The 69,437-nt window shown below is 47.7% G+C and overlaps 4 protein-coding genes across 15 annotated transcripts; 3 read left to right on the top strand and 1 right to left on the bottom strand.

Moving 5' to 3' along the window:
* Positions 1-23,711: 23,711 nt before the first annotated feature.
* On the top strand, positions 23,712-28,971 carry POU5F1 (POU class 5 homeobox 1). Its single transcript, XM_028509973.2, has 5 exons — positions 23,712-24,247; positions 26,992-27,106; positions 27,410-27,540; positions 27,889-28,047; positions 28,221-28,971. The coding sequence occupies exons 1-5, from the start codon at positions 23,831-23,833 to the stop codon at positions 28,485-28,487; spliced, it is 1,089 nt and encodes a 362-aa protein (XP_028365774.1). The 5' UTR covers positions 23,712-23,830; the 3' UTR covers positions 28,488-28,971.
* Positions 28,972-30,818: 1,847 nt separating this feature from the next.
* Positions 30,819-33,964, bottom strand: TCF19 (transcription factor 19). Its single transcript, XM_028510932.2, is given in 7 exon segments — positions 30,819-31,003; positions 31,005-31,028; positions 31,030-31,128; positions 31,367-31,396; positions 31,398-31,917; positions 32,793-33,360; positions 33,784-33,964. Coding segments are annotated over 6 exon segments (1,020 nt in total). The 5' UTR covers positions 33,031-33,360; positions 33,784-33,964; the 3' UTR covers positions 30,819-30,894.
* Positions 33,965-34,198: 234 nt separating this feature from the next.
* CCHCR1 (coiled-coil alpha-helical rod protein 1) lies at positions 34,199-48,168 on the top strand. Of its 12 annotated transcripts, none has more exons than XM_028509339.2 (18): positions 34,199-34,293; positions 35,378-35,444; positions 35,525-35,738; positions 36,939-37,242; positions 41,229-41,392; positions 41,491-41,626; positions 41,761-41,871; positions 42,062-42,211; positions 42,663-42,773; positions 42,885-42,991; positions 45,149-45,261; positions 45,431-45,476; positions 45,623-45,759; positions 45,888-46,076; positions 46,160-46,261; positions 47,211-47,362; positions 47,480-47,648; positions 47,894-48,168. In XM_028509339.2, the coding sequence occupies exons 2-18, from the start codon at positions 35,429-35,431 to the stop codon at positions 48,004-48,006; spliced, it is 2,334 nt and encodes a 777-aa protein (XP_028365140.1). In that variant the 5' UTR covers positions 34,199-34,293; positions 35,378-35,428; the 3' UTR covers positions 48,007-48,168. The 12 variants fall into 12 exon arrangements, with proteins under 12 accessions (XP_028365140.1, XP_028365139.1, XP_035879677.1 ...); XM_028509338.2 differs by having other exon boundaries at positions 34,202-34,335; XM_036023784.1 differs by having other exon boundaries at positions 34,202-34,335; positions 35,330-35,444.
* A 1,535-nt stretch (positions 48,169-49,703) lies between these two features.
* On the top strand, positions 49,704-52,181 carry PSORS1C2 (psoriasis susceptibility 1 candidate 2). The gene is made up of 2 exons (XM_028510855.2): positions 49,704-50,281; positions 50,889-52,181. Exons 1-2 carry the CDS (start codon positions 50,230-50,232, stop codon positions 51,242-51,244), a joined length of 408 nt encoding a protein of 135 aa, XP_028366656.1. The 5' UTR covers positions 49,704-50,229; the 3' UTR covers positions 51,245-52,181.
* Positions 52,182-69,437: the final 17,256 nt, after the last annotated feature.

Below are 69,437 nucleotides of genomic sequence, written 5' to 3'. Positions count from 1 at the left end.
GTCTTCTTTGGAATCTGATTTATATTTTTGATTTGGTTCAAAATTCAAAAGCTTTAGGAAGGTAAGAAGTCATTCTCTCCACCTGTCCCATCCCTGACAGGGAACCACTGATATTACTTTCTTGTTTATTCTTCAAAAGACACTTTATGCATATGCCAGCAAACATAATATTCTCTTCCCTCTTCACACAAGTTTTAGCAGACGACATCTGCTTTTCTTCACCTGGCTTCTTTATCCTTAACAATGTACCATGGAGACCATCTCATGAGGGTATAATACTAACCTCCTAGTCTTTTTATTAATTTAATTTTATAATATTAAATGTATTGGGGTGATATTGGTTGATAATAACATTATATAAATTTCAGGTGTATATCTAAATAATAAGACATCAGTATACTCTATTGTGTGCTTACCACTCAAAATCTAGTCTCCTTCCATCACCAGATATTCAACACTCTTTATCCTCTGGGTCTTTCCCCAACACTTTCCCTCTGGTAACCACCATATTGTTGTCTGTTAACTATGAGTTTGGTTTTTTGTTTGTTGGTTGGTTGGTTTTATTTATTCATTTATACTTTCTGTTTTATATCCCACATATGAGTGAAATTGTATGGTTCACCTTTACCATCTAACTTATTTTAGTCAACATAGTATGCTCAAAATCCACCCATGTTGCTGTAAATGGCAATATCTCATTTTTTTTATGGCTGAGTAGTGTTCCAGGCACATATATGTATCACATCTTTTTTACTAGTCATTTGTCAAAGGACACTTAGGTTGGTTTCAAGTCTTGGCTACCATGAATAATGCTGCAATGAATACAGGGACACACATGTATTTACAAATAAGTGTTTTCTGCTTTTTTTGGGGGGGGGGTGTAAATACCCAGAAGAGGGATTGCTGAGTCATCTTGTAGCTCTATTTTTATAATTTTTTTGAGGAACCTCCATACTGTTCTCCACAGTGGCTGTACCAGTTTACCTTCCCTCCAGCAGTGCACAAGGATCCCCTAGTGATATTGAGCATCTCTTCATATATGTGCTGGCCATCTATATGTCTTCCTTGGAAAGTGTCTATTCAAGTGGGTCCTCTGCCCATTTTTTAATTGGATTATTTGTTTTTTGTTGTTGTTTTTGAGTTATATGAGTTCTTTATATATATTGAATATTAATGCCTAATCAGGGGTATCATTTAAACATCTTCTTCAGTTGCCTTTTTTGTTTTGTTGGTTTCTTTTGCTGTGCAGAAGTTTTTTCAGTTTGATTTGGCCCCACTCATTTATTTTTTGCTTTTAGTTCCCTTGGATTTAGGGTCAAGTTCACAAAGAACCCTCTGAGACCAAGGTCCATAGATTTAGTGTCTATGTGTTCTTTCCTATACTTTTTTAAAAAAATATTTTATTTATTTATTTTTTAGAGAGGGGGGGAAGGAGAAAGGAGAGAGAAAGAGGGAGAGAAACATCAGTGTGCAAGAGATACATCAATCCGTTGCCTGTCGTATGCCCCCAACTGGGAACCTGGCCTGCAGCCCAGGCATGTGCCTTGACTTAGAATCAAACCAGCGACCTTTTGGTTTGCAAGCTGCCGCTCGACACACAGCCACACCAGCCAGGGTTCTTCTCTGTATCTTATTGTTTCAGGTTTTCTATTCAGGTCTTTAATCTATTTTAAGTTAACTTTTGAGTATGATGACAAATAGCATTCTAGTTTCATTTTTTTGCATGTGACTTTTTAGTTTTCCCAACACCATTTATTTATTTATTTATTTATTTATTTTAGACCAAAATTAAACAAATTTTATTTAAATACAAGTCCTCTGTCTCAGAACTTTTATGATAAAAAACATCAGAGGATGACAAAAAAGATGCAATTTGTTAAAATTAGACAAAATGTATGGTTTTAAATTTCCATTCCTTCTCTCTCCAAGTGAGAGTAACAAAGCTGATTCCATTTCAGAATGTTTTTTTTGTTTGTTTGTTTTAAAGATTTTATTTATTTATTTTTAGAGAGGGAAGGGAGGGAGATAGAGATAGAGGCAGAGAGATAGAGAGAAACATCAATGTGCGGTTGCTGGGGGTTATGGCCTGCAACCCAGGAATGTACCCTGGCTGGGAATCGAACCTGGGACACTTTGGTTCCCAGCCCGCGCTCAATCCACTGAGCTACGCCAGCCAGGGCAACCAACACCATTTATTAAAATGACTTTCTTTCCCATTGTATGATTATACCTCTTTGGTGGAAAATTAATTGCCTGTGTACGCATGTGATTATTTCTGGGCTGTCAGTTCTATTCCACCGGTCTGTGTGTGTTTTGCTAATACTATACCATTTTGATTACTGTATCTTTGTAGTATAGTTTGAAGTCAAGTGTTATGATGCCTCAGGCTTTGTTCTTTTTATTCAGGATTGCTTTGGCTATTTGGGATCTTTTGAGGTTCCGTACAGATTTCAAGATCTTTTTTTTTTTTTTTTGGTTCTATTTCTGTGAAAAATGCCATTGGGATTTGAATGGAGATTGCATTAAGTCATTATATTGTTTTAGGTAATATGGCCATTTTAATACTATTAAGTCTTGCAATTCATGAACATGGAATATCTTTCCATTGCTTTGTGTTTTCTTCAATTTCTGTTAACAGTGTCTTATAGTTTTCAGTATACAGGTCTTTCAGATCCTGTGTTAATTTTATTCTTAGGTACTTTATTCTTTTAGTTGCACTTGTATCTTGTAAGTTTACTGTGTTTGTTTTTTTCTTCTAGTAGACTTTTCTGGAGTCTTTAGGATGTTCTGTATATAGTGACAGTTTTATTTCTACATTCTGGAAATAGTGACAGTTTTATTTCTTCATTTCCAGCTTGGATGCCTTTTATTTATTTCTCTTGCCTGATTGCTGTGGCTAGCACTTCCAGTACCAGGTTGAATAATAGTGGTGAGAATGCACATCCTTGTCTTCTTCCTGATTTCAAAAGAAAAGCTTCCAGGTTTTCACCATTGGGTATGATGCTAGTTGATTGTTTGTCAATAATAGCCATTATTATTTAAGGTACTTTCCCTCTATACACATATTATTGAGAGTTTTATTTATAAATGAGTGTTGTGTCTTGTCAGATGATCTTGCTGTATTAATTGACATGATCATATGATTTTTTCTTTTTAAAATTATTTATTTTTTTAAATTTACTGTGCTGTTACAGTTGTCCTAATTTTTCCCCCTTTGACTCCACTCAGCACTCCTCACTCCCTCCAGTGATCCCCTCTCCTTTGTTCATGTCCATGGGTCACGCATGTAAGTTCTTTGGTAACTCCATTTCCTATACTTGCTCTTAAAATTCCCTTACCTATTCTGCAACTACCAATTTGTACTTCTTAATCCCTTCACCTTTTCCCCCATTCCTCCAGATGCCCCTCCCCGTTGGCCACTGTCCCAATGTTCTCCATATCTCTGATTCTGTTTCTGTTCTGATTGTTTGCTTCGTTAGTTTTTTAGATTCATTGTTGGTATATTTATTGCCATTTTAATGCTAATAGTTTTTATCTTTTTCTTAAATAAGTCTCTTTAAATTTTCATATAATAATGGCTAGGTGATGATGAACTCCTTTAGCTTTACCTTGTCTGGGAAGCACTTTATCTGCCCTTCCATTCTAAATGATAGCTTTGCTGGACAGAGTAATCTAGGTTGTAGGTCCTTGCTTGTCATCACTTTGAATACTTCTTGCCAGTCCCTTCTAGCCTGCAAAGTTTCTTTTGAGAAATCAGCTGATAGTCTTATGGGAACTACTTTGTATGTAAACTACCTGCTTTTCTCTTGCTGATTTTAAGGTTCTCTCTTTATCTTTAAACTTTGGTGTTTTAATTATGATGTGTCTTGGTGTGTTCTTTTTTGTGTCTAACTTGTTTAGGACTCTCTGTGCTTTCTGGGCTTGTATGTCTATTTTCTTTGCCAAACTGGAGAAGTTTTCTTCTATTATTTTTAAACTAGGTTTACAATTTCTTACTCTTTCTTTTCCCCTTCTGCCACCCCTTTATGCAAATATTGGAATGTTTGGAGTTGTCCTAGAGGCTCTTACACTATGCTCAATTTTTTTAATTGATATCTTTTTTTAAAGATTTTATTTATTTATTGTTAGACAGAAGAGAAGAGAAGGAGAAAGAGAGGGAGAGAAACATCAGCATGTGGTTGCCACTCATGCACCCCTTACTGGGGACCTGGCCTGCAACTCAGGCATATGCCCTGATAGAGAATCGAACTGATGACCCTTTGGTTCACAGGCCAGTGCTCAGTCCACTGAGCCACACCAGCAGGACCTATCCTTGATTGTTTTGGATCCTTTTTCCTTCTTGCTGTACTGATTAGATGTCTTTTTCTTCCTCAGGTTCCAAATCATTGATTTGATTCTTGGCTTCATCCAATCTGCTATTGATTTACCTGTAAATTGTTCTTTATTTCAGTTAGTATATCATTTATTTCTGCCTGGGTCTTTTTTATGCTGTTGAAGTACCCACTGAGTTCCTTGAGCATCCTTATAACCAGTGTTTTGACTCTGCCTCTGATAGATTACTTATCCCCATTTTGTTTAGTTCTTTTTCCAGAGTTTAGATCTGTTCTTTCATTTGGGCCATATTACTTTATCTCCTCATTTTTGCAGGCTCCCTGAGTTCATTTCTATGTATTAGGTAGAGCTGCTTTGGCTCTGTGTCTTGGTAGCATGGCCTAATGTAGTAGGTGTCCTATAGGGACCAGTGGCACAGCCTCCCCTATTTCCTAAGCTCTGTACTTGAGGTGTGCAGTTCATGTGGGCTGAGTACTCCCTCTTCTTGTAGATGAGTCTTGATTGCTGTCAGCAGGTCAATGAGAAGGAGTTACTCAGTCCTGGCAGCTGGTTGGGCTGGCTGTGATCCCTAGCCAGCAGCCACCTCTGTCTGTGGCTTGTAGAAGAGGTTGAATGGTACTGTAATGTGGTCTGTTACTGTCTCCTGTGTGCATAGGCTCTGGTGTTTCCCAGGTGGTGCAGGCCAAGGTCAGTCTAAAAATTCTTCTGGTCCTGGCAGGTGTGACTCTAAAACTAAAAAAGTTCTGTATAAATAGCATTAACATTCCTAGAGAAATTAAGGTATATATGAATGTTCATAGTTGCTTTATTTGTAATAACCAAAAACTGGACATACCCCAAACATCCAAAAATTGTGGAACAATCTGCAACGGAAACTACTCAGCAATTTAAATGGAAAACTGTTGATACATCCAATGGCAGAGACAGAACACATAGATATCACATGAAAATCCAGGCACAAAGAAGGCCCAATGAGTGCATTTATGAAATGTTAAAAGAGGCAAAACTGCTCTATAGTAAGAGTCATTGGATCAGTGGTTGTTTTGTGTGAGGGGCAGGATGTGAATGAAATGGAGCAAAAGAAACTTTCTAGGGTGAAGGAAAGATTCTATATCTTGATGGGGGTATGGGTGACATAGCTGTATGTATTTATTAAAATGTATCTATGGAATCACTAAAGATCTATTCATTTCACTATATGAAAATTATAACCTCAATTTTAAAGTGTTTATAATAGACTTCTGGTCAAGTTGGAGGTGTAGGTAGACACCCTTCTGTCCTTGTACAACCATAGAAAGAATTACAACCAGTTCTCAAAACTAATAACACCCAGAACCATCAGAAAATCAAGCTGTATGGAAATCCAACAATCAAGGATTTAAAGAAGACACACTCATCCAGACAGGTAGGAGGCACAGAGTTGCAGAGGTGGGTGGAGAGGTGGCTGTGTGGTGTGGAAAGGCAACAGCAGCAGTGGCCAGAATGATGGGAGGGATACCTTTGGAGTGAGTGATGCCAAACCCAGGCCAGTCTGCACAGCCCAGAGTAATAGATCCTTGTTATCTCTGGCTGTAAAAAACAGTGGGGGTTGGGGTGGCAGAAGAAATTGCCAGGTTTTCACCACTTAAAGGGCCAGCATGGTCTTAGAATGTACACAAGCCCACTCACTCCGGGATTCACCACCGAAGCAGCATCTGGAAGGGCGCCAGTCACACATGGAAGGGGGGTGAAGTGACTGGAAGCAGAGCAAACACTGGGCGAACTGCCAGAAGCCAGGCAGTGGCACTGTCCCCTCTCTGAATCCTCCTCACACAGCCACAAAGCACTGAAGGGGTGCCTGACCCTGGCAAGTACCTAAGGCTCTGCCCCACACAGTTTACAGGTGCCTCTTTGACATAGGCCATGCTGAGACAGGGAGTAAAAGCAGCTCTACCTAATACACAGAAAAAAACACAGGAAAGCTGCTAAACTGGGGAGACAAAGAAATAGGACCCAAATGAAAGAACAGGACAAAACTCCAGAAAAAGAACTAAGTGAAATGGAGAAAGTCAACCTATCAGATGTAGAGTTCAAAGCACTGGTTATCAGGATGCTCAGAGAATTTCTTGGGTATGGCAAAAATAAAGGAAGAAATGGAGGTTACATTAAGTGAAAGAGAGAATAATCCATAGGAAACCAACAGAGAAGGAAAGAAGGCTGGGATTCAAACCAGTGATTTGGAACATAAGGAAGAGATAAACATTCAACCAGAACAAAAAGAAGAAACAGGAATTTAGAAAAACAAGGAGAGGCTTAGGAACCTCTGGGGACATCTTCAAACATGCAACATCTGAATCATAGGGATGCCAGAAGAAGAGGAAAAGCAATAAATTGAAAACTTATTTGAAAAAATAATGAAAGAAATCTTTCTTAATTTGGTGAAGGAAATAGACATACAAGCCCAGAAAGCACAGAGAGTCCTAAACAAGTTAGACACAAAAAAGAACACACCAAGACACATCATAATTAAAACACCAAAGTTTAAAGATAAAGAGAGAACCTTAAAATCAGCAAGAGAAAAGCAGGTAGTTTACATACAAAGTAGTTCCCATAAGACTATCAGCTGATTTCTCAAAAGAAACTTTGCAGGCTAGAAGGGACTGGCAAGAAGTATTCAAAGTGATGACAAGCAAGGACCTACAACCTAGATTACTCTGTCCAGCAAAGCTATCATTTAGAATGGAAGGGCAGATAAAGTGCTTCCCAGACAAGGTAAAGCTAAAGGAGTTCATCATCACCTAGCCATTATTATATGAAAATTTAAAGAGACTTATTTAAGAAAAAGAATGTCAAAATCGTGAACATTAAAAGTGCAACAAATTCACAACTATCAACAACTGAATCTAAATTTTTTTAAATAATAAAGAAAACCAACTAAGCAAATAATCAGAACAGGAATAGAATTATAGCTATGGAGATCATTTGCAGGGTTATCAGCTGGAAGAGGTAAGGGGGAGAATGGGGAAATGGTGCAGGGATTAAGAAGCATAATTGACCCTGGCTGGTGTGGCTCAGTGGATTGAGTGCCAGTGTGTGAACCAAAGGGTTGCCGGTTCGATTCCCAGTCTAGGACACATGCCTGGGTTGCAGGCAAGTTCCGAAGTAGGGGGCTTGCAAGAGGCAACCACACATTGATGTTTCTCTCCCTGTCTTTCTCCCTCCCTACCCCTCTCTAAAAATAAATAAAATCTTTTCTTAAAAAAGAAGCATAATTAGTAGGGAATTAGGGGAAAGTCAAGAAGAGCATAGGAAATGGAGAAGCCAAAGAACTTACGTGCACAACCCATGGATGTGAACTAAGGGGGTGTCTTGCTGGAGAGAAGCGGGGTACTGGGCAGAGGGGGGCAAAAGGGGAAAATTGGAACAACTCTAATAACATAATCAATAAAATATAATATAATAAAAAAGAAAGAACTCTGAAGAATGTTTGTAGATAAACAGTATTTTATAAAAATAAAAAAATTTAAAATGTTTATAATAAATCATTTTTAATGTTAATAATAAAAATAAGGTCTTTGGGGGCAAGATGTATGAAGACATCCATCACAGCATTGTGAAGACAAAACCAGAACAACCAAAACTCCATAATAAGGAGCTGGTTATATAAATAAGAATACCAAGGAACTTTCATTTTTGTGTGTGGCTTATTTATCTTTTTTAGAATGTAACCTTGAATTATTGTGTATTTTTAAAAACATTTAACTATCTCACCTTGGCCAGGTAGCTCAGTTGGTTAAAGAGTCGTCCCAATATGCTAAGGTTGAATTTCAATTCCTTGTCAGGGCACATACAAGAAGCAACCAATGAATGCATAGATAAGTGGAACAATGAATTGATGTTTCTCTCTCTCTCTCTCTCTCTCTCTCTCCCTCTCTCTCTGTCTCTTCCTTTTTCTCTCTCTTTAAAATCAATCAATAATTTTTTTTTAAAAAATAGCCCTGGCTGATGTGACTCGGTGGATTGAGAACTGGCCTGTGAACCAAAGGGTTTGCTGGTTTGATTCCCAGTCAGGGCACATGCCTGGGTTGCGGGCCAGGTTCCTGGTTGGGGGCATGCAACAGGCAACCACACATTGATGTTTCTCTCTGTCTCTTTCTCCCTCCTTTTCCCTCTCTCTAAACATAAATAAATAAAATCTTTTAAAGTGTTTAAATAAATAAATGAATTTTAAAAACACATTTATTGATTTCCCTTCTACTATAGACTCTTTGAAGTTAGGGACCACTTCAAGTTTTAATAGTCTGAAAGTCAAATATTCTATTTTATTATTCCTATAAGCCAGCAATTTTCAACTGTTGTGCTACAAGAATGTTTAAAACATGCAATACTTGACTATTTAGTCAGGGGCACTGACCTCTATTCCCTTAGATTTTCCAATAAAACAAAATGATAACAGCCAACACAACATCAGCCATCCAGTATGAATGAATCAAAATTATACCTATCTTTTTGTCAGACTGGCAAAAAATATATTTTTTGGTATGCCTAAGAATTTTAGTAATTAGTTTATATGTGCCATGAGGCTTAAAAAAGGATTGAAAATCATTGCTATAAGCACATCATTCATTTATTTCAAGCTTTGGGATGAGCCTCTCTTTGGACCCCACCCCACTACCTTTCCATCTATCCCATACCACCTGTATGGTGCTGAAGCCTCAAAGGATAGAATGGGGATGCTACACAAGCAGCTTTTGTAGGTGTTTCATGACCAGTGACTGAAACACCTGCCAAGACCCATGCTAGGCCAGAGGGAAGAGAAAAGGGGAGCTCAAAGACCCTGGTATCTGGCACCTACACATTTTGTTTAGAGAAAAGAGTGAAGTGTCAGTGTCAAACAACCATAGGATAAGTATTAAGATCATATCTATCAGCAAGTCAACATTTGTGACCTGCATGATTTCAGAAAAGAGAGAGATCAGTGTGGCCAGAGAAGGTATTAAGGATTTGGGGACAGAGGTGGGACTGGTGAGGGAAATAGCTTACTTACTTGTAGTATATACTATTTGCCAGGAACTTTATATTAGTATCTTCCTTAATCTTTACAATGTTCCTATGAGGAGAAAACTTTCATTTCAGAGATCTGTAACTAAGAGTCAGAATTTAAGTAAGAGTCTACAAAGTTATCCAGGAGCAAAGCTGGATTGATGCCCAGGGCTCCTGCCCCCAAGTCTGCCCTCTTTCTATATCCCACCTCAGAACTCCTGTATAGGACTTTCTGGACACCTTTTGACAATCCAATATGGAGTCACTATCAGCCATGACAGCTAGGTCAAGTGGCAGTATACCTAAGACTGAGGTAATAGGGTGTCACAGGAATGCCCTTGGGAGGAGTCGCAACACCTAAAACCACAAGTCGGATACTCCAATAAGGACTCCATCTGGATGTGGATATGAGTGGGACCACCACCCATTGTGGGCTGTAAGAGCTCAGAGCTCCCACCATTTGACATTGAGCTTGGCTGTACCACTGTAACAGGGGCAGGGGGGAACACATGCCCCCAGACATGGGGGAGGGGTTTGAGCTGTGCAGGCATGACTGGAGACTTTGCCCCCTTGCTAAACATGGGGCCTGGAAGAGGGAAAAAGGAAAATATAGCTGATAGTGGCCCTTATTACTTGGAAATCTGGACTTTCCCACTGGCTTTTGGCATACATGGGATCCTGGGAGAGGACTTTTGAAATGGAGCATGTGGGGAAGTGAAAAGTCAGTTAGCTATTCCCCCTCCCCCACATCTCCCTGGAGCCCTGACACAGAAGGCTGAAGAGATGAGATGGTCACCAGTGGGCCTGCCAACAGTGGCCAGTGCAGGCCTGTGAGCAGAGGCCTCAGGGCACAGATTCTGATGCCTGGAGCTAGATAGCAGCTGGAGACCAGCTAAGCCACTTACATTTGTGATACTTTTGGATAGGAAAAGAGGCTCCTGGCACCACCTTAAAATGAGCTGGCAGAGGGTGATGTGGTGATTTTTCTTTGATGTCTTAGAGGAGATGGGCTTTGAGACAGAAACCAGCCATTATTTCCAAAGACCTTGGTGATAATAGCACTGTGAACAGATTTTTGCTCTTTTGTTACTTTCAGTTCTTGAACCAATGTAGTGGTTATAATGACAAATACTTAAACAACTATTTTTGATTTCATACTCTGAATTTTTCTTTCCCTTACTTTTGTTACCCAGATATTTTAGGCAGCAACTTGGCTTTAAATAAAAGATTCCTTTCTTTTCCACCGAACTCTGTCTTTGGAGGTTTGCCTGGTAGGCAGTGAGCTGTAGGACACCCCCCTAATGGTTGGGTTCAATAACACTATGGGTCCTGTTCAGAGCCAACAGGACACTCACTCCCCTGGATGCGTGCTGCCACTGCAGTCACCTGGCTTGAGACTGGCGCTCACCTTTCCATCTGCGCAAGCCACCTCAGGATTTGGTGCTGGGTGCTTGCTCTGCCTGGCTCTGTTGTGTGAGCTCCCCCTTTCTGTTTGTAACCTGCATGTAACCCTATTGGCTTATTGGGGGGATCTTTCCTAACAAACCTGGCACTGTGGGCACAATTGTGTGTGAGTGACTCCTCTATGGATGCTCCCTTGTTCATGACAGCTCCTGAGAAGGGGGAAATTCTGAATGGGCCTTGAGACTGGAGACAGTGCTTTCCAGAGAGAGTGGATCAGTACTCAGACAGTAGAGAGGCTCCCTCCTCCCCTACCCCCATTCCCCCATCAAACAGTTGGAATCTCCCCCTCTGATCCACCAAGCACCCCTCCTCTCCCTCTCCCCATAGTGACTAGAAGAATAGGAGAGGAAAAACAAGAAGTTGCCTTTCCCTTCTTGGGCCCTCCCTTTCCTGGGGTCTCTGCCTTTCCACCATTAACCTTTCCCCACACCAGTCCATTCATTTCACAATCGAGTGCCTATTGTGTACCAGGATCTGTGCTTGCCTTTGGGGATAACAAAATGAGTAAGATGGCCCCAGCTCTCAAGGACCTTACTGTCGAGCTGGGAACAAAGACACTGGAGCAAATGGAAATAATCTTCTGTGTTAAAACTAGGTATCATGGGCCCTGGAGGGAGGACAGGAGTAATTCAGTGAAGGGGACCTAGACAGAGCTGACACACAGGGCATAGCAGCTTCCAGAACTCTCTTTATTGGAAGTCAAGTCTAGACACTGAAAACCAAAGTCCTGCTGACTGAATTCCTTTTAATCTTCTGGAGGAATGGGAAAACTCATTCCAAAACAAGGAAAACAGGTAGGGTGGAGAGACCAATCCCAAGGACTCTGGCCCAAGACACTTAGGTTCTGCGGGTCACCACTGCCTACCCAGACATCTCAGTCCAGCCTTCTTCCAAGCCTCTCACAGCCCGTGGCTGCGTTCCATGGTGTTCCCTATGGACATCATGGCCACAGCCAGACTGCAGAAATGAAGCAACACTGACCCTGGCTAAGTTAACAAGGGAGCTGAAACCTCCTTGAGACAGAGGTAAATTTGGCACTTCAGCCTCTTTAAAGGTTTAATTACAAATTCCAAAGGCCTGTAAATCCATGAATGATGTCTCAACTGATTAGCTATAACATCTACAGCTGGTAAAGACACAGGGAAATGGGCATCCATGAGCATAAAAACTGTGGAGACTGGAAACTGCTTCCACTGTTAGTGAATGCAATCTGACAGTATCAAGGAAAATACCCAGCACCCCCTGACCCAGCCATCCACAGTGGGAAATATCACCTATAGAAATAAGAATTGGAGGGTAGGAATATGTAAGGATGTTTACTGTAGTTTCATTTGTATTGTTGAATTGGAAAGAACCCACATGTCTATCAACAGTGAAAAGACTGAAGAGACTGATTCATACATACTATGGACTATTATGCAGTTACTAAAAGGGAGTTTAACTTATATGTACAGAGGGGTGTTTATGAGTTGCAGAGAATTATAAATAGCATACTACCTTTGTGAGAGCAAAATATAAATGTCTCAGATCTGTAAATACCTGTTTGTATGGTCCTCAGACAAATGTGTGCTGGGGTACATAGCAAAGCATTCTGATGGCTACCTCCTGGTGGTGGATATAGAGTGCACTTGTTAACTTTTATAAATGTTTGGATTGTTCACCTGTCCATAACAACAAGTATATACTACTTCTGTAATTTAAATTTTATACACATCAAAAGCTTCTTGGTGATAATTGCACAACAATGTGAATGTACTTAATGCCACCGGGTGGTACACTTAAAAATAGTTAAAATGGTAAATTGTATATTATATGTATTTTACCATAAGTTTAAAAAAACAAAATAGAATCAGAAAAATCTGATGCATCCTCAAATCATCCTGTGACTGAAAATGGAAATTGGGCCCATCAGAGGCTAGGAAATCAGACATGAAAGTAAGTTTTTAAAAAACGGTATTTAATTGCGAGTACGGGTCTTTCACTTTCATTATGTGATTATGAAAACACATCATCAATCCCACGGTTTCAGAGGAAGAACGACTCAAAGACTGAACCATAACAGGTCGGCTGGAACACAGCACCGGTCTCCGAAGGCTGAGGGCAGGCGGCAGGCTGAAAGACATTTAGCCCGATGAGATTCAAGGAAAGGGGAAAGTCCCGCCTCTCCAGCGGCCGCTCTCCAAGGGACCCTCTCGGGACGCGTAGCCTAAGCCGTGCGGGGCCGCAGGCCTGGACGGGATCGAGACGAGGTCCCAGACCAGATGCCTCCCCCACCCGCACTCCCGCGCGCGAGTCCGCCGCCCCCCCTTCTCCCGCTGCTGTGTGTGCTGGGGCCACTCTTTCCGGAAGCCTGGCCAGTGAGTGCAGGAGGCCGAGTGTGCAGGGCCCACTCTGCCTTCAGTGTTGCTGACCGCCTCCCAGCGACGCAGAGAGAGGCTAGCCCTCCAGAGAAATTGAGGCCGGAGGCTCCAGCCCTACCGCAGGAGGTGTGACGGTACCTCTCGCGGGCGCCGCCTTTGGGGAGGACCCAATTGTGTAGACCCCTCCCCTTCACTGCAACCTCCCCCTCCCCCAAACCGCGGCCTTTTTGAGCCCTTTGTGACCACATGCTGGAGCTCCGCCATGGAGGGCCGGTGAGATGAGGGTTTCCTAGGCTGAGAGAAAACAAGACCCGGCCTGGGGCTCTGGTTTCCTTTGAGACTGGCTGCCTCTCACAAGTACATTATCCCCAATCCTCTCTTCCACACTTTGTCCTGCAGCGTTGCAGGAGAAGAACAGAGAAAATATTTTATATCAAATTGATTTTTGCAACCCCCCCACTCGCTGATTAACACTTTCTGCTTGGTGTGAGGGACACAAAGATGAATAAGATCCGACCTTGAAAGGTGCCAGTCTGGTAAGAAACTATTTGAGTGGATTAGTGCAATAAAATGCCACAATTGCTATCAGCGCAATGGGCAGGGTCTTGGGGCTTCCCAGAGGAGAGGTGAATTCTACCTCTGGAGGTTCAGAAAGAGTCGAAGGGAGGTTGCTGACATTCAATGTGGGGAGACAAGCAGAGTCTTAGGTAGAAAAACAGAGCAGGGAAAGGGCACTCCCAACCACTGGACAGCGAGACTGGGCTTGTGGGAGCAGGTCATTGTGAAAACCTGAATGGGATGGGAAGGCACAGGCTGAATCAGAGCACATGGATTGTTAGAGCACTCATCTCTGCCGTTGCTTTCTGGGTATTTACTAACAACCTGTTGAACCTTAGCCATATCCCTCCATGGTAGATCTTATTTTCTCAGGTTACAGATGTGAGAGGGAGGCTTAGAAGTTATGTGATTTCCCTAAATTCATGCTGGTATGTTGGTAACTGAGGGATGTTACTTTTTTTAGTCTTTCTGATTCCAAAACCTAGGCAGGTCCTCATTTCCCACAGGAGCCAGGACAAGAAGTTGTGTTTTTGAAGACAGTAGGGAGGGACTCAGTGAAGGATCTCCAGCAGGGCAGTAAAATTATCTGACTTGTGTTTGGAAAGATCACTTGAGCAGCTGAGTGGAGGAGAGACACGGGGAGCTGAGGGGTAAGGGGAGAAGTCCAGAGATGAGTGGTTTCTCCAAGCAATGTTGTCAAATGAGCAGAGGGAGGCTGAGGAGAGGAGTCCATCCCAAGCAGGAGAGTGATGAGAGAAAGAAATCAGGGGTCATCTGCTGCTGAGATCGCATCAGATACAGGCTGAAGTATTGGTGGATTTAGCAGTTAGGAAGTGGCTGGTGACCTCAGCCATATCAGCGCTGTGCTGAGGTAGAGGAAAAAGCAAGATTTGATGAGACACATATTTACTAAGTGAAAAAAAAGTTACATAAAAGTACAATCTCAGTTTTTGTTTAAAAAAGTCAGTACTATATTTATGAAAAGTAATCAGGAGGCTCATTCACAAAGCTGACAACAGTGGTTTTTCCAGGGAGAAAGGTGTTGGAGAGCCTATCACTTCCTTCCTAATATTGTTCTGAGATAGTCGATGTTACTTTTTTTGGGAATTGTACTGGCAACCCTTTGGTTTGCAGGCCGGCGCTCAATCCACTGAGCCACACCAGCTAGTGATGTTACTTTTTTTTTATCAGAAAAAAAATCAAGTAAAATATTTTGTTAATTAAAAGTGAGTAGGGGCTAAGGTAGTAAAGAACAGTTTATTCCAGGAGCTTGTTTGGAAAGAGGAGTAGTGAGTGGGTCTAAAGGAAGACACGTCTGAGAAATGGAACCAATAATGGCAGCAATGTTTGATTAAAAATATGTTTTGCAATACCTACCCGGTGCTTGGGGATATTACTTTAATCCTCTAAGATAGGCATATTTCCTTATTTTATAGTACATCTCATAAGAATTATCAATGAGGGGTTTATTAGGAATAGATTCTTGGGCCCCACCCAAGCCCCAGGCTCTGGAGAGGAAGGGCCAAGGTCATTCATAGACTTACTGTGCCTTTTTCCCTCTCTCAGGAGCTGGTGTTCAGGGGAGGATTTCCCTGCTGGGTAGAGGGGAATAATCAAGAGATCCAAGGGAGGCTGAGGAGTAAAATTTGAACAAGCAAAGAATGGCCCACTAGGGAGTACAGTGTGCTGTGGGTCAGCCCACCACTCTGAGGGAGTCAGAGGTCATCTCTGAAATAAAGGGTGCAGCAGCATGGTGGGTAGTGCGAGGCTGGGGAAAGGTTTAAAGCAGCTGGTGGATGGAGCAGAAGAGGGAACGATTCTTCCCTTGAGGGTGGACAATCTCAGGAAGACACTGGGACACGCAGCAGCAGGGGTACAGTCCTTCTGTGAGACAGAAGGGTGAAGGCAGGGAGTGGGAATATGAGGGTGGAGAAGTTGGCCTTTGAGGGGGTTTGTTTAGCCTGCCAAGGAGCTCGGAAGTCATCCTGACAACAAAAGGGAAACCTTGATGGAACAGCAGAGTATATACAAACAGATATGTGTTTCCAGATAGGTCAGTGTGACACTGAGGAGGACAGATTGTCAGTGGGTAAGACTGGAGGGAGGGAGACCAGCTGGAAGCCATGCTATGCTAATAGAGAGGAATATCCAGATTTGAGAAACAGGAGGTAAAAATGGCAGGGCTTGGCAGTTGTTTGATACTGGGAGGTGCTCAGAGAGGTAGCATTGAGGATGAGCACCCACGTGAACCACACTTGCTCACTGTTTGGGAATAGCCAATTCTGATGTAGAAAAAGAAAGGTGGGATGGGTAGAACTAATCCGCATTCCATGCAGATAAGTGAGTGCAACACGTTAGACATTGGTAAGTAGGTCCTATTTTTGTGAACAGAAGTAGAAAGGGAGGGAAGAACCAAGTAGCTACTAAATACCAGGAGACATCTGAGGCACTCAGTACTCACAAGGCCTCAGTTTTTGACAGGACAGATGCCCATTGCATAACCCAGAACTCAGGCTGTGTAACTCCCCACCCACCCAATTTGCGCCCAGTCCTAGATGTGTTAGCCTCCCCTATTGCTTTTACCTTGCTCCTCACTGTGCATTTTACATTGAATAAACCATGTGATTCAAGCGTCTTAATTTTGTCTAGGAGCCTTTTTGTTCTGTGGCCTGTGGGATACTGGGTACTATACTAGAAGGCTGCCCACTGTGGCATCAAGGCAATTGCCACTCTATAACCCAGTACCAACTTGAGTAAGTGGGTGGATTGGATGGTGATACAACCCACCAGGATTATAGGGTGAGGATGGAGTTGTTCTATAGTGGGAGCTAAGAGGATATGCTTGGTTTGATGTGTTGGGTGTGAGGTGATGTAGGGCATTAGGTCAAGGTGGCCCACAGCTGTTTGGATGCACTGGTATGAATGCAGGGATTTATAGACTCAGAGTCATCACTATTTAAAACAATGAGCCTGGATGAGATCCTGCAGGGGAGCAAGAGTTTTCTTTCTTACTGTCCACTCTGCATTTCCCTCACCCACTCTTTTGGTGCCCTAAAGCCTTACCTCACAGGAGTCTTGTGGGACCATCTCTGAGTGTTGACACCTGTTAGTGATAATCCTTTCCCACGATTTCTTTTCCCCTCAGCAGCCCTTTCTCTGTGCTGTGACTGCATTGCTCTTTCCCAGCCCAGCTCAGGACAGTCCCTTGTGAGTTCTTAGGCTACTTGAATGACCAGCATTGGGCATCTGGTCCCTGGTCCCCACCCAGGCACCCAGGCACTTGGGAGAAGCTATCCTCAGACTGAAAGCCAGAGTCTTGTCATCACCCTAAGGAGCATCATGGAAAAGAACTTCCAGAGCCACAGAGATGGGGGCCAGGGCTGGGACTCAGCACAGGCCTCAAGATACAGAGTTGTTCACTTATTATTGTTCAACAAATGTTTATTAAGCTTGATGCTGGCCACTGAGCTAGGCACTCTAGATATGGCACTGTCCATTGAGATTTTGATATTATCTCCTCCTTCCATCTGGCACATTTCATCCGTGACACCAGACCCTGTTATGTACCCAGTAGTGCCAAATGGGCTGGATATTGGGCATTGGGAATTGGAAAGGCTAGAACATAAGTCTAAGACTCCACCCTTTCCCTAGGCAGAGAACAGGACTAGAGAGTCCCCATCCTCTCTTGGCTCTGAAGCCTTCTCTTCAGGTGAAAAAAAAAATTATATCCAACTTTTTCAAATCCAGGGTCTGGGAAATCACTGGCCTTTTTCAGACCAAGCCACCTCCTCACCAGCACCAGTAGTTATAGGAATCCTGGAAACCTAGTCAGGGTCCCAAGAAAAGAGTATGTCTAACTCTTATGTCTAACCTACATTGTCTTTTCATGTAGCAAACATTTGAGGATATAGTACATGCTGTTCATTGTGCTATTACCAATAATCAACATTACAGAGCAGCTACTAGTTTTGAATTCTTATTGGCATGCATTGCATTAACACTGGCATGCATTATCTCATTTTGATCTTTAATTCTGAAATAAGGACTACTATTATCTTTCATCCCCAGGTGAGGAAAGGGAGGCTTAGAGAGGTTCAGTTACATTTGCTATGGGCAGTATGGCCAGTAGTGGCCTTTACACCTAGGATTTAAACATGATGCTGTGCTGAGCACAGGACATGGGCCCCTGCCTTCAGAAGGACTTACTGTGGTAGGTTTGCTCAGTATTGTAACTGTGGCATGAGCAACACAAACTGGGAATGCAGCAGGGTGCCACTTGGGGCTAGGGATAGAGGTTGGGGCACAGCAGGACTGCTGGGGGTGTGCATGACAGAGAAGGTACCTGTGTCCTGGAGAATGAGTAAGGGTTTATCAGCTGGAAAGGGAATTCTAGGCATTTTGGGAAGTGGTGGAAATAGAGCTGGAGAAGGCCACCGTTTTGCTTTCCTGTAACTTTGGAGTTCTTCAGAGTCAACACAGTGTTCTGTGCACTGCGAGGGAAGCAGAGTAGCCAGGGGAATTGCAGATGAGAAGGGAGAGGAGCAATCCTTCACGACCAAGAGCTGCGTCTACCCTCTCGAGGGCAGGAGTGGGGAAGGAGGAAGGGCTGAGGACACTGTGGGGCAGATGGGACAGTAGGCCTCTCAGCCAGCCCCACAGACTCCAGCACAGTTCCTGTGTTCCCTGTGAGCATACCTCTGTAGCTGACCGCCCAGTCATTGTGTTGCCTTCTGTCACACATATTTGGTCAGTCCTTTCTCCATTTGGTGTTCAAGTTCTAAATCAGGGCTTAGGATTGCAGCACACTCAGTTCTGACCAACAGTCACTGTGGAAGGCAGTGTGAATGATGCCTGGGTGGCAGCCGCTGCATGTGAGGGGTCAGGCAGTTTGCAAGTCTCCCCTGGTCTAGGAAGTCTTTAGGTCTCCTGCCTGTCCAGGTAGCCCCTCAGAGCATGTGACTCTCTACAAAGCCCCTGGAGGGAAACCATCCCAACACGTGAGGCCCTTGACTTCTGTCCTCCATAGTCCAGTTCACCTAGTTCAGTGATGGGCCACTCCTGAACCCTACTCCCTGAGACCTTAGCCACTTGACTCCAGGAGGGTAGGACTTATCAGAGCCAGTGGTCCACTGAGATGCCCTTTACAATGCACAGAGGCTCTCTTGGCTGGTGCAGTGGGCCAATGCTGGGTCTCTGCAGGACCTTAGGTGAGCAGCCAGAGTGGCCCAGGTGTGGCAACAGACAGTCAGGAAGGAGAAAACTCCAGAGGTGCCCCAGGGCTAAGATAAAGGATTCAGATCAGAGACTCTGTTCTAAGACCATTTGTTCCCACTTTCTGGAAAAGCACTGAATCATGGTGACTCATGAATGCACCTGCATAGAAGGTGCTACATGACCTCTGCTTCATTATAATAGCATTACAATAAATTAACATTGTGTGACCCCCTTCCCCAGTGGCAGATCAAGGAAAATCATGGGAGACCACATGCGCAGTAACTTTAAAGTAATACAACTACTTGTACATGCGCAACAGAAGCCCGCCAAAAGTAGCCAGGAAAGATTTGCCCTATAAGAATAGAGTCCCTCCAGTCTGTGAGGTCAATCTCTGCTCGGAGTTGGCCACTTCCATGTTCTGTGAAGTGTACTACCCCTTACCAAATCTGCTCTCTTTCTGCTATAAACTCTCTGTGTGTTTGGTTCAATTCTTTGTCCATGATCACCAAAAACCTGGTTACTTATGCCCACCTGTGACACAGGGAAAGGTGGGGGAGGGGGAGCTGCAGGCAGGCACCTTACTCTGGAAGAAGTGGGAGAAGGGCAGGACAGCCGGTATGTTCAGAACTGTAGAGCTGGAAGTGACCTGAAGGACCATCTGGTGTCTTTCTGGGAGGCTGAGGCCTCAGAGTGGCGATGTGGAGAGCAACAGATGGCATGTGAAAGAGGAGGGAGTAAGTTAGCATTCCTGTTCCTCTCTTGCCTTTGGCCTGGGTGGCCTCTTCCTCAACATACACCCCTCTGTTTTCCATGAGAAGTTTTACCTTTTGAAGTGTGTTTCTTGTTAGCTCCCAAGCACTGAAAACCAAATCAAAGCTGGCCTGCCAAGCCCCTCATACATATCTTAACCAAACTTGAAGAGAAAATCTGCCAGATTTCCCAGGAAAGCTGCTTGAAGGCTGGAGGGGGTGCAGGGAGGCCTATGCAGACTGTCACTGAGTCCCTCCTTTTCTACCCATCAAAACCTAATTTCTCTTTACAGAGAATCTATATTCTCATGTCAAGTAAGTGCTGAGGGCAGGCAAGGCAGTGCATGGGAGTGGACAATGATTTTATGTGTGGGCTGGAAGGAAATTTAGGGTTTGTTTAGTCTAGTTCCTCTTGATTGGGTGATGAAACTGAGGTGCAGAAGGGGGAGGTACGTCAGTTAAGGAGTCAGAGGCAGGCTCAGAAACCAGCTCTACAGCCCCTGGATTTATTCCTGACCTCTTCTCTCCTTCTGGCTTCCCCACCACACCTCTTGCCTGTATCTTCCCACTGGGGGCAATGAGAGAGCTGCAAGTCACCTCTCTTTGAGGTAGTGTGACTGGAATTAAGAAAAGAAGACTTACTTTGCAGACATCATGGGTCAACTGTTGAGAAGAGGGGCTCTGGTTTCTAGGAAGCAGTGGAATATATGTAAATTGAAATGAAAGGAAATAAGCACCCAAAGTGTGCAAGCCCTTATTGGCCAGAATTAATTTTAGACTGTGATAGGGAATAAAGTCATTTAATTGAGAAAAAGAGCTGCAGCTCTGAAAAACAGATTCATATAGCAACCTATACTACACTCCAAGACAAAGGGGAGGCCACCTTTTACAAAGAATCTTCTTGCTCACAGTTCCCATTTTGGTCCATTTCATGTAAACGAGGTTTCTAAATTGGACTGCTCTGATTGGTTGGTATAGATGCAAATGAGGATATAGTTCTGATTGAATGGGGCAATTTCAGTCTGTTGGTAGAAAGATGACCAGGGTTTCCCAGCAGTATTTGGCTCAGACTCTGTGAACAGCAGGGCACAGTGTGGAGAGTTCAGTCTGAGGTTCTTCCCAGAATGTGAGGAGCCCCTGTCAACAGATGGCCACTAGGCTCTTGTTATTTACAAAATTTGGGCCTTACATTAACCACGGGGAATCTATCTCAGAGGATAAATTCCTTCTTGAGGCTCACATCAAATGAAACCTCTGTGGGGTCCACAGCCTGCACCCTTCTTTCCTTAGTCATCCATTTTTACCCTTTCTTCTGCCTTCAGCTTGACAGAACCCAGAAGGCAGAATAAGTGGTTTGCTACCTGGTATAGAACAAGTCTCTGTTGGTTCCCATCTAAGCCCTTTCAGCTGTTTTTTTCCAACCAAACAGCATCCCTATGCCCCAGCAAGGGGTGGCTGGCTGACAGTATCAAGGCCACCCCCACTCCTCTGCAGCATGCAGCTGTCACACCTGGGAGTGTGACCTCAGCTGCCCCTCCTGGCTGCCCTGCAACCACACATAGACTCACATTTGTCTCTGTGAAGGGCCTGGACTCCGCACTGCAGTCAAGCCTATGTGGAGAGTCTGTGAGCCCAACCCCACACTGGCTTCAGGGATTTGAGGTTGTTTTAGTGACTTTAAGAGCAGGAAAGTCAGGAGAACCAGGTTTGACAACTCAAGCCTGCTTCCAGTCTCTGCCAGGCCCACAGCATTGGGTGGGACCTGCAGGAGCCCCTGTAAGAAGTGAAGCCGCCTGCCCTGCAGGCCTCACTGGAGGGTGGGAAGGGGAGTGGAGCACGTCTCCACCTTGCCAGCACAGCGCATCGCTGGAGGGCCAGCTAGGACTCCAGACAACCCTAACTTATCATTATGGTTCTGGGTCAGACTCCAGGCAAGCACGGGGCAGATCCAGCTCAGATGTTGGGCCACAAGCCAGTCAAGTACCGGGGACCCACCCCTCCTCTGGCTCACCCTCTGGAAAGAGCCTATTTTCCAGGCCAGAAACATACCATGTAGAGCAGCTACAGATTGTTATCTAAAAACAAGAGGGTGGTGTTGAGTGGGGAACTGGACTGGCCTGGGGAGAGGGTTTTCTGGGGTCCTAGAAATCGGTAAGCTGAGGAGTCTGGGTAGAGGGTTTTGGCGTGTCCTAGGCCTTCTCCTCTCCCTCCTCAGAGAGGCCATCTCCTTGGCAGACAGATACAGGCAAGACAAAGGTGCCGTGAGGGTTTTGTCTTGGGGTTTGGGGAGACGGGAACATACAGATGCACATAGACTCAGAGGAAGATAATGTGCTGAGAAACCTCACAGATACCTCCAAGATGAAGACAGCTGCCCAGTCAGGATGGGTCTCCCAGGATCCCCAGCCCCTCAGAAGGCAGACCCTGGCCAATGACCCCAGCCAACAACTCCAGACAGGGCTGAAATGAAGACGTGCCTGAAGTCAGCAGAAATTAGTGTCCCAGGCTCAGGATTCTGGCCTTCCACGCTGAAGGGGGCATCCCGCTGTTCACTCCCAGGCCTCCATTTAAGGCAAGTTTTTGGAGCTGACAAACTTCATCCCTCCCTCTCAGATAGGCACTCTGAGGGCTATTCTCTTGTAAACAGAATCATATATTAGGTGGGCAGTGTGAACCCTCAGGACAAGCCCAGAAAAATAGACCCTACGGGAGGCTTTGGGGCAGGCTTCCTGAATCGCCTCCCCAAACTACTCTCACCTCCTCTGCATCTAACCTCCAAGCCCCCTAAACAAAGCTGGGGGGTGGGGTAGATGCCAGGCTTCACCCCAAAGACCACCGGAGGAAGTGGGCAGGATACCTAGGTCCCAGCGGGGGCTGATCAGAAGCTCAGTCTTTGAGGATTTGGAGTGGGTTTCTGGAGCTCTTTTAGCCACTCTGAGGGGGATTCTGTGTGAGGGGACTGGGGCTAGGGGGTTGGGGAGCAGGAAGCTGTCCCCAGGGGAGCCATCCAGGTCCATTCAAGGTTTGAGCACTTGTTTAGGGTTGGAGCTGCCCCCTCTGGGGACCTGGATAGTCCAGCCAAGGCCATTGTCTTGCCCCCTTCCCCCAGTCCCTCCCAAACTTCTTTGAACCTGAAGTCAGATATTTTTCTCCCTCCTCCCTCCTTGGCTTTCCCCACCCAGGCTAGAGCTGGAGTCTTGGGCTGGGGCTGTGGGGGAGGGAGAACAGCCAGCTAGGTACTAGATATTTAGGTCCTTGAAGGAGGGGCAGGGAACCTGGTCTCTGGGTTCCACAATGTGGGTCCCGTGGGTCAATGTGGGCTGTCTAATCCCTCTGTCTGGACAAAGGTTGAGGACCTCAGGCCCAGTCAATCCAGAGCCTGGCCCCTAGAAGGGTAAGTGGGGGTCAGTCCCTGTGTCTGGGAGGTGAGGGGCTGTGGAGCGGAACCCTGGGGGTGTGGAAGAGGGGCGCAGTGTGGTAGTCTGCCGTGGGGAGGGAGTGGAATTTAGCAGGCTGGGCGAATGGGCACTGGGCCTCCACAGCTTTGGGGTCACGGAATCTGGTCAGTAATCAAGATGAATGCCTGGGTCCCTGGATTGGGGGTGGGGAAGAGCATCAGGTGGCTGATGAGGAATTGAGGGGTAGCCCCAGCAGTACTTGGTGCACGCACAGTGAAAGTCTGAGGAGCTGGGCCCCAGTGAGGAGACTGTGCCAAGGTCTTTTGAGAGGGGCCAAGCACCTGGGTTCCTGAAGAACATGGAGAATATGTGGAGGGATCCCAGAGAGCTTTGAGGTATGCAGAGCTGGAGGGAGGGCGGGGAAGCCCGGCAAGGAGTTGGAAGAGAACATGGGCATGGGGGACCTGCAGCAAGGGTCTTTGTGGCTGGGCCAGGAGAGTCGCCTAATTGGGGCTCCCAGGCACACCCCTTCCACCAACAGCACCACCACCAGCAGGCAAACACCCTACGCCTCAGTTTCTCCCACCCCCACCGCCCTTTCCTCCCCCCCATCCAGGGGGCGGGGCCAGAGGTCAAGGCTAGTGGGTGGGATTGGGGAGGGGGAGAAGTCTTGAGCAGTGCCTTGGAGAGCCTTCCTTTCACCAGGCCCCCGGCTTGGGGTGCCGACCTTACCATGGCGGGACACCTGGCTTCCGACTTTGCCTTCTCACCCCCACCGGGTGGTGGAGGCGATGGGCCAGGAGGGTCGGAGCCAGGCTGGGTTGACCCTCGGACCTGGCTGAGCTTCCAGGGACCTCCTGGCGGGTCGGGAATCGGGCCGGGCCTTGGCCCTGGGTCGGAGATGTGGGGGGTTCCTCCGTGCCCCACGCCGTATGAGTTCTGTGGGGGGATGGCCTACTGTGGACCTCAGGCTGGAGTGGGGCTGGCGCCCCAAGGAGGCCTGGAGAACCCCCAGCCCGAGGTCGAGGCGGGAGCCGGGGTGGAGAGCAACTCCGAGGGGGCTTCCCCCGAGCCCTGCGCTGCCCCGCCTGGGGTCGTGAAGCTGGACAAAGAGAAGCTGGAGCCAACCCCCGAGGAGGAGGCGAGTGAGGTGCAGTGGGACTGGGAGGTGGCTGAGCGGGAAGGGGCGGCCAGGAGGGAAGGCGGTGGTTGCAGCTGCCTAGGCCTGGAACCCAAGAGAAGGGGCTGCAGGCGCAGCCCCGGGCACGGGGAGGTGTGCGGAAACCGCCGTCCTGAGAGCAGGGGCAAGGTGGGAACTGAGGCCAGAGTTCTGAGAGAATGAAGGGAGGGTGGGGAGGTAGCGGGGGGAGGGGTAGCTTCGGGGAGTCAGGAGCTGGCCCAGGCTGGCCTTTCTTCCTGCCCGGCCTTCGTTGTCAAGTATGTCCCTTCCACTTCCTAGGCCTGACCAGGGTCGGGTCACTCAGACCCAACTTGGGGTTTGATCCCCTTCTCCCACCCTGAGCCCCTCTTGATAATTTGATCCTTAACAGACCCAAGATCTTGGCCTCTGGGTAAGCGTGGCCTGAGGGTAAAAACAGTGCTCATCCTGGGGTTATTGTTCCTGAAATTCGAGGGTGTGACTTGTTTCTGATAGAAGCTCCTGTTGGGCTGTGTGTGGACAGTGGAGTGGCTTTACCTCCCCTCAAGTTCGAGGCTTGTCTCCCCTTGGCCTCTGCCTCGGGTGTGGGTCTCCACTGTGCAGAGTGTATACCCAGCACCCTCTGCTAGAGAGCTGGAAGTACCGAGTGCAGCAGAATTCCTTAAGTGATGAACTGGGAGAGAAGTGGAAGAGTTCATCTGCAGGCTCTTCCCTAAATGTAGGGTTTGCTGAGGGACTGAAGACTTACACATGTCCGGCCCTGCTGGGGACTCTTAAGGATGTGTATGTTCCAGGCCACTGAAGAGACAAGTGTAAGAAATTAGAGATCAAGTATTAAGCCTTTAGGTCTGCAGAGGAGGTGTGAGGGATTTCAGCTGACCCGGTAGCCCTGACTCTTCGCAGGAAGCCGGTTCTGAGCCTTGAATAATAATGGCTGCCAATCGCGGTCCATTTCCTAAGTGCCTGGCTGTGTGCTCAGCTTCTACATCGTTTCATTAACTGCCACAAAATCTCATAGGGAGGTATTATTAGCCTATTTCATGGGTCTTCACTGCTAAATGACAAAGCTAGGATTTGAACTGGGCTTTACCTTATTTCAAATCCCCAAAATAGGATTGGGAAAGCCCTGATGGGGACAGCTGAGGCCGTGTATGGGTTTGAAACATTGGCTGAGCAGAAGCTGGGAATAAAAGTTAGCCTATGTGAACTTGATGTGATTGATTAACCTTGAAATACTTCCCCTGAAGGCTTCCAGGATCACACAAAGGCCTAACTCCTCTGGTCCCCTGGGCTCCTGGCCTTCACTGGAGTGCCCCAGGGCTCAGTCCTTCGCCTGTGTTCTATTTACCCTCCTTCCTCTCATCCACCCTGTAGGCTCAGGGACTTCGTTCATAGACTTGACTGCCAAATTTTCCATCTCCTGCTCCGATAGCTCTCTGAGTCACTGTACCTCACCCATCCACCACCTACTAGCTCAAGGCCAAACCAGGCACCCTCATTCCTTGATCTCCCTACCTCCACACCTTTGGAAACACCACTATCTTTACCTTGAACCGCCCCCCGCCCCAATCAATACTTACCACTGTAGTTCCAGAGTGGCTGGAACTACTATCTGGATAACTGCAGTTCTCTCCCTGATTATACCACCATTTCCTCCTCAGTCTCTTGTCACTGTGTCCACTAGAGTGAATATCTTAAAATATGAGAGTCACATCATTTCACTCACTGCAACATCTGCAGGGACTGCCCTGCTCGCTCTTCTGATTTCATAGCTCCCCCGCTTTCCTTTCCTCAGCCCACTCACCCAGCTCCAGCCACGCTGGCCTTGCACCTGCCCACCTTATCTGCCACCCTGTGACACTTACACTTGACTTTTTCCTTGCTCAAATTCACTGTCCCCAGCTTATTTAAATTGTCACCTTCCCTGTGATGTCCTACCCTGTATAGTACTCTGTAATCCTCTATTTTACTTTTCATGATGCTTCTGACACAGCAGATAGTAATTACTTTCCTCCACATTGGAATGGAAGCTCCAGGACATTTATTTTTATTTTTCTTAGGATTAAATTTAGTGTGTATTTTTTTATTACCATTTATTCCCCCCATGCCCTTTTCTGTCTCTACCCACCAAGGCCAGGGCTTATTGTCTACTTTGTGTAGCCTCTGGCTTATAGAGGTATGGAATAAATCTGTTGAATTAATCAATGAGGTTGCTTCTGTATTTCAAAAAAGTTGAGAAAAAAAGGGACAATCGACTTTTAAATAACTGGGCACTGACTATATACAAAGCACTTTGTCCATATCTTATGACACCTGTAACCTTTTGTAGTGTGTTTGTGTGTATACATGCCAGGCCATACTCTAGGACCTTGCAAGTAGTCTGAGAGAGTGAGTGTATTGAAATGAGAATCACACATGGCACTCTTTATTTCTCTAGGGCTGTTACTCCAGTCAAAAAGCTTTTGTATTAAATGGGCTGGCCAGCAGGAGCTCCCTTTGTGACCTGACAGGTGTTCAGGTGTTTTCCCGTTGTGCCTGGTGCTCTGCAGCTATAGATTTGTTGCTTTCTAGGGTGAAGGGTGTTCGTAGATAGGTTGTTTCCAGGGTTTGGTGGGCAGCTTGGATGCAGAGATACTCCCAAAGACCACTCTTTGGGACACAGATGGGAAGGGGGGGGCAATAGTTGGTGTGTTTGTGTTCTTATACTTTCTCTGCCTTTTCCAATGTGGTCTTAGGACATGAGAGCTCTGCAGAAAGACCTTGAGCAATTTGCCAAGCTCCTGAAGCAGAAGAGGATCACCCTGGGATACACCCAGGCCGATGTGGGGCTCACTCTGGGCGTCCTCTTTGGTGGGTCCCACTCAGCATGTTCTGACCCATAGAACACAGGGACCACTTCTGCCCTGGAAAGAATATTCCTGAACCTGAGCTTTTTCTACCAAGGGAGTGAGGGGATATTGTTCCAGGGGCAGGCTCTACCCTTGGCCATGAAGAGGGTAGTAGAGGAAGGGGGAAAGATACTTGGGCCTTTTACTTTCTCTGGGAAGAAGTGGGACCTTATGAGGGTAAGAAGAGGTGGTGACACCTAGGTCTTGGGGTCATGAGGGCCCTGCCTGCTACCTCACCTTGTTCTCTTTCAACTGACTTCCTCAGGGAAGGTGTTCAGCCAAACAACCATCTGCCGCTTTGAGGCTTTGCAGCTCAGTTTGAAGAACATGTGTAAGCTGCGGCCCCTGCTGCAGAAGTGGGTGGAGGAAGCTGATAACAATGAGAATCTGCAGGAGGTGAGGGCGGGTGGGATTCACAGGGAACCGCTGTGACTTGGCCCCATGTCCATTGCTTCCATCCCTTGCTGGCAGCTCTGCTTCTTGGTGAGAGTATCCCTCCATGGGTGGAGGGTGATTCCTCAGTGCTGCTGGGACAAGGAGCAGAGCTGCTGGTCTGAACTGCTCTTCCTTGCAGAACCCTTCCTTCTCATACCACCCGACTCTGGTGACACAGTCAATGCTCCTTAGCAATTTGCTCTTGAGTCACTGACTTCCTAGTGCTGCTATTGCTCAGCAGATTTGAAGCCTGCTCTCCCATCTGTTTTCTTCAAACTGTCATCTGTCGCCCCCTCTCCACCTGCCCAGATATGCAAAGCAGAGACTCTCGTGCAGGCCCGGAAGAGAAAGCGAACAAGTATCGAGAACCGAGTGAGGGGCAACCTGGAGAACATGTTCCTGCAGTGCCCGAAGCCTACCCTGCAGCAGATCAGCCACATTGCCCAGCAACTTGGGCTGGAGAAGGATGTGAGTGCCTGTCCCCTTCTAGTCCCAGAGTGTTCCATGTTCCCTCCAGGCCGCACCCCCTTGCACTAGCTCTGGCTTCTGCCCTCTAGTCACTCTGGATCTGTTGGGTTTGGGCCAAATGACCCACCTCCTGGAGTTTTTGAGTCATTCTCCCTTGTGTCTTCCACTTCTAGGTGGTCCGAGTGTGGTTCTGCAACCGTCGCCAGAAGGGCAAACGATCAAGCAGTGACTATTCCCAACGAGAGGATTTTGAGGCTTCTGGGCCTCCTTTCTCAGGGGGACCCGTATCCTTTCCTCTGGCACCAGGGCCCCACTTTGGTACCCCAGGCTATGTGGGCCCTCACTTCACTACGCTGTACTCCTCAGTCCCTTTCCCTGAGGGTGAAGCCTTTCCCTCTGTGTCTGTCACCGCTCTGGGCTCTCCCATGCATTCAAACTGAGGTGCCTGCCTTCCTACGACAGGAGGGAGAGCGAGGGAAAGAACCCTGAGAATTGTTCCACGGTTTTGGGATTAAGTTCTTTCTTCACTACGGAATTGGGAACACAAAGGGTGTGGGGGCAGGGAGTTTAGGGAACTGGTTGGAGGGAAGGTGAAGTTCATAGATGCTCTTGATTTTAATCCCCACATCATTTATCACTTTGATCTTAAATAAAGAAGCCTGGGACACAGTAGATGGATATTTTGGTTTATCCTCTAGTTACTGAAAGGGTGTGCAGACACCCAAATAGTGGATAGTAACTGCTGTCAGACTCAAATGACCCTGAAGCCAGGTGCCAAACCTGCTCACATCACACAGTGTCAGGGAGAGCTGAGACTGGAACCAAGTTTATTTGTAGAGGCCCTTAGAGGCATGAGCTAGTTCTTCAAAACTTGCGACACGGGATCCCAGGGAACTTGAGTTAAACATCTTATTTTCGCCCACAGATGTGGTTACTGTGTAGCCCATTCCCTAGTAGGAGCTGGCTTATTGCGTTCCCCACACTACTTTGGAAGGCTTCGGTGGCGTTATACTAAGAAATCAAGTCTTTAGATATTTTTCTTCTGCATAGAGCCCCAACTAGAAACTCTCCATCTTGTACTTTCTTTTTTAAGAAAAAGATTTTATTCATTTATTTTTAGAGGGGAGGAGGAAAGGGAGAGAAACATCAATGTGTGATTGCCTGTTGTGCACCCCCTACTGGGAACCTGGCCTGCAACTCAGGCATGTACCCTAGACTAGGAATTGAACTGGTGACCCTTTGGTTTGCAGGCCAGCGCTTAATCCACTGAGCCACACCAGCAAGGGCACCATCTTATGCTTCCCAATGCCAGGATCTGTTTGGTTTCCCTTCAAGGTTTTTTGCCTACCCTGTCCATGAGTGACTCAGCATACCCCTCATGCTTTAGTCCCTGTTGCATTGCTATTGGCTGGGGGGTGGGATGGGAGGTCCTTGCTCTGGAACTCTTTCCTCGGTGTGGGCAAGCCTAGGTGGGAATGGAAATGGGATAGACATACAGGTTGCAATAGAGTATATTGAGACAAGGGTTTCCAGTAAGAACTGGGAACGCTGCTTTGACAAGTGTCTTGACTGGTGTGAGGCTCACAGAAGAAAATGTAACATACATGGGTTGATCACACTGGACCAGGCCAGCATCTGATCTAGCTGGTTTACCACAATTTCTTTTCTGTGTACTACTTTGTTTTCTTGCACTTGACAGAGGGGTTTGATTTTTCTTAGATTTTATTTTTATTTATTTTTAGAGAGAGGAGAAGAGAAGAGAAACATCAATGTGTGGTTGCCTCTTGCACACCGCCTATTGGGGACCTGGCCTGCAACCCAGGCACGTGCCCTCACTGGGAATCAAACTGTCAACCCTTTGGTTCACAGCCCACACTCAATCCACTGAGCTAAACCATCCAGGGTTACAAATGGGTCTTTTCAAATTGAAGTCAAGACCGTCCACCAGTAAAAACATACACCTCATTTTGCAGTGGTCTACAACTGAACGGACCTGCAGTATCTCTGAGGTAGGCCTGTACTGGTGAAACTTGTAAAAGTTCTTCCATCTATATGAAACTGACCATACCCCAACCACCTAATTTTAAGGGCAGTGGATGGTTTCTTTTAAACTAGAATCATTAATTACCCATTAATTCCTTTTCTTTCATCTCCCACCTCCAAGTCACCACATATATTTGCTTCCCCCCCCCCCCCCCCCCCCCCCCCCCCCCCCCCCAGTGAGCAGGTTTGTATTTCTCTGCCTTTTCTGTTCATCTCCCCTTCCCCTAAGAATTCACATTTTACAAACCTTTCCAAGTCTATTTTCCCAAGAAATGGAAAGCATGGAGCATAAGACCCATTCTTTATTTGGAAATGAAAGCAAACCTCTGAGAAGCCAGGCCACAAACATGGTCAAGTGATAGGATTACAGTTTGAGGGCTGTGCTCTAGCTTTGCCCAGAATGCCTTAGGTGGTGCCATCCAAGTTGACAACTCACTTGTTCAGCTCTGGGATTTACATATTCCCAGGAATGGATGGTTTCTGCAGCTGATGAGTGCTCTGATCACAGATTTTCTGGGGTCCATGACAGGACCTATGACTTGGAATAGTGGGAATTTCCAACTCACTGGCAACTTCCTGAAGGCAGCATTATCTTTGGCAGGAAACCATCTCTTCTGTCACCTTTGCCATGAGGGGCGGTTCCAGACCTTGAATCCATAGCAGTGGACCCCTGTCCTGTAGTCGTTCCCTCCTGGGGAGGAAAGGGAAGAAGGAGGCACTTCATAGGACCTGCTGGCATTCCACTGTGTCTCCCTCATGGCCTGGAGGTACCAGCTCTGTCCTCTGGCCCCTTGGTGGTCAGCCTTAGGTCTGGACACCCATGTGACACCCTGGGCACCTGAAGTCAGCCTCCCTGACAGCCTGGATGCTGCAGCCAATACAGGCCATATGGAACCAGATATCACATCTGTCATGGAACCCAGGCCACTGTCTCAGGATAGGCAGCAACAAGGGGCTGCACGGGGCTCCCCTCCCCCAACAGCAGGGGGAGTCATGTAGGTGCTCACTAGGTGCTTCAGAGGATGCCAAGGTTGATTTCTGAAGAGTGACAAAAGCCAGGGTCACTGAAAACCTGTTGAAGAAGCCTAGAGCTTTACCTGGACAATAGAGTGAACCCAGATAGATTGACCTGACTAATATAGATTAACCTGGTTGGTAGAGCTAACCCCTTGCTGTCCACCGTCCATCTCCATTACCAGCACGGGGCCACCTCCCTGCCTGAGGCTCTAAAAGAATCAAAGGGCAGTGAAATATTGAGACACCCATTTCCACTTACCCACTGGGTGTCAGTGGGGTCTTCTCGACACACTTTCTTCCTGGGCTCTCTAAGGACTGGTGGGGGGCTCTCAGGAGACTCTCTCTCATCATCCAATTCTGTCAGCACTCGATGAGCAGATTTCCTCCTATTTCTTGGGTTTGGGGCAGAAGGGGTGATCCCCTTTTCCCCAGGGAGAGTGTGAGCAGGCAGGCTCTGTGGTTCACTCCTGGAGAAGGTGAGAGGCTGGGGCTGGAGCTTGCTGAGGCTGCCTATAGAGTTGAGGATCAGTGTGGCTTTTGGTGCAGGAGACAGAGTGAGGAGGGGACGCTGTGGAGCCCCCTGGGGGGGCAGAATGGGCTGGAAACCAGCTCCAGTTCCTCCTCCTCCCATAGACCGTGGGATGGTAATGGCAGCAAAATCTTGAGGTTTCACTCGGACTTGCTGAAACATGAAGTAGAACTCCGAGGGGCTCGTTCCTGGGGGCCCTTCGGGGCCAAAGGTCAGAAGGTCACCATCACTCAATTCTATCCTGTGACCCCTTGGGAGTCGGACATTGTTGACTAAAGTCCCTGGTGATAGTGGGGCACCAGACAGATACAGAAATGACAAAAGCAAATGACCAGTTAGTGGAGAAATCTGACCCTGACTGATTTTCTGGGGAACATAAGAACATGACACCTGTCATCAAATATTCATATTCTAAGTCCCTCAGCAGGTAATATCAGATGTGATGTGACATTTATGCCTTCCCACAGGACATATGGAGGGAATAGATCCATTCTCCAATATTCTGAGGTCCAGTTTTCAGTAATGCTCACTAATCCAGCTCCAACTCAGCACAGTTCAGACTCTGGGTTCCACTGTTGACTCTACCACTTACCAGCTCTGTGACCCTAAGCAAATTAACCTCTTTGTGTCTCATTTTTCTTGTCTGTAAAGTGGGGATATTCAATGCATTTAAAACTGCCTGGTTCTACAGTACGCACTAAGTGAATACTGGTAACTATAGTTATCTCCACACACTTCCCGAACAGACCTTATAAAGTCTTCCATATTACCTAAAAGGAGACTAAGACGCAGAGAAGTGAAGTGACAGGACTAAGGCTGGCAATGACCTCTGCATCAGGGAGATCACATATCCATATCATTGAAACATAATTCAACATATCCTAACAGGAATAAGGTGCCTCAGCAAGTCTGAAAACTGAGCCAGGTCTGAGCTTGGATTCCCCAGTGGCCACAGCACATGCCCACTGATATTTCCCTGATGCTGCCTCAGCCTATGGAACCGCCTCCCAGCCCCTGTATGAACTAAACGGGGACCAGCAAGTCAGAGCTGCAGAGAGCTTCTGACACCATGTGGTGGAAAGAGAGGTCCAGACTACCCTGTGCATCAAACCTGATAGCTTGGGAGGCAGGCCCTGAACTGCTGCTCGCTGCTTACCTTGGCTGCTGTGATCCTCCAGGCTGACTCTCCAGTCCTCACCCTGGCGCTCAGCGTGTAGTTCCGCATGGACTCCAGAGATGAGGCCAGGCTCCTGTTGGGGCCGCAAGGCCACATCACACAGGTCGGCCTGGCGGCCCAAGCGATAGGTACAGCCAGTCCCGCTTGGAGGGTGGAAAGTGTAGAGGTCACCGCCCCCGTCGCCCCCTATTCGCAGCAGCTGGAAGCAGGGCAGCATGGGCAGTGCCCACTCCACACCACCTCTTCCACTTCAGGGATTCATCACCTTTCCAAACTCCTGAGCCATGCACGGTAGCCTAGGTTCACTTTCTGTCTGATGCAAACTTGAGCTATGCTTTGTGCAATTTCAACTTTGAAGCACAGTCCCAGAGCAGTGCAAATTCAGAGTACAAGGATCCTAGGCACGCGATGCAAAATTGGCTGTCAAGACGCTTCAAAGCTGAAAAGTTTGGGGAAAGTCCCGAGGCAGTGCAAAAACCGGACACGTCCTATGGCACCTTGGATGAATCGGAACCTCAGGCCGCAAAGTATTCCAGGAGACTTCAATCTGTGCAAGGCAACATACCATTAGGCAGCTTCTGGGGGAACTGCAAGCTAGTTGTACATAGCGGGGTTCTCCTATTTCCGTGAAAGACTAACTTGTCACCTCAATGTAATTTGGAGAAAAGCTTCTTCCTGGCAGACATTCTTATCCAAATAGAGTAGCCAGCTCTCATGCACGTTCACGCCTCGCTGTTGCGGCCAATCCCTCACTCATAACTAGTTAGCTTGAACCCCAGTGGAAAGTGACTCCACTGTCACCCTCCCCCACCCCCAAAGGAAGTGCAAACGGGTCCCTATGTTCTCCAAAAAAACTGGACCTAGACCCCAGCTGCCCAGCTTCTTCGAATGGGATAAAACAGAGCTCCCTGAGACCGTGGAAGGAAAACCTAGCCTTCTCCCTGTCCGCCCAGCCCAGTGTCGGATCTACCGCGCGGTGCAGTCTCGGAGGGGTCTCTTCAAACACCGCTGGCCTGTGCGGCGTCCGGGACCCTCGGGCTCCGGCCCGGGCCGGCGCTCCGCGGCTGTTTGACAGCCAGTAATTCGGACCAGGAAGGGGCACGGCCAGCGCGCGCGGGCAATCCCGACCCCGCCTTCGGAATTCCCGGGTCCTACCCTCGCCTCGGCGAGCACCAATCTGTGCCGTCTCAGATTGGTCAGCTCCTGGGCCTCCTCCGTTTTATTGGCCAGGGCCCTCCTTGTCCCGGTTTACACCTTTTCTGATTAGTTAACAAGTTTTCCCGGGTTCCCGGAGTTGGGAGGAGCCGCCAGGGCGCGGAGGTACTCAGTGCGGTAATTGGATCCGGCTTTAGACAGTACTGCGCTTGCGTGCACCTCTTCCCCTCCCCCTTCCGGGGTGAAACCTGGCTCTGGAGCCGCCCGCCGCCGGGGCCGCTCTGCAGAGGCGCAGTTGGAGGCGGAGACCCGCCTGGGGCGAAGTGTAAGGGGTGTGAGCTAAGGGCCAAGGGGGCTCTCGTGCTCGGTGAGGGGACATTTGGGAGGCGCCGGTTGGGGCGGGAAGGGGCTTAGAAAGGGTTGGGGAGTGGGTTCTGGGGTTCATAGTGGAAGAGGGGATGGGGCCAGGCGAAGGAATTGAGGAGGTGGTCTGAACAGCTTTAGAGCTCAGGGTCCCACAGGGGTGAAGACTCGGGTGTCCTGGGAGTGGAGAGTTGAGAATCGCTTGAGTGCGGGGAGGCTAGAGCATGCTGTTGAGCCGAGATGAGGGTGCGAGTGAGAGAGCAGAGTAATGCCTTCGGAGAAAAAAGCACATTAGGTTGTAGCGGGAGAGGGATCCCAGATTGGGGGAGATAGGTGAATTTAGGTGGAAGAGTGGGAGACCTTGAAGAGCCCTCTGGAGAGAGGGATATGGGCGACAGGAATGGAAGCTGAACATATAGTAGACAGAAACTGAGAGGAAGTTGCTGGAGGGGTTTGAAAGAGATGGCAGGAAGCTGGCTTTTCTGCCCAGGGATCTAGGCTTCCTGGATTCCCAAGGGTCCTGGGGCAGCCATCCTGCCGGACATGGGACCTTGTCCATCTAGGGCAGGGTCTTGGGCCAGTGCTTTAGTAGGGAGTGAACCAGGGATCCTGGCTTGGTGGTATGTAGATGGGCTTCCCCAAGACATGAAGGGGACTCTGGAGACTGAGCTCACAGCTGCTGCACTGCGTATCTCCTTTCTTACCTGTGACCAGGAATGGCAGAGACTGTAGAAACTTGAGGAGGAGAGTAAATGCATTGCCCAGACACTAAAAGTTGGAGTAAAGCCTAACAGCGCCCTCTCAGCCTGTCTCAGTAAATTCCCTCCCACCTCATGGTTATTGCCACGGTTCTATCAGGAACCAGGTTGGGTCAAGCAAGTAATCTTTGGGTATTTACTACTTCTTTCCGGACATAGGAAAAGAGGAATTTAGAATCCGGTGGACTTGTTATTTGAGGATTATGACTTTGTTAACTTTAGGGGCTTTCTCTTTGGAAGGTGACCTGAAAATTGAATTGCAGTGCCCTTGTTTCTCCTGTTGTCCAGGGGAACATAGATGGCTGGACACAGAATCTAGAGACTTCAAATAATGTGGAGATGTTTCGACCTTCAGGTCAGTGGGGCACATGGCAAGGGGACTGGTGATTTTCTCTCACTGGGAAAGTGACCAGTGTTTTCCTTATGATTCCTCAGGTTCCACTGGGCTCATTCCCCCATCCCACTTCCAAGCTCGGCCCCTTCCAACCTTGCCAAGAATGGCTCCCAACTGGGTCTTAGACATTCCTCTGGTCCAACCCCTGGCCCATCACGAAGTCTCAGAGAGGCGGCCAGACAACCAAAGACCTCAAGTGATCATATGGGAACAGGATGTTTCTGGTGATGGGCAGCAACCAGGGCAGAGGGGCAGGTAGGGTCCACTGTCACTGTTTTCTCAGGCTTGCTTGCCAGTGACCCGTCTTTACTGGAATAGATTCCCTACCCTATTTCAGACTGTAGTCCCATAGTTTATTCATTTTTTCATGATAACTATTGGTGCCTACAATGCATAAATGATAATAAGAGCATGCTAGAATCTAGGGATGGGGATTAAAAAAAAAACAAATAGGAGAAATCCTGATATCAAGGAATTTAAAATCCTAAGGGAAGACACAGGCTGATCATAACAAGGCAAGATGAAGACATTCAAACTAGAATCATGTGCTGTACTAGTGTGGACTCATTCTGTGTACATGCTGTTGGTGTTGGCTGTGCAATTAGTTGATATGCTATCTGTAAAACTTCTTATTCTTGGTGTTTCCTGTGTGTCTTTTCCCTGATATAGTGGCATGTCATTATGCCATTGTGCTCTAGAATGGGATTGTGAGTGGATCTACCCTGGACCCCATCAAAGAGGAAGGAGCGTAATGACAAAAGGGGAGCACTGGAGCAGGTGTCAGGAGACAGACACTCTGTTTCTAGTTTGGCTGCCAACTACAGGTCCTTTGGCCAGTCAATTACTTTGTGTAGGCTAAGTTCCCTCCTTTAAAAATCCAGTGGTTCTGGGCCTCAGTGAGGGAGCTATACCAAGAGCCATGTTATAAGCTGCTTTAAACTTTATGTGACACTAGTAAGTAAACTGTTCTCTAAAGGTTGGGATTATGTAATTTATTAATGTAGTGTCCTCCCAGACCTTTCATATAGTATCCCTAACACTCAGTAAATGCTTTCCACTAGTACCTCGTCTTGCTATATAGTGGAAGCCATGAGCTTTCTTTCTTCACTTCTCCTCAACTTTTCCTTGCCCTTAAATCAGATTCAGAAGTCTCTGTATGTACTTCTAATCTCTTCATTTCAGAATGTGTGGCCTAATGATGTGCACATTTGCTTTTAAGACATCAGTCTATGTGTAGCTCTCTCTAGAGAGCCATGTTTCATGATCTCAGCTAGACTTTAGATCATGTGAGCCCAGACACCAGGCCTAATATGTTTAGTGAGGCCTTGAGGAATGACAGTGGTGATAGAAATGCAGAGATCCCCATGGCTCAACTTTATCTCTGTCTCTATCATGCCCATGGCCACCTTAGCAGTACCAGAGACAGGCCTTACCTGTGCTAACCTGTCTTTCAAGGTCCGTGGAGCTACAGGGGTCACAGGCCTTGAGCCAGCAGGCTGAGCTGATCTCTCGGCAGCTGCAGGAGCTGCGGCGGTTTGAGGAGGAGGTCCGGGTCCTGCGGGAGACCTCATTGCAGCAGAAGATGAGGCTGGAGGCCCAGGCTGTGGAGCTGGAGGCTCTGGCACGGGCAGAGAAGGCTGGCCGAGCTGAGGCCGAGGGCCTGCGTGCTGCCTTGACTGGGGCTGAGGTTGTCCGGAAGAACTTGGAAGAGGAGAGCCAGCGGCAGCTGGAGGAAGTTCAGAGGCTGCACAAGGAGCAGGTGAATATGGCAGTGGAAAGGGCTCGGCTTCACAGTGGGGAACTGGGCAGTGGCTTTCCTGCAGAGGGCACATATTGAAGAAAAGTCCCCCGTGAGCAGTGGAGTGAAAAGAAAATGTTGGGTGAAGGTGAAAAAACCATGACCTGAATGGAGGGAGACCTTAGTATTTTGGTCCTACTCAGATTGCTCTTTTTTTTGTTTGTTTTAAAGATTTATTTATTTATTTTTAGAGAGAAGGGAAGGGAAGGAGAAAGAAAGGGAGAGAAACATCAATATGTGGTTGACTCTTGCATGCCCCCTGCTGGGGACTTGGCTTGCAACCCAGGTGTGTGCCCTGACTGGGAATCAAACTGGTGACCCTTTGGTTTGCAGGCCAGCACTCAGTCTACTGAGCCACACCAGCCAGGGCCTCAGATTGCTCTTGCTCTCAGGACTCACTACCTGGAGCCCTCCTTCCCCTTGCTACTAGTAGAAAGTGTTCTACTTTGTTTTCCTACTTCACTCTGGGCACCCAATTCATCTTGGAGCTCTTGGGAAAAGTGGTCCTAAGGTGGTCTGGGGAGCTTATTCTTCCATCCCTAAGATAGGAGCCAGACTTCTGCTGAGTGCATCAGTGAGTCCCTGCCCTTCTGAGTGTAGCTGACAGCCTAGTGGGGAACGCACATTGAACATGGATTTAATCCTAAGTAATTACCTGCAATTGGGAGAAGTGCTCAGAAGAAGGACAGAGGAGTCTTGAGTTGGTAGAGGAGTTAGGAAGGTCACTATCAACATGTTGAGAAATGAAACTGTAAAGATAATAGAAGAAAACCTGGGTGAATTCCTTGTAACTTTGAATGGGGAAGGTCTTTGAATATGAATCAAAGTCCAGAGCCACTAAAGAAAAGATTGGTACATTGACTTCATGATACTAAACTTAGGAATGATAAAATAAAAATAAAAGGATAAATGACAAACTAGGGAAGAATATAGCTCATATCACAGGAAAAGGCTAATATCCCAACTATATAATGTGTGCCGAGAAATTGGTAAGGGGAAGTCAGCAATCTAGTCAGGAAATGAACAAAGGAGATAGTTCAAAGAAAAATATAAATGGCCTTTAGATTCATGAAAGAAGCTGAATATAGCCAAGATTGAAGCATAGGTAGAAAGGCTTTGCTTCTTGCACAGCCAAAAGAAGGACAACCAATTTAAAAAAGAAAAACAACCAGAACTGCCAGAAAATTGAACTGTGTGGAAGTCCGGCAACCAAGAAGTTAAAGAAAAGAAACATTCATCCAGACTGGTAGAAGGGGTGGAGACGGGCAGCCAGTATGGAGAGGACATGCAGCAAGGTGGCAGCTGGCAGACTGGGGGTCCCACATTCACATGCGGATATTGGGAGGAACAACTGGGGAGTAAGATGGACCATGCAACCCAGGGTTCCAACGTGGGAAAATAAATCCTCAAAGTCACTGGCTATAAAAATCTGTGGGGGTTGTAGCATCAGGAGAAACTCCCTGTCTCACAGGAGAGTCTTGGAGGGACCCATGGGGCTCTAGAAAACACACAAACCCATCCACACAGGAATCAGCATCAGAAGGGCCCAATTTGCTTGTGGGTATCAGGGGAAATGACTGAAAGTGAGGTGAGAGTCAAGCAAGGGGCATTGTTCCTTCTCTGACTTCTCTTCCACAGACAGCAATACCAAGCAGCGAAGTGGGTTGCCCTGTCCTGGTGAATGCCTAAGACTCTGCCCCTTACTGCATAACAGGAGCACCAAAACAAAGAAATATGGCCCAAATGAACAGGTCAAAGCTCCCGAAATAGAACTAAGCAATCAAGAGATGGCCGACCTATCAGATGCAGAGTTCAAAACACTGGTAAGCAGGATGCCCACAGAAATGGTTGAGTATGGTCACAAATTAGAGGAAAAAGTGAAATAAAGGAAAATGTACAGGGAACCAACAGTGAAGGGAAGGAAACCAGAACTCAAATCAATGGTTTGGAGCAGAAGGAAGAAAGCTGTTCTGGTGGAAACATTCAACCAGAGCAGAATGAAGACACAAGAATTCAGAAAAATGAAGAGAGGCTTAGGAACGTCTGGGACAACTTTAAATGTTCCAACATCTGAGTCATAGGGGTGTCAGAAGGAGAAGAGAAAGAGCAAGAAATGGGAAACTTATCTGAAAACATAGTGAAGGAGAACTTGCCTAATCTGGCAAAGGAAATAGACTTTCAGGAAGCTCAGAGAGTCCCAAAGAGTTTGGACCCAAGGAAGCACACACCAAGGCACATCATAATTACATTACCCAAGAGTAAAGATAAAGAGAGAATTTTAAAAGCAGCAAGAGAAAAGGAGACAGTTACCCACAAAGGAGTTCCCCTAAGACTGTCAGCTGATTTCTCAAAAGAAACCTTGCAGGCAAGAAGGGGCTGGAAAGTATTCAAAGTGGCAAGAAAGGCAAAGACCTACATCTAAGATTACTCTGTCCATCAAAGCTATCATGTAGAATGGAAGGGCAGATAAAGTGCTTCCAGGATAAGGTGAAGTTGAAGGAGTTCATCATCACCAAGCCCTTATTGTATGAAATGTTAAAGGGACTTATCTAAGCAAAACAAGATAAAAAGTATGAACAGCAAAATGACAACAAACACAACTATCAACAAATGAATCTGGAAAACAAAAAAACACTAAGCAAACAACTAGAATAGGAATAGAATCACAGAAATGGAGATCACATGGAGGGTTATCAGTGGGGAGGAGGAGAGGGGAGAATGGGGGAAAAGGTACAGGGAACAAGAAACATAAATGGTAGGTACAAAATAGGAGGAGGTTAAGAATAGTACAGTAAGAAACCAAAGAACTTATGTATATGGCCCATGGACATGAACTAATTAAGGGGGGGAATGCTGGAGGGAGGAAAAGTACGGGACGGAGGGGGATAAAGGAGAGGAAAAAAATGGGACACTGTAGTGGCATAATGAATAAAATATACTTTAAAAAGTTTACATTGGTGCTGAATAGAAGTTGGCTGGTGAAACATGTGGGTTGGCAATGGAGGCTGATGTGATGCCAGGCAGCACATGGGACAGGAGGTGACCAGCGAGGCTTGAGTGCAGGAGCTGAGGGGCTCTGGATGGTGGTGCAGCCTGCAAGGCCTTGGGGGTCCATTCAGAAGGGGGTCCATTTATTGTAAAAACAATGAGAAACCAGTAAAAGGTTTAAAACAGGGAAATAGCATGATCGATTTGTCATTTATGTCCAAAAAGATCACTCTGACTGTGCTGTTGAAATAGGGGGAAAGGGACAGACTGGAGATGAGAGCAGGCATATTCCCTCTTCTGTTTGTCCCATGACTTTCTCAGTGACCCTGATGCCATTGAGAGGTGCAACAAGAAAAGGGTGTGACTTCTGCCTTCCTAGAGCTTCCTTTTGATTGGGCTGTGGCAGATAGCAAAGTCATCTCAGATGACAAGTGCTGGAAGGACAAGGACAGGCAGCAGAACAGAGCAGTGGTGGTTGGGATTGGAGGGTCATGGGAGGCCTTCCCAAGGAGGTGATGTGTAGAATTAGGACATCAACAGCAGATGGGCTCAGAGAAGTGGGCAGAGGCCAAGGCATGGGGGGCTTCACAGACTGAGGGAAGAAGCTAGTATTTGCTTGGAATGCCATGATGAGCCACTGAGGGTTTCGAAAGACTGGTCAGGAGATTGTTGCCGTGGTCCAGGCCAGAGATGAGGGTGGTCTACCTCAGGTTGGTGGCAGGAGGCATAGAGAAGTGAATATAGAACTTGGGGGAAGACCTAACAGGAACTGCTGATGAGCTGGAGTGTGATGGGGGAGTAAGGCTCCAGGGACAATCCATTTGCTGTGAAGCGTTACACGATGTGTTGGGCTGTTGTCTAAAGTCACAAGTGGGAGGTGACAAGGCCAAAGTCTGGGGAGATTTGGAAAGCCCAGATGTGGAGGTAAGCTGGCCCTGCTGAGCCCCCTCTCTCTGCAGCTGTCCTCCTTAACACGGGCTCGCCAGGAGGCTCTTTCCAGTCTGACCAACAAAACCGAGGGCTTGGAGAAGTCTCTGAACAGTTTGGAAACCAGGAGGGCAGAGGAAGCCAAGGAATTAGCTATGGCCCAGAAGGAGGCTGAGATGCTACGGAAGCAGCTCAGGTAAGTGGGTTGGCCCAAGGTGGGTGCAGCAGTTGGTGGGTGGGGCAGGTCTCCAAGGTACCCCACTGATGACTTCCTTATTCCTACCCTAATCCTAGCAAGACCCAAGAAGACTTGGAGGTTCAGGTGACGTTGGTTGAGAACCTAAGGAGATACGTAGGGGAACAAGTCCCCCCTGAGGTCCACAGCCAGATGTGGGAGTCAGAGCGACAAGACCTCTTAGAGACTGTGCAGGTGAGAGTGCAGGGTGAATCTGTGCAGGGGCCAGGATGGTGCAGGGGTGGAATGGGAAGCCTCAGGGCCTGGAGGGGGTGCCCCAGGAGAGAAGGGGTACAGAGAGGCCAATCTCCGCCCTGTCCCACTGGCAGCACTTGCAGGAGGACCGGGACAGCCTACACTCGACTGTGGAGCTGCTGCAGGTGCGAGTGCAAAGCCTCACCCACATCTTGTCCATGCAGGAGGAGGAGCTGGCCAGGAAGGTAGGCCCCTCACTAGGTGCTTCTCTGTGGGTGGGAGGGGTGGGCGTGACGCTGCTGAGAGCTTCCTTTCCTGCACACATACCTCTTCTGGTAGCTTCTGTTACTTGGGCAGCAGAGAGAAACCAAAATGCAATCACCTTCCTCTGCTCCACCAGGAGCCCACAGTGTCTCCATTTCCTCTGTCCCTCAGGTTCAGCCTTCAGATTCCCTGGAGCCCGAGTTGCCCAGGAAGGTCCAGTCCCTGCTGAAGCGCTGGCGGGAGAAGGTGTTTGCCCTCATGGTGCAGCTGAAGGCCCAGGAGCTGGAGCACGGAGCGTGCGTGCAGCATCTGAAGGGACAGGTCACTTGGCATCTTCCTTTCCATGTTCTTCCTCCCGACTTGCTCCTTACGTACGGGGTAACATTTATTCAACCAGTATACGGAGTGGCTGCCACGTGCTGGAAACAGCCCTGAACGAAGATAGAGCTTAGGTTCTGGAGAAGGCGCTGTAGGCAAGCAGACAATTAGGTAATGTCAAGTAATTATGTGTGCTGTGAAGAAAAGGGTGACTGACCACATGGCAGAGACTGGAGGGCAGCCTTAGGATGGTGAGGAACTACTTCTCTGAGGAGGTGGTGTGGGCAAGTCCTTGAGGTATGAGTGTGTGGGACGTGCTTTTGGAAGGAAACCTAGACTCATTCTCCATGCTGAGGAGCCCATGTTTCTTGTCTCCCTACGTGGTGTTTTTTCAGAGGCCTCTGCCCCTGCCCCTTCATTCCCAGTGCCCTGCCTGTCTCCTCCCCTCCCCCAGGTGGCAGAGCTCCAGGAAAGAACTTCAGCCCAGAGTCAGGAGCAGGCCATCCTGCAGCGGTCCCTGGAGGACAAAGCTGCACAGGTGGAAGTGGAGCGGATGGGCACCAAGGTCAGTGTCTGGTCTGTTTATGCAGCAGGCAGGAGCTAAGAGAGGCCTGGGAGACCCCAGGTCCATGGGTCAGGGCCCCAGGGCTCCTTTTCTTTATCACCTCCCTCCTAGACCCTGCAGATGGAGCTGAGCCGTGCCCAGGAGGCCTGGCGCCGGGGGCAGCAGCAGGTCGCCGTGGCTGAGGAGCAGCTGAAGCTTGTGGCCAACACTGTCAGCAGGTGTCTGGGATGGGGGTGGGTGAGGTAGGATTTCTGTTTCTCTTGCCTCCCAGGGACGTTGGAGTTTAAGAGCTTCAGGCAAAAGTGGCTGGAAAGCTGTCCACTTTCCAGCTGGAGGATGCAGAGCTGGAGGTATTTAGCCCTGTAAAAGTTCCTGTGTTTGTTTTTTCTGGGGTAACCTTTTCCACATTGACACCAGGGTCTCTGGTGACTGCCACTGCATGTTTGGCTGGAGGTGAGGCAGTGCATCCCCCTGCATTTGGTCCAGTGACAGCTTGAGCTAAACAGAACACTGGGAGTATCCACTGTCACAATTTTCCAGGATGGGGAGTGTGGGTACTTGGTCTTTTCTTTTTCTTTAGAATTGTATAGGCATGCCCTGATTACCTGGAAAAACTTGTCTATTTATTTTAAATCTGTACACTATTGGCTTACAGATAGTCCATCTAAAATGTATGATGGTTCCCTTCTTAATTGATTGCAAACCTATGTCTCATACCAAGTTCCTCAGTGTTTTCTTCCCTACTCCTTATATAAGCTTTAGAAAGACCTGTAAGAAGCACAAGCTTCTTGGTACTGGGTGCCAGCCCTCCTTGCCTTGGACATTGAGGTACCTGGTCTGCGTGGAGCTCTAGCAGTCTGCTGGCTTGTCACATGTCCTCTGTAAATGTTTGCTGTTACCTCGGCTCTTCTTGGTGGATCCCATAACAAAATAGTGATGCAGCATGGGCCTTGTCCACTACCCCGTTCTGTTGAATTGTACCTTGGGGACTAATTGAACTTTAAAAAATGAGAAAAGTTTTCAAACATGCATGGAATTAGAGAGGCTAGTTACAAGGAAGCACCATCTGGGTTCAGTCCATCACATGTGCTGCCACATGTGGGAGAACAGAAAGACATGTGTGGACAGGGTTTTGTTTTGGAACCAGGACACCACTGAAAAGGATCTTGCTAATAACTAATTGCCAACAAATCCGCGAGGTGAAAAAGACCCCAAGCTTGGCCTGTTGCCAGGTTTGTTAGACAGGTAGTCTTTAGATGGCTTGGAGACATTATCTGAAAATGGTTTTAATGAGAGCCACGGAAGGTTTTGGAATCACCCAAACAGTTTTCAGGTAAAAGAGGTGTCTGCTCTGCTGTTGGGATACAACCTTCAGCCTTTGTTTTCTGCTCATTTTTCTGTTGGCAAAGACTTGGCTCCCCTGGGGAGTTCCAGTCCTGTGCCTGGATGCTATGCCTCCTGCACCAGGGGGTGGTGTTGGTCTCACCTGGGGCACAGCCAGCTGAGAGAGCGATGTGCCTGGCCTTCGCTGATCTCTTATGTGTAGACATGCAGTCACTTAATGTTTGCTGTCTTTGGGCAGGGGATCCCTTAGAAAACTGATGGAAGCCATGGACTTTTTTCCTTAGAAAAATGCATGTAAGTTCACACACCCGAGTGGCACATACACCAGGAGTATCCCCAGACCTGGAGAGGCATCCAGGAGCCTGCCAGTGGAAAGGTCTAAATCAGCCAGAGATTAGCCAGCCTATGGGCACTCGTCTTAGCTCCATAGAACCAAGTTTATTTCACCTTGACTGTGTGGTGGCAGCTGGGCCCAGATAAGGTGTGCCCCATGAACCTCATAGCTGTTTTTACTGCTGGGACCCAGAGAAAAAGCTTACTGTAGGCTTGGGGACCAAGAATAGCTGTGCTTTCTTATGAGCAACTGGATCATTTTTTTAAAAGGTTTTATTTATTTATTTTTAGAGACGGGAGAAGGGAAGGAGAGAGAGAGATAAATATCAATGTGTGGTTGCCTCTTGCACATCCCCTACTGGGGACCTGGCCCACAAGCCAGGCATGTGCCCTGATTGAAAGGAATCAAACCAGCAGTCCTTTGGTTTGCAGCCTGCACTGTATCCACTGAGCTAAACCAGCCAGGGTGCAATTGGATCATTTTTATCTGAAGAGCACTAAAGGGCTTAAGCCTCAGGTTCTCCTGTTTATTGGCTGAGGAGCTGGACACAACTTGGCTGCAGCTCTTTTTTTTTTTCCTGACTTCAATTTCCCTTCCATGCTGTCCCCACCATCATCACAGGAAAGGATAGAGGCAGGTCAAGTTCTTTGGTGGATGACGTGGGGTTGAAGGGTCAGCGGCCTTGTACCTTGTTCAGCTTTCAGACCTGCCTCCAGAACACCATGGCCAAGGTGGAGCAAGCCGCAGCCCGGCTGCCCAGCCTCAGCAGCCGAGTCAGCTATGCTGTCCGCAAGGTCCACACCATTCAGGGTGGGTAGGCGACTGCCAGACCAGCCATGCCCTGCCCTACCAGCCCTCTGTTGCCCATATCTTTTCCTCCTGCCTTCTCATCAGTCTGAGCCTCTCTTTTTCCTTTATTCCCCGTCTCCCCTTTCCTCCACACACTCATCTCTGATGCTGTCTGCCTTTTCACCCCCAGGTCTGATGGCTCGAAAACTGGCGCTTGCTCATCTGCGCCAGGAGAGGTGAAGTTTGGGTCACTTGAGATGGATTGGAGGGTGGTGGTGGGGCTTTCAGGATGGTTGGTTGCTGGGACCCAAAACAATAGGACTGAGGAGGAATGGCGGTGTAAGCATCAGGCAGCTGGGTGATTTCCCCCATTCTGTCTCAGCTGCCTGCTGCCCCCACCAACCGAGGAGGTGAGCCTTGAGTTGGAGCAGCTGCGGGAAGAACGGGATCGCCTGGATGCAGAACTGCAGCTGAGTGCCCACATCATCCAGCAGGAGGTGGGCCGAGCCCGGGAGCAAGGTACACCTGGTCCAGGGGTCCCTGAGCTTCAGCAGGGGCCTGAGTCGGGTGCACTGGGGGTGGAGAGGAGGAGGGAAGAGCTGGGGTCTAGGGCATGGAGAGGCCTGAGTAAGCCCACCCCTTTCCAGGGGAGGCGGAGCGGCAGCAACTGAGTTCGGTGGCCCAGCAGCTGGAGCAGGAGCTTCGGCAGACCCAGGAGTCCTTGGCCAGTGTGGGGCTGCAGCTGGAAGCAGCTCGCCAGGGCCAGCAGGAGAGCATGGAGGAGGCTGCCAGTCTGCGGCAGGAGCTGACCCAGCAGCAGGAAACCTATGGGCAAGGTGTGCAGGAGGAGGAGGTGGGCGTTGCGGAGGGACCATGAGCCATGGTTCCCTGACACACCCTACGTGTTCTTTCACTCCAGCTCTGCAAGAGAAGGTGGCTGAAGTGGAATCTCGGCTGCGGGAACAGCTCTCAGAAACAGAAAGAAGACTGAATGACGCTCGGAGGGAGCATGCCAAGGCCGGTGAGGTTTGCCAGGGTGGACCGGGAAGTGTGGAGACATAGGTTATTTTAGAAACTTTCTGTAAAGCTTTCTGTGAAGTATGCAGGTGATGATGTTATCAGGGAATGGCACAGCTGGATTCTCAGCTGACGAACACCCAGGTAGCCAGCACCCAGACCGAGTGACCATCCCAGAGCACCTCCTGGTCACTCCCCACCACAAAGGCACTGCCATCTGACATCTCCCACCATTGGTTACCTCCAACTCTTTCTCTCTTTTCCCTTTTTTTAAAGGATTTTATATATTTTTCGAGAGAGGGGAAGCAAGGGAGAAAGAGAGGGAGAGACACACTTGTTGCCTCTCACACACCCCCAGTCAGGGACCCCAGGCATGTGCCCTGACAGGGAACTGAACCAGCAACAGGCCAGCGCTCAGTCCACTGAACTACACCAGCCAGGGCACCTCTCAACTCTTTATTAGGAAAAATTTCCAATATGCAGCAAATGAAAAGAATCATGTGATGAACACCCATGCTGGTCACTCACCTTTTGCCACACTTGCTCTTTCTCTGTACACACATATTGATGTATACATTTCCGGGGAATTACTTAAAGTAAATTACAAACATCATGACTGTTGACCTTCTCCTGCAAAGAGGATAGTTTCCTATACAATCTCAGTACCATTGTCACCCTTTAAGAAAATGAACATGAATTGCACAAGATCTAATATCCAGTCCCTATCCGGTTTCCCCTATGGGACTCTGGGAAGGTTGGGGTGGGAGGGAGCTGTGGGTTCATAGACTCATAGGGTCTTAGAGTGGCGGCTGCCTCTCCCACTGTGCAAAAGACACTGAGTCACAGAGCTGGGACCCAGTGGTCCTACCCATCATTCCAGTCCTGTTTCCCTGGTGCCTTGCTGCCTCTGGGCTGCCCAACACCTGTCCCCTCTGTGACCTGGTTCCCCATAGTGGTTTCCCTGCGCCAAATCCAGCGCAAAGCCACCAGGGAAAAGGAGCGGGACCAGGAGCTTAGGCGCCTGCAGGAAGAGGCCCGGAAGGAGGAGGGGCTGCGGCTGACCCAGCGCCTGCAGGAGCTGGAGAGGGACAAGAACCTCCTGCTGGTAGGAGAGGCGGAGGCCCCGGGGTGGGGGTGGGGGGCCGGTTGGGGAGTAGAGGTGTGAAAAGAGTATGGGGAGGTTCTGCCCTTGCTAGGTGGCATTTAACCCTCTCCTTCCCAGGTCACCTTGCAGCAGGAGGGTCTCCTCTCCCGTTTTAAGCAGCAGCGGCTGTTGGCAGCTCATCCTTCCCTGGATAAGGGGAAGTCTGCGCAGTCCAGCCCAAGCCGGGCAGTGTCTTCAGTACCTGGATCTCCAGCAGCTGCACTGTCCCCCAGGAAGACTGTAAAGGGTAATGGTCTAAGTAGGAAGGGAGAGATGGGGAGCACTTCCGGAATCTCTGCCCCAGACGTGAGTGCATGAGCCTTGTTCTCTGTGACCCTCGGAGGCCCTCAGCCTCCTTTATCCATGCCTGCCTTGAACCAGAAAACCTCCGCCCTCGTAACCCTCCCACCCTGTAGCAGCCCTGTTCTTCTGCACATAACCATGATGGCCTTCTCTTGTCCAGCTCCTAACCCTTGGGGTCTTCTTTCTCAGGATCCCTCTGTGTCCTGCTCGATGACCTGCAGGGCCTGAGTGAGGCCATTTCCAAAGAGGAGGCTCTTTCTCAAGGAGACAACCAAAACTCTTCTGCTCCCGTCCATCATTGACCAGTTGGGCGCTGGGACACCTGGGAGCTCAGGGGGGCCTAGGGGACCAGTAGGACCATGGAGAAGTGGGGTGAGGTTTGTGGGGTCTGCCCTTGGGGACACTAGCCACCAAGGTGTCTGTGAAGTCTGTGCCTCAATAAAGATGACTGCAGTAGGAGCCATTGCCTGGCCATGTTGTCTCTGGGAACACAAGGGACTTTCCATGCAGCTGTCTCTCTGGGAAGGTGAGAGGCGCTCCCATACACAGCTCTTTCTCTGGTGGTACGTTTTTCAAAACCCCTTTCCTAGGTTGCTTGGAAGGTTTTCTGAGAAGCTCCAGGTTTTCTTTATTTTCTAGTTTTAAAACTCTTTACCTCTGGAAGATATCAGTGCCAGAGTGAGGAAGATTAAATATCCAATAGCAATCTTGAGCCAGGCAGTGTCTTAGCTCAGGGTCCCCAGTGGGGTCTTGACAGCCAGCTTACTGCTCCAGGTGCTGACACTGTGGGAGTGGCAGTTGATGGACAAGTGCCTAAATGAACAGTAGAGCATTTCACACAAGTGCTATGAGGAGAAAAAGACCAGTGATGTGACAGAAGCTGGCTGTGGGCTGGGGTGGCATTAGGTGAGGGGACTGGCAGGGCCTCTGAGGAGGGAGGGGACATTGTGCTGAGACCTGAGTGTAGAGGAGCAGCAGGTTTTGCTGCCCCTGGGAGCAGTTCCTGCAGGGGATGGGCGGGGCCATGGGAGGAGGCCACTGCAAGGCAGGCCAGGAACACTTAGTCTGAGTCAGGAGAAAGCCCACAGTAGTTAAAAAAAAAAAAAATTACTGATTTTGAGAGAGAATGGAGAGAGAAGAATGACAATTTGTTGTTCCTCTTATTTACATTCTCATCTGTTTGTGCTCTCACCGGGAACCAAACACACAACCTTAGTGTATTGGGATGATGCTCTAACCAGCTGAGCTACCTGACTAGGGCCCTCAGGACTTTTTAGACAGGGAAGCAGCCTCACAATTTGGTTTACCTTTTTAAGAGCCCTATTGGCTGGCTGTGGGGGGACATTGTGGGTGTGGGTGACATAAAAGCAATATGGGTGTGGGGGAGGCCAGGAGAGATGCTCCAGCGTGGGGGTGGGGTGGTTTGGCATTTTGGAGGGGAGCCACAGAGGGACAGTGGTGTCCCTTACTGCTGTGGAGAGACCAGATGGGGAACGACTTGCGGGAGGAAGTGAGTTCTGTTTTGGACACATTACTTCTGAGAGGCTCATCAGGCCGGAAGGCAGTGGAGTCCTTCCTGAGGGAAAATTCTAGCAGGATTTCTGAGAGACTTAGATTCCTTGACTGAGACCTAAAGGATGAAGGCTGGGAGGAGATGCTCAGAGTTGGAGCCAAGGGTGGGGGAAGGGGCCGGAGAAGCAGGAGGAGGGTACGGGGCGGGGGGTTCAGACGGAGGAGGAAGATGCTGGGATGATGGCAGTAGAAACAGCCTTTTCCTGAGCCTCTGGGCCCGTGACTGAAGGAACAGCTCTGAGGTAGGCAGAAGGAATGAGGATGTCCTCGTGTTTCTTTCCTCACCTGCAGCGAGCCCAGGTGGTTCCTGGATGAATTTCTTCGGAGGTCCCCCACTGCAGAGAGGCACGAGTGGGTCCTGGGCGGGGAGGGGGAGGGTAGAATTTCCAGGAAAGAACTAGCCCCGGGGGAGGGCTCAAAGTGGGGTATAGGGGTGGGGGAGGCTCTGTACTAGCTGAGACTCTCTTGGTTTCATCCCAGGTGTTGAAAGGGACCTACCCCACTCCCTGGTGTCCTGCCCCAGCCCTGTAATTACAGTGCTTCCCCATGCCTGGTTGCTCCCATTTCTTGGTTTCCACTGGCTTCGAGGAATGAAAGGTGGAAGTCCCTGTGATTACGGAGATGACAGGCAGGCACTGATTGCTGCAGGATGTGTATGAGCAGGATATGAAAACAGGTGGGGCAACCAAGGTCTAGATCATTCAGAGCTGGGTTGGCTGGGCCCTGAGCTGGGGAATAAAATAAGGGACGCCAACCTCAGAGGTTACACATCAGCTATGGCCTTCCAAACGTGTTTGACCAGTTAGGTTCTGATAGGATTCTCTGTGTCACTGGGCTGGCCCCTCCCCAGAAATTGGCTTCCTCCCCTCTTGCCTCCCCTATAAAGCCTGTTGGGATTCCCAGGCAGCCAGTCTCAACCCACCCCTGACTTTGGGGGCCAGGAGACAGCCAAGATGCTCAACTGGAAGCTACTGGGGATCCTGGTCCTTTGCCTGTACACTGGAGGTGGGCTGGGAATCGAGGCCAGGGTGTAATTTAAGGTGATGGGGGGGTGGTCAAGGTGAGAAGAGGGTGATCACTAAGGAGGGGGGTGAAATAGATGCATAGAGATGGAGAAGACCCTGGAAATTCTCACGAGGGGAAGAGCTAAAGGGATGTGGGAAGTGCACACAGCTCAGATTACATGTCTTACTGGATGGGAGGAAGCTCCGTGTGGCCATTTAGGTCAGAATTCAGATGTGTGGAGCTGAGGTCTGTGTGAAGGAGGAGGGAGGTCATAAGGTGCCACATAGGGCCAAGATGTAGACTGTCTGGGGGCTGCAGACCAGCATAGGGGCCGTGCCAGTGGGATGACCCGACCATAGTTGGGTAGAGCTTATTCGGGGGTCCTCTCAGTTTAAAGGTCAAGTTAAAGGCTCAGGATAGAGTTTTTATGTTATTTTAAGAAAAGTAAATGTGTGGAGAGTTCCTTGAGAGTTACTTCTGAGGTCTGTTTGTGAGCTCAGCCCAGGATGTGGTCCATCCCAGACAGGCTGTGCCCTCTGGGTCTGCAGCTGGCTGGGGGTTGGATCTGGCCCTCACTACTCTTGCCTTTCTTCTTCCTCCGCTATAGGCATATCAAGCAGTGGAGACCACCTCTCTCCGACACCCACAGAGGTTGGACAGGAGGAGGGTTCCCCAACATTGCCTCAGGGTGCCCCAATCCCCGGTGACCCCTGGCCAGGGGTACCCCCTATCTTTGAGGACCCTCCACCTCCAGGCCCCAGTCGTCCCTGGAGAGACCTGCCTGAATCTGGAGTCTGGCCACCTGAGCCTCCTAGAACTGATCCGCCTCACACTCCTCTGCCTGATGATCCCTGGCCAGCAGGATCCCAGCCTCCAGAAAACCCCTGGCCACCTGCCCCTGAAATGGACCATAGGCCTCAGGAGGAGCCAGACCTTGATCCACCCCGGGAAGAGTACAGATAACCAGATCCCCCGAGAAGCCACCCAAGCCCGTGTCTACCCTCTGATTCCCCTGATTTCTCCCTGTCTTCATTCCCTCAATTGTATTCTGAACACCAAAGGTGCACTCTCAATATTTTCTATCCCCTTCTGAGATCCATACTTGGTCCCCACATTTCCCTTTGTTTTTTCTCTGACAGCACAAACATACATTCTAACCTTGGTTCAGTCATCTCATCTCCACCTCCTCTTCCACCCTGGGGCTCCTGGGACCTGCCGCCCCCACCCCCTCCCCACCCCCGCCTCACCCCTCTGTGTTCTCTGCTGCCACCTGGTGGTCTACTGCTGGGAACCTTCTGGAGACGATGGTGCTTCCATGAAATGAACAAAAAAACCCCATGTTTTCTAGGCTGCTTCTTGCCGGTGATTAGGTCCCTCCTCATAGTCACACACCTACAGAGATGTGGATGTAATCTGAGTTCTGGCTTACCAGTATGCATCAGGATGTGGAGCTCAGTTGCAGGGGGGTTAGAAATGAAACTCAGCGTTTCAAGGGCGTTCAGACCCACATTTACAGATTTCTGGACCCTAATTTTGAAGAATGAGAAGTCAAGTTAAGTCTCTATTCAATATCTCATCCTTTTTGCGTACCCCTGGTGAGAAATGGAAACATTCCCAGGAGCATGTGCACAGGACTAAGTTTTAAGGGGATCAATTATCATAAATATATGTTCCTGTTTTCTAAAATAAATCTGTCGGAGAACTTGTTCTTCATACCTACCTCCAGTCACAAATCGCCCTTCTACAAGACAGAGAAAGTCTGAGCTCTCTCACCCATCCAGAACCTCACCAGAGAGCTCTTCCCGGAGCCACCAAACTGAAGTTTACGGGAATAGAAATCAGCTTTTGCCAACTCAATGAGAGATGCATTTTAAATAAAAGTTTGTTCTATTTAACCACAGTCAATATGTGTAGTTTGGTCAATTGTCTTGTTATAATTATAAATCCACTGCAGAATAACTTTTTAACACTTAGAGTCTTACAGTCACAGGAGATAAATTTCAATTTACACACATATTTTTGTTACAGAGATATACAACAAGGACTTTCCAAAGATACAGTAAAATACGAAAAAAGATACAATGAAAAAATTTCATTAGGATAAAACTAGGAGAAGTGGAATGGAAAACAACTGAAAAAGAAAAAAGAAATGAGCTAAGTTTGCTGGTTCAAGGGTTGTTCACTTGTTAAAAAGGTGTTAAGAACATAAAAGTACTGTGGTGTTATGTTCCATCTGCTACATTGAGAAGAGCAATGTATTTGCCCTGACTGGTGGTGTTCCGCGGGTTGGGCGTCCTCTCACAAACTGAAAGGTCACTGGTTTGATGGTTTGATTCCTGTGGTGCCCAGGTTTGAAACGATTCCCAGGACTTGCAAGCTGCAACCAATGATTGTTGTTTCTCTCCCTGTCTTTCCCCCTCCCCTTCCCCTCTCTCTAAAAATAAAATCTTAAAAAAAAGAAAAAGAAAAGAATGATGTGTTTAGTATGCAAGTAATTACAATTCTCTGTAGTATATACCCTTTGCAACATTTAAACTTATGATGATGAATATTATGTAGCTATTGACATAAGAATGTGAGGGGCATATAGGTTTTTGAAATTCTTAAAGGGAGTATTTGAGCAGAAAACTTCAAAGGGCAGGAGCCCAGAGATCCAAATGGCCTGTCAACCAAGTGACTGACCAGGGTAGGGGATTGAAGAGGGGCTAAAAGAAGTTGAGGTTTTGATTTCTGGCCAAGATGGAGGCATAGGTGGATACACTTTGCCTCCTTGCACAACCAAAAGAAGGACAACAACAAATTTAAGAACAAAAAGTAAACAGAACTGCCAGAAAATTGAACCGTATGGAAGTCTGACAAACAAGGAGTTAAAGAAACATTCATTCAGACTGGTAGGATGGGCCTGTGCACCGGCAGGACAGCCGAGAGAGGACTCCTGGGTGGCCCCACATTTGCGTGCAGATAAACTGGGAGGAAAAACTGGGGAGCCACACGGACTGCACAACCCAGGGGTCCAGTATGGCAAAATAAAGCCTCAAAGTCTCTGACTGAAAAAAACCTGTGGGGATTGAGGTGGCAGGAGAAACTCCCCAGCCTCATAAGAGAGTTCATTAGAGAGATCCACAGGGTCCTAGAACGTACACAAACCCACCCACCCACCCAGGAATCAGCACCAGAAGGGCCCAATTTGCTTGTGGGTAGCGGAGGAAGTGACTGAAGGCCAGCAGAGAGCTGAGCAAGTGGCATTGTTCATTCTCAGACCACTCTCCCACATACAGCACCACATTGCAGTGATGTGAATTGCCCTGCCCTGGTGAATGCCTCAGGATCCACCCCTTTACAACATAACAGGTGCACTGAGACAAAGAAACATGGCCCAAATGAAAGAACAGATCAAAACTCCTGAAATAGAACTAAGCAATCAAGAGATAGTCAACCTATCAGATGCAGAGTTCAAAACACTAGTAAGCAGGATGCCCACAGAAATGGTTGAGTATGGTCACAAATTAGAGGAAAAAGTGAAGGCTATGAAAAGTAAAATAAAGGAAAATGTACAGGGAACAAACAGTGAAGGGAAGGAAACCAGGACTCAAATCAATGGTTTGGAGCAGAAGGAAGAAAGCTGTTCTGGTGGAAACATTCAACCAGAGCAGAATGAAGACACAAGAATTCAGAAAAATGAAGAGAGGCTTAGGAACATCTGGGACAACTTTAAATGTTCCAACACCTGAGTCATAGGGGTGTCAGAAGGAGAAGAGAAAGAGCAAGAAATGGGAAACTTATCTGAAAACATAATGAAGGAGAACTTGCCTAATCTGGCAAAGGAAATAGACTTTCAGGAAGCTCAGAGAGTCCCAAAGAGGTTGGACCCAAGGAAGCACACACCAAGGCACATCATAATTAAGTTACCCAAGAGTAAAGATAAAGAGAGAATTTTAAAAGCAGCAAGAGAAAAGGAGACAGTTACCCACAAAGGAGTTCCCCTAAGACTATCAGCTGATTTCTCAAAAGAAACCTTGCAGGCAAGAAGGGGCTGGAAAGAAGTATTTGAAGTCATGAAAGGCAAAGACCTACATCCAAGATTACTCTATCCAGCAATGCTATCATGTAGAATGGAAGGGCAGATAAAGTGCTTTCAGGATAAGGTCAAGTTAAAGGAGTTCATCATCACCAAGCCCTTATTACATAAAATGTTAAAGGGACTTATCTGAGAAAAAGAAGATAAAAATATGAACAGTAAAATGATAACAAACTCACAACTATCAACAAATGAACCTAAAAAAAAAAAAACAAAAACAAAAAGGAAACTAAGCAAACAACTAGAACAGGAATAGAGTCACACAGAAATGGAGATCACATGGAGGGTTATCAGCAGAGAGTGTGTGGGAGGATGATGGGGGAAAAGGTACAGGGAATAAGAAGCAACAATGGTAGGTAGAAAATAGACAGGGGGAGGTTAAGAATAGTATAGGAAGTGTAGAAGCCAAAGAACTTATATGTATGACCCATGGACATGAACTAAGGTGGGGGAATGATGGTGGGAGGGAGGGTACAGTACAGAAGGGAATAAAGGGGAGAAATAATAGGATAACTGTAATAGCATAATTAATAAAATATATTTTTTAAAAAAGAAAATATAGCTCATCAAAATTTGAGGAGCAACAAATACAGAAAGAAGAATAAACCTATTTTCCTATACTAAAAAAAAAGTAATTGAGGGTTTGAGACCTTAAAATTTATTCCTTAGGACCCAGTTTGTTTATATGGTAATTCCCATCAAAACCTATAAGTGACCACTTTGAAAGCAAAAGAAAACCCATAAGTTTAGAGTTTAGAAAAAATCTTGGAACACATAAGAATTTAATAGGCCCCGAAGTGGTCTGGGTTCATCATTCATTCATTCAGTTATTATCTTATACCATTAATATGTCCATCAATGCCAGGAGCCCCGGGAGAGTATAAAGAATAAAACTATACAGTTGTCTCAGGAAGCTTAAAATTAAACTGAGTTAGACAGGATTTACATGCAAATTTAAATAATAATGTCACACACAGTAGGGATGTATATAGTTAAATAATTACATGAGGAAACACCAAAATGATAGTCTTGGCAGTTGACATGTGAGTTTGGATGAGAGTCAAGGGGAGGAAGCTGGAACAGTCTGGGGAGGCTTCCAGGAGGAGGAAGCAGCGGGAGGACAGGCTGCCAGGCAGAAGGACTGTCTGGAAGGGCAGAGGGGGATGGGGGGCAGTCCTCTCCTGACCCACCCCAACGTGTGTGCGCGCGCGCGCATACGTGGGTCATCTCTAGCTCTGCTCTCACGTGTGCTGTTCCCAGCTGCCTAGCATGGCCTTCCTCTCACCTACCAGTTAGATTTCTCTTCAGTGATGAATATGCACCCACTGGCCTTCACTCCTGCAATGGCTACTGCATTCTAGGTGCAGTTGTGCCTGGGACTGTGATTCATTTGCTGGCAGTCCACCCCTTTGAACCTTGGGAGACACACACAGTTTTGCACATTTCTTCTCTGACCCCTCACCATTTGATTTGGGTGCCTACTTACTCCCAGTGTGCTGTCACTTTTGCCAGCTGCTGAGACTTTGCTAGGGGCAGGGAGTGCTGGAAGCACCTGGAAATCTGCCTCCCGTACACTCAAGCCTGCCCCCACCCCACTCTAAATGGACTGACAAATATGAAGGTGTTGATACCTTAGATCTCAGAGCCCAGGTTGCTGTCTGCAAGATTTTGCTGGGCAAAATCATCCTTTCCTTCCAGATCCATATTCCTGAGACAGGCTAGTAAGCCAGGACAAGAATACAGAAACTGAGACAGAGGGTTAAATGGTGAAGCAGTTTACTGTCATCTGCTAGTAAAATCCTATCTTCCCGAACCAAGCACACTTAGGAGTAAATGGTTTATACTTCTCCTCCCCACCCAGGGAGCTAGCTGAAATCCACTTAGTGCCAACCACACCCAAGGATGAATAAAGTCAGGGGTCTCAATCTCATTTTGGTGTAGTAGTTACTTTTTACTGCATGTGTGCTGCTCGACTACTGTTGTCAAATGCCCTGCAGATTCAGCACTCACTGAATTTGTACAATGACCCCACTGTTATCGCCATTTTGGAGAAGAGAGAAACAGAGACCATGGAGAGGTGTAGTCATGCAAGGTCACACAGGGGACAAATGGCAAAAGTGGGGTTTTGAAGCTGGAAAGGTTGTTGTTTGTGCTGCCTATCACTACCAGAACCAATAAGTAGAGACACATATTGGCTCTTTATGGGTACTTTATTCAGAAAGGTAGGTAAGGGGTTTAGAAAAAAGGTTAATTGGATAAGAGTTGCAGTCCGGTGGTGACTTTCCTAGTACTTCTTTATCTGTTGATCAACAATTCTTTATCTGCCTTACGGGCATTCTCTCTCTGGAACACAATGACTCAGATAACATCTCCAATGCTAGCAGACCCCCTGGGGTACAAAGGTTGAACTGCTCAGTGACCTCCAGGAGTCTCGGGATCAAGCACTCTAGTTTCTGGAATAACAGCTTTCCATATGCATTAGTCACTTAAGCCTATCAACTAAAGTTAAAATCTTTAACTCTTTGAGTTCCCCTATCACTTTAAACTCAGGTCTGTCCTAGGTCAACGTCTCTGGTTTTAATTGCTACATTTTCCCATCTCTTTATTCATCTGTATACCCCTTACACAAAATACAGTGCCGGGGGCCTTCGTGGATACTCAATACATTGTATTTGTCACAGTTCTCCAGAGAAACAGAACCAATAGAATATAGGAATTGGCTCAAGATTCGAGTCACAACCTGCCATCTGCAGGCTGGACACCAAGCAAATTCAGTGCAGAGTAATGCAGTTTGAGTCTGAACCAGGGGAGCAGACAGTGTAGGTCCCAGTCTTCAAGGAAAGGTCAGGAGTGCCCAAGTCCAGGAGCAGGCGAAGATAGACATCCCAGCTCACAAGGAGAGTAAATTCATCCTTTCCCCATCATCACGTCCTATTCAACCCTGAGACTGGGTGACACCCACCCACAGTTGTGAAGGCACATCTTCTTTACTCAGTCACCAATTTAAATGTTAATCTCTTCCAGAAACACCTTCACAGACACACCCAGAAAGAGTGTTTCACCAGCTCTCTGGGTATCTCGCAGCTCAGCCAAGTGGACAGAAAATTAACCATCATGTAGGAGATGAATGGCTGAATTCATTCATGAATGAATGGTGAGTTTGGGAAACAGAGTAGATTGAAGGGTTTATAATATGAAGAAGGTGGAGATGTTGTTGGACAGGTAGATTGGGGGAAATTAGGGAAGGTCTGGGTGCCAGACTCAGGAGCTCCTCTGATAGAGCTATGCCCAGAGGAGGGAGGCACACACTTTCATCAGGATATACTGTGGCAGTCTTACTAAACAGCAAGTGGGGTCTTGGTGCCTGCTGCCAGCTTCTAAGCAAAGTTTTGGGGGCAAAGTTTTGGTGATAAAAGAAACGAGCCTTTATTCTAAAACTACACAGTTTTGGAATAACAGCTTTTCATATGCATTAGTCACTTAAGCCTACCAATTAAAGCTAAAATCTTTAACTCCTGAGTTCTCCTATCATTCCCCCTATTAGTTTTCAATTATCTTATTTCTATAGGATTAGTTTACAAACTAAAACGACATAAAATACAAAAGCTACACAATTTTGGAAGAATAGCAGGCTTCTGCCTTAGAGTCTGTCCCCTCCAGAACACCCAGAGAAGAATAACCCTGCCACCCTCTGCCAGGCCAGCCTGAACCTAGGCTGTGCCCGGAGTTCCTTCTCCTGCCCAAAATCCATCCAAAATACCATCCCTTGGGAAACACAGAGAGCTACAGCATGATCATTCGGGCATCTTTGAGGTAGTGAGCCAGAGATCCAATCTCTGCCCTCCTTTTATTTTAAATCTCCTGACCCATAATTCCATGTGCTCCGCAGGTGTTCAACTTCTCAGCCAATCCTGTCCTAGACTGTTTACTATTGCCTTGGGCAACTTCCCTACAGGCTATCCCTGTTCCTCCCCAGTGATCTGATCAGATTTCTGTGTATCAGCAGGGAGGTGTGGAATGGAAGAAACATGAATTTTCCTCTGCTCACTTAGAATCTGAGCACTCAGCATGTCCATGCTGGTGGCTGGCTGCAGTTCATTTGTTGTGGTCTGTTGTGCCTTGGTCCCAGCCCCTGCACACTGTCTCCCAATATGCTCTTGAAGAGAAGGGCTGAGGTGCCCTTGGCTCTGGCCCGCAGCAGCCCCACAGCTTCTTGGAGGCTTCATGGTACCCAGCCTAAATGGCAGTGATGGGACTGCAGACCTCATGAAGAGGGAACTTTGGGTTTTTTTCCCAGCAAGTCTGTGTCCTGCCCCCAGGGACCTCTGAGCCCTGAAGCCTCCCTGATACAGGTTTCAGAATGGCCTTGGAGGCTCCCCCTAGCCTCAGAATCATAATGTTCGCCTTGACAGTCTGGAAGGGCCCATCTGAATCCCAGGACTGAGAAATGTCCAACTGGAGTATGGCTCTCCTCAGGTTCTTTGTTCTCAGGTCCCTCAAAGAACCTGAGGAGTGCTATACTCCAGTTGACCCAGGACACATGGAAATTCAGACTCAGGGAGAGCCTGTGAGGCAGAAGATAGAACAGGAAACCCTACGGCACAGCAGCTGTCATCAGTCAGCACCTTGATTTCTAAAAATTGCTTTGTGACACCTGGTAATAATTAGTATTGATGGTTTCCTCCCTGAGTGGGCAATCAAGGAGAATTGTGGGAATTGCATGCATAGAAGCTTAGGTAAAAACCCTATGAATCCTGTGACTCTTCAATAGAAAGGAGACATTCCCTGGCCAGGGATGGCCCACTGCCATGTCTTGAGAAGGATACTTTCCTTAATAAATTTCCCGCTTGCTTTGCTTTACAGGATCTGTGTGGTCAGCCCAGTTCTTTGTTTGCAACCACCAAGAGCCTGGACCCATCTCCACTTGCAACATCTGGATTGGGCAATGACCGGGAGACTGGTTTGGGTTCCCAAGGACATGGGGAAACTGACTCCCAAATGTCATCCCATCCTTCTCCTCTATTCCCTGCCCAACCTGTCCTGGCTTCTGGGAGTAGAATGGCCCCCCTTCTTCCCTGAGGGTCCCTCCATTCTGGTGTCCAGGGATGATTGTGCCAAAACTCTTGTGTCCAGTGCCAAGCCTCAGGAATCTTATAAGCAAGAGTTGAAAGGAGGGATGAAAATGGGCGGGGTCTCAGAGAACAGTCTTAGGTCTGGCCTGTGCACTGTCTAGACCCCAGTGAGTCCCAGTCTCTGCTTAGGGTCCGGGTGGGAAGGACAGGCTCTGATTCAGAGGAAAGGATGAGAGAAGCAGGAGAAGGATGTGGGTGTAGGAGATGAGAGAAGTAAGTGGGGAAAAAAGAAATGGAGGAGGAGGTGACAGTGACTGGGAGGAAGGGAAAGCCATTCAAAAAAGGTGTGATGAAGAAGAGGAGAGAGTACAGAAGAGAGAAGTGGGGGAACACACCCATGAGTTCTTTCTTTCTGGGAAGGAGTTTGATGGGCTTGGGAACAGGGAGGCACTCTGTGAGCCAACTTGCAACTGAATGCAGGTCTGGCCCATGCTGCAACAAAAGCCAAACTTTGAGACAGGTGCCAGTGAAGAGGACATTAGTTCATTCAAGTAGCAGTCATCTGAGAAGATGGGGGACTCCTGTCTTAAAGCCTATCTTAACATCTTGGTTAAGGCAAATGTTTTGATAGGGAGGCAGAGGGAAAGCAGAACAAAGAGATCAAGGGGAGAGAGTTGAAAAGTTCTCTGCATGCAGATCAGCACAATCCATTCCAATCAAGACCTGGAAGCTGGTCAAGCAATGGTCTGTTGTGCCTCATCCTGGTTTTTGTCATACTGGTTTTACATCATCCCAGTTTCATGGTTGAAAGTCAGCAAATCTCCCAGACCTGGGTTGACTGAAGGTTGGAGTCTGTATCTTCTGAACTTAATTCCTAGGATTCTGTATAAACATGGTGTTTATCTACAAGCTACATATTAGTCAGAGTCAGCACTGTCAAACAATGACAATGTCAAAAGAATGGTGGGTGGGCTACAATTTCCCACTGTTACAAACTGACATTGTCATCTAATCCATCCTGAGGAGATAATCCCTAGACAGGGATGGGATGGGAGAGGGTATTTATAAAGGCTACTTGGTTGAGATGGGCACCTGACAGGTCCACTGGAGGGTCTCCAAGCACACTTTGGCCTTTCCCAGAAAGCGGAAGTTCTTTTTATCAAAGCTTTGACTAACTGTGTACTGGAGGATCATAGGGGATATTTTATTATTGATCAAGTCATTGTTATTTTTATATTACTATTTTTATTAATCCCCTTACTGATGAGTAGGGGGCCAAATAAGTGTTTATCTCCTCAAATATCCTATTTCTGGGAGGGGTGACCCTGGTGCTGTGTGAGGCAGTTAGAAAACATAAAAGACAACTTTGTAAGCAAAAGAAGAAGAAGGAGGAGGAGGAGGAGGGGAAGAGGAGGGAAGAGGAAGAGGAGGAGGAGGAGGAAGAATTTATAGGAGTTTATTTATACAAACTGGCAACATATGGCAGAAACAAGATCTCAAATTCTCCCAAGAATAACAGTTTGTAGCTTCTTTTATGCATTTGGAATTAAGGAGGGAACATAAGGAAGATTACATGAGGGTGGGAGAGAGCAAGGCAGGGATTGGATTACAGGATAGTTAAGATTATGCTGTCTTGAGGGTGGTTACTCCTTTGAGGGGTATTATTTCTGACATTTCAAAGTGTATTAACCTAGATGCTCAGGAACAATAGGCTGGCATGACTACCCACCATGACCTGCCCAGTTAGGAATCTATGAGTTATTACAGCACCACTTTTTCATCCAGGAAGGAAAGAAGGAAGTCTGAACCCCTCAAACTGACCTTCAGCAAACTCCCAAGCCAGTAACATGGAGTTCATTGGGATTGAAAAGAATAGAAAAGTTCTTAAAGCAAATAGAAAGTGAAAGGAACTAAGTTCCTGATGTGCTCAGGAAAGGATTTAGGGCTCCTACTGTTTTACTTAATTTCCACAATATTACGTTTGTTTCCATGACTTTCTCCTCTTGTAAAGTATGAGCTTCTTGAGGGTAGGTCAGCCTTGTTTGTGTTTGTATGCCTGACTTCTCTCCTAGAATGTGTCCCAGAAGCTGTTTAGTAAATAAAATTACTAGCCCATTTCACAGATGAGGAAGCTACTCCTGAGAAAGGTGACCACCTGTCCAAGACTTAACACAAGTGCCAAAATCAAGACTGTGTACCAGACTCCTTGGTTATAAACCATTTCTTCCTAGTTTCACACAACAGGTGGGTGAGTGGGAGAGGGAAGAGGAAGGCATGAGGTAATATCTATTTTAATAGATACAAACCCACAAGATTTTAATATCTATCTATAGGCCTCAGATTGGCACACAAATGTGCTGTTTATTAACTGGGAGGAAACTGAGTGGGACTGGATGGCATGGAGGAATAACATCTGGGACCCACTGTGATTTATCCATTCAGTCAGACAGTGCTCATTCCTCCATCTGCTGTGGCTGACCTCACAGAGGATGGAATGTGGCGGTGACACTGCTGCATCTTATGTCAACATGGAGTCACGGGATTAAATGATAGAATAGAACCACAGATTTAGGGAACAATAGCTCAGAACATTGAACATGGAGTCAAAATCTTGGCCAATGAAAGAAAAGAGTGTAGACTGAGTCACATGGCATATTCTAATTATGGAAGTGAGTTAGCTTGGGAAAGCTTGGGGCACAGCCCTCAGCCTTTGGGCAGATGAGTACAACTAGACAGAAGACTTGGTTGTCTGCTCTTTGAAGCTCTCTGGCGGGGGAATCCCAAACCACTCCTGTGTTCATCTAGCTGCCCCACGTGACAATAATGCATTAGGCATCTACTGTGTGGCGTGGTAGGTGATGGCGACTGTCTGGAAAGCAGTTTCAGTCCTCCCTGCCCTCCAGGAGATCTGTGTGTAGGGAGGAAGCAAACATGTAAATCATGGCAATAAAAGTGGTAAAAGTTGAATTAGAGGTGCACCCAGAGGCAGGAGCCAAGAAGGGAAGTCTTAATTGTGCCAATTATGTTTCATATTCATTTGACCAAAGACTTTTTTTGCTATAAACTTAATCTCTCCAACTGTACATTTTCTCCCTCTAATCTTTAATGAAGTGCCTACCAGCCTGGCACTAGCTCAAAAACCTTCCTAAAGTAAACCAAATTTGTCATCTGTTTTCACCCAATATCCTCAAGGCATATCACCGCTTAGCTGTTTTGTAGCACAATCTTAACTCCCGTGATGGGGACAGACAGGACGGCATAGAGGTGAGAGCATCAGACTGGGACCAGAGTCTTTGCCATTTGTTCTCTGTGACTTCACGGGATTTTCTTTTCTTATTTTTTAAGTGTATTTTATTGATTATGCTACTACAGTTTTCCCAATTTCCCCACCAATTACCCCCCCTCCACCCTGCACCCTCCAACCCTTCAGCATTCCTCCCACCCCTTAGTTCATGTCTCTGTTTCCTACACCATTTTTGACCTCTCCCAGTCTATTTTATGCCTACCAATTCTGTTTCTTATTCCCTGTACTTTTTTCCTCTTATTCCTCCCTTCCCCTTTCCCACTGAGAACCCTCCATGTGATGTCTATTTCTCTGATTCTGTTCCAGTTCTAGTTGTTTGCTTAATTCTTGTTTTTATTGTTTTTCTTTTTTTTTTTTTTAGGTACATCCATTCATAGTTGTGAGTTTGTTGTCATTTTACTGTTCATATTTTTTATCTTCTTTTTCTTAGATAAGTCCCTTTAACTTTTCATATAATAAGGGCTTGGTGATGATGAACTCCTTCAACTTCACCTTATCTGAGAAGCATGTTATCTGCCCTTCCATTCTAAATGATAGCTTTGCTGGATAGAGTAATCTTGGATGTAGGTCCTTTCCTTTCATGACTTGGAATACTTCTTTCTAGCCCCATCTTGCCTGCAAGATTTCTTTTGAGAAATCAGCTGATAGTCTTATGGGAATTCTTTGTAGGTGACTCTCTCCCTTTCTCTTGCTGCTTTAAGATTCTCTCTTTGTCTTTAATCTTCGGTAACTTAACGATGATGTGCCTTGGTGTGTTCCTCTTTGGGTCCAACTTCTTTGGGACTCTGAGCTTCCTGGACTTCCTGGAAGTCTATTTCCTTTGCCAGATTGGGGAACTTTTCCTTCATTATCTGTTCAAATAAGTTTTCAATTTCTTGCTGTTTTTCTTCTCCTTCTGGCACCTCTATAATTCAGATATTGGAATGTTTAAAGTTGTCCCAGAGGTTCCTTAGCCTCCCTTTGTGTTTTTGAATTCTTGTTTCTTCATTCTGTTCCAGTTGGATGTTTATTTCTTCCTTTTGTTCAAATTGTTGCTCTGACTCCTGGTTTCCTTCCTACCACTGTTGGTTCCCTGAATATTTTCTTTATTTCATTTTGGGTATCTTTCATTTGTCCTTTCATTTTTCAACCAAGCTCAATCAGTTCTGTGAGCATTTTGATTACCACGGCTTTAAACTCTCCATTGGATAGGTTGGCTATTTCCTCATCACTTAGCTCTTTTTCTGAAGTTTTGCTCTGTTCTTTCATTTTTGCCCTATTTCTTTGCCTTGGAGTACCTATTAATTTGTAAGGGGGAGGGGCCTTAGGTTTTCACCACGGCAGAGCAACCCTCTTTGCTGTGCTTAGGCATGGTCTGTGGGGAAAGGGCCACAGAGGGAACAATGCAGCTCACCTGCTTGACTGTAGCCCACTTTCCAATGAACCCTCATGTGAGGCTGGCAGTTTCTCTCACCACAACCGCTGTAGTCTACAGTCAGCTTTAAGTCCTGGTTTCCCATTCAGCCAGCCCCACCCATGGGGTCCACCACCTTGCTGTGGGTTCTCTCTGTCTGCTGTCTTACCAGTCTGTTTGGGCTTGTTGGTTGTTTATTTAAATTCTTGGTTGTTGGAGTTCCATGCAGTTTGATTTTCTGGCACTTCTGGTTGTTTACTGATTTTAGATTGGTTTTTATCCTCCTTTTGGTTGTGTGAGGAAGTGAAGGGTTTCTACCTATGCCTCCATCTTGGCCAGAACTCAGGGTACTTCTTTAATAGTTTCTAAATCCCCAGGTAATGCTGAGGACATAAATTTCTCTTGTGTTTTCCAAAGTCTACCACCAGAGGGCAGTCCAGAGACTCCCTTCTTGTTCTTTGCCTTTAACCTCACCATGCCTCTCCACCTCAGGCCCTACTAAAGCCCTTCTGTCGCCAAGGAGACCCCTCTATGGTGAGTCAGGCACAAGAGTTGAGGTGAGGCAGCTTCCAGGGCCCTCAGGAAAAGTCTGGCATGGGCTCCTTGGCCTAGTGGTGCACACATTCATTATTTATTCTTTCTTTTACTGACTACCGCATTCCCCCCAGGAGCCAGTCCGTGCTCTAGAGCTATGGGTACAGCACTAAGTCACAGAGAGCAGGGCCAGTAGGTAACTGGATGCCATATCCTGAGGAGTACTGTGAGGAAAAACTGGCAGAGGAAGGAGGAAATGATGGTCCCCGTGGGAATGGGCTGCAATTTTAAATGGGAAAGTCAGAGAGAGCCTCTGAGGAGATGACAGGCAGAAAGCACTGAACCAAATGAGGGAGTGAGCCATCCAGGAGAAGAGGAAACCAGCCTGATTCCAGGAAAGCCCCACACTGGGAGTAGGTGGAACCTTAGCCCTCTGAACCCACATCTACCCAGCAAAGGGCTGGTCACTGAGATAGAGTGCCACCTGTGCTCGTGTTTGTGATGAGCTGACTGAGGCACCCTGGCAATGAATCAGTGTCGCTCACTCTCAGGCTGGGCACTCAGCCTCGCCAGCAGCGTTCTGTGTGTCCTCGTCCCATCTGTGCAGGTGCCAGGACACACGGGGCAGGAGAAGCTCCCTGCCCTTGAGGGTTTCTCAGCCAGAGGATTTATATAGGATAGAAGAAGGAGAGAGGTTGGGCCCATGCCATCCCTCCCTGGAAGCTTTGAGGGCCACACCTGCCAGGATGCCCTCCTGGCACAGGTCCTTCCAGCTTCTGAAAACATATTCAGACTTTATCCTGGTATCCCTCTCACCCTCCCCTGCTCAGTTCTCTGCACTGGGGAGGGAGCCAAGTCCTTAATTCTGGGTGACCAATAACAACTAAAAGCATTAATAGCCCAGTGGAAAGAAGGACTAATTGGTGAGCGTAATGAGCAGATGATGAGCACTGGTTTCCTGTGCTAGGTCCATGGAACAGGGGATGGGAAAAATATTATTGTTACTCTGAGGGCTAATCACAGCCTCTGTATTCACCTCCTCACAAGACAAGAGGGCTGGTGGCCATATCAGATGTGACTTAAACAGAGCAATGAGATCTTGGGCCCAAGGAGCATGACGATCACTCAGCTGATTCCCTGTTGCTTGCAAAAAGGTTGGGGGGTGGGCAGGGTGATGGGAAGCCTGGTGGGCACAGCCCCCATCTGACTTCCCCAATTCTTCTTCTTCTTCAGGATTCATTGCCTGAAGATGCCACCAGCTCTGCCCCCAGTCCTCTGACCCCAGTCCTTACTCCTATGTCCTAGTTGCAGTGCCCTGGGTCCCTTGGAGGGTGCCAGTGGGGCTGTAAGAGGGTTAGGGCAGGGCACAGGAAGAGTGATGATGGAGGTCAAGCAGACCAAGTTCCAGGAGGTCAGTCCTAGAGGACAGAATGAGGGACTGAGAGCAGAGTGGAAGAGGAAGAGGGGAGAGCTAAGTAGAGACCACACCAGAGCAGTGGTCCTCAGTTAGGGTGACACATTAGCCTGGGTGGGATTCCCTAAAAACATTACCCAGGATTCTGAAAGTACACAGCACTGTCCTCCCTCCTCCCAGCACTGAGGGAAATTTAGGACTTCTTTATCTTGGCCATGTGAACTCTGCTACTTGTTCATGGATGTGTGTTTCCTCTCAGAGATAAGAGCATTTCATGGAGAGAAGATGGGGTATCACTCATAAGCTATGAGGGTGGGACAGAGGGCCTACAAGAGAGCATGGGTGAATGGTTTTATGTCAGAGCCAAGTTCAGGTGTCTGCTGCCTCATCCACCTGCCTGGACGAGTGCTCCTGGAGGCACTGGCCATGGTATATCCCACCTTGCACCTACAGTGGGCTTTGCATGATGAGGTTGGAGGGACTAAGGTGTGAAACCACAGGAAGATGTGTTCCAGAATAAGATGGAAAGGGGAGGGTGGCCTAGACATGTCCATTCATTCTTTTGTTTCAAAAAAATCACCAAGTGCCTTCTGTGTCTAAGTGCCTGGAGTTCAGTGAACAGCCACACACTTTGTCCACTGTCATGAACCCCACAGTCCAGGGCCAATGGTTCCTGTCACATTTTGAGGCTGTGTGGGGGCTGCACAGATAATGTGCTACAGAGTCTGTTTGAGAAGAGAGGGCAGAGAAGTCAAGCCAGACTGGATGTCAATTCTGACCTTGGTCATCTACACAGGAAAGAATCTTAAAGCAGGCAGAGAGGGAGAGACTAAAGCAGGTGAGTTTAGTCAGTCATATGGGCACACCTGGGCTAAAGAGGGTCCACCCAGCACAGACCCAGTAGGAAATCCTGCATGCAAAGGCATCCTCTCCTGGCTCTTGGTCACAACAGGGACCAGGTGGAGAGTGTGGATGACTCAGGCCACCCATCTCCACTACATCTGGGAGTGGACCAGGAGTGTCAGCTTCCCTGTGACGGAGGAAACAGTGATTGCAGGGGAGTTGAGTCCCCCCAGCTAGTGGGACTGTCATAGGAAGCAGAGGAGGGAAGTTGCCTTTGCTGGTGCGGAGCAGAGAGGAGGGGAGAGAGGAGGGGTTGGACCCACAGGTCCCAGGGCTCAGAGTGGCTCCTGTGGCCTCTCCATTTCTCCCCACCACAAAATAAGCTCCTCTTTCAGCCTTATTCTCTTCTTATTTTTGTCACTCCCTTTTACCCTGTCTTAGGCCTAAGCCTTGGGTCTGCCAAGGACTCTATGAAATGCTTATTCTAGAACTTCTGTCTGGCCTTCCAGCCCCCCAAGACAGAACACAGAGAAGAAAAGCCTGAATGGGGACAGCACGTGATGTTGACTTTTTCACTTAACCTTTGAGCCTTTGATGACATGCAAGGAATTTTGCATACATTCTCACAGAGTCTGAGGAATCTCCAGAGCGTATCTGGGGACCAGCCACTAATTTCCAGCACAGTGTCCGCGTGCAGGGGGATGGGACCTACATGGGCTTTGGAGTCTCACAGGCTTGGTTCTGAGTCCTTTCCAAACTTTTTTGCTTGTTTCCAGCTGGTTTGGGCAAATAATTTAAACTCAGTTTCCTCATCTATGAGAAGGGGGAGAAAAACACCCTGTAGGGCAGTTGTGAGGGTCAAACCCCAGGGCACCTGTGCAGCACTTGGGATGACATCTGGCCCACAGTTGAAATCAGGATGTGGTGGTTCTCTCCTTCCACTTCTCTCTGACCATGCCGCTTCTGCTCAGAGAGCCTCAGCTCCCCTGCAGCCTGGTGTCACAGACCACCTACAGTGCTGGGCGCAGCCTTTCCACCCTCCACCCACTGCTCCTCTGCACAAGCTTCCCACGTCAACCCAAACCAGCGTTCCTTCCGGATATCCCTTCAGCACGGTCAGATCAAGTCTCAGCTGCCTGCCCCCTGCCCTTCTCTTCACTCCTCAATGCCCCAGGAAAGTCCTGCCCCCTCTGAAGCCAGGTACCTGTCTCCTCTCTCCATGCTGAGTTGAGAGGGGCTAATGGTGAGCACTAGGGACACAGCAGAGTGCAGCACCCAGGGCAGGTGGCTGATGGGGTGGAAAGAGGTGGGCAGAGTACACGGAAGGACAGCGTGGGTGGAGGAATGTGGCTGCACACCAGGTTGTGTGGGTGACTGGAGATCTGGCGAGAGGCCCACAGAGACTGCCTCCTCCAGCACTGGCTGTCCTGGCCAAGGTCTGACCATGCTGGGAGGAATGGGAGAAGAAAACAAGGCAAACACCGACACCTGTTTGTGCTAGAAAGGAACACCTTGTAGGCCCCACTGTTCCTCCCTGTCTCCCCATCCACAAGGCTTCTTCCCTGTCTCTTCTCTTGGGTACTCCCCTCCCTACTCCCATGCCCCACCCTTCTCTGCCTGGAGACACCCAATGGGGCCTGACACCCATATGTGGCCAGGAGGGACACAGTGCAGCTGAGTAGAAAGGAGCAATGTCATTTTCAACAGCACCCAGTGTGCAGTGTAGGGAACAGAGGAGACTGGGCTGGCTCAGCTGGACAGAGACTGTGGACAGAGCCTAGGGCTGAGGGGTGAGCTTCCCCACAGTGAAGGATGCAGATTGGATACAGCGACTCCATTGCTGAATGTCTGTGCCCCTTGTCCCATTTAATCTTTCTGACACTTTTCCTTTTGATATTCACAAAACCCTGAAAGGCAGGAATGATCTAAAATATTTTCATTTGACGGATTAGGACATTGACAGTTAGAAAAGTTTGGTGAGTTGCCCATAGCTGAGACTCCTTTTTTCAAAAATTATTTTATTGTTCTTCAAGCACAGTTGTCTGCATTTTCCCCTCACCACTCCCCCCGCCCCAGCCAATCCCACTTCTCTCCCTTGCTTCCACCCTCCCCCTTGATTTTGTCCATGTGTCCTTTATAGTTGTGCCTGAAAACCCTTCCTTGAATTGTACCCTCCCCCCTCCCCTCTAGTTACTGCTGTTAGATTGTTCTTAATTTCAATGTCACTGGCTATATTTTGTTTGCTTTTTTCTTTTGTTGATTATGTTCCAGTTAGAGGTGAGATCATATGGTATTTGTCCCTCGCTGCCTGGCTTATTTCACTTAGCATAATGCTCTCCAGTTCCATCTATGCTGTCGCAAAGGGTAGGAGCTCCTTCTTTCTTTCTGCTGCATAGAATTCCATTGTGTAAATGTACCATAGTTTTGTGATCCACTCATTTACCGATGGGCACTTAGGTTGCTTCCAGCACTTGGCTATTGTAGAAAATGCTGCTATGAACATCCATAGCTGAGACTT

This window comes from Phyllostomus discolor, chromosome 4 (genome assembly GCF_004126475.2).
Source record: "Phyllostomus discolor isolate MPI-MPIP mPhyDis1 chromosome 4, mPhyDis1.pri.v3, whole genome shotgun sequence".
NCBI lineage: Eukaryota > Metazoa > Chordata > Mammalia > Chiroptera > Phyllostomidae > Phyllostomus > Phyllostomus discolor.
This window is presented reverse-complemented; position numbering and strand designations above follow the sequence as displayed.

What these genes read in the sequence shown, in the direction of transcription:
- POU5F1 (XM_028509973.2), top strand. Translation starts at nt 23,831, where the DNA reads ATGGCGGGACACCTGGCTTCCGACTTTGCCTTCTCACCCCCACCGGGT. An exon ending in CCGAGGAGGAGGCGAGTGAG is followed by an intron (nt 24,248 to 26,991) that starts GTGCAGTGGGAC and finishes ATGTGGTCTTAG; the next exon opens with GACATGAGAGCTCTGCAGAA. An exon ending in CACTCTGGGCGTCCTCTTTG is followed by an intron (nt 27,107 to 27,409) that starts GTGGGTCCCACT and finishes TGACTTCCTCAG; the next exon opens with GGAAGGTGTTCAGCCAAACA.
- CCHCR1 (XM_028509339.2), top strand. An exon ending in GCTCATCTGCGCCAGGAGAG is followed by an intron (nt 45,477 to 45,622) that starts GTGAAGTTTGGG and finishes ATTCTGTCTCAG; the next exon opens with CTGCCTGCTGCCCCCACCAA. An exon ending in GAGGGAGCATGCCAAGGCCG is followed by an intron (nt 46,262 to 47,210) that starts GTGAGGTTTGCC and finishes GGTTCCCCATAG; the next exon opens with TGGTTTCCCTGCGCCAAATC.
- PSORS1C2 (XM_028510855.2), top strand. Translation starts at nt 50,230, where the DNA reads ATGCTCAACTGGAAGCTACTGGGGATCCTGGTCCTTTGCCTGTACACT. An exon ending in CCTTTGCCTGTACACTGGAG is followed by an intron (nt 50,282 to 50,888) that starts GTGGGCTGGGAA and finishes CCTCCGCTATAG; the next exon opens with GCATATCAAGCAGTGGAGAC.